Raw genomic sequence first — 60,862 nt, 5'->3', positions numbered from 1 at the left:
TACATGTAGAAAACTAAAGCTAGATCCTTATATATCACCCTGCACCAGAATCAACTCCAAATGGATCAAAGACCTTGAACTCAAAGCAGACACTCTGAAAACATTACAGGATAGAATAGGAGAAACCCTAGGTCTCCTTGGCTCAGGCCGAAATTTTCTGAATAGAGACCCGGAAGCACAACAAATCAAAGAAAGGTTGGACAAATGGGATTGCATAAGGTTGCAGGGCTTTGAAATTTTTAACAATGTCCTCAATAAGTTGATTTCCTTGCCTAATTTTTACTTCTGAATGTCAGAGCAAGTCCTACATTCTTCGGGTTCCCATGTGAGAAACCCGATGGATTCTCTTAATAATCCCCTTGCCCAATCTTTGTGGCAAGGTAAGTTTCCTCTCACCAGTTTTCCACCAGTCTTTGTTTCCTTCTTTGTCTGGGGGTTTATAGGCCATGGGAATTTTCTTTATCCACTCCAAGTCTTCTTGGGAGTACTGAGGCTCAGGAGGCAAAGCTCATGGTCCTGGGTCTACTAGAGTCAGTAATTCCGCTCTGGGTTGGAGGGCTGCCTCCTTAGCTGCCTGATCAGCCCAGTTATTTCCTTTGGTTATAGAATCAGTTCCCTTTTGATGGCCAGGGCAGTGCATAATGGCAATATTTCCTGGTTCCCATATGGCCCGGATGAGGCTTTAAATTTCTTGTTTGTTTTCAATAGTCTTTCCCTCAGCTGTCAGCAGCCCCCTCTGTTGGTAAATGGCTCCATGTATATGGACAGTGACAAAAGCATACCGACTGTCTGTGTAAATGTTTAGTCTCTTCCCTTTTCCCATCTGTAGGGCTTTTGTTAGTCCCATTAGCTCTGCTGTTTGTGCAGACATTCCCTGGGGAAGTGCTTCTGCCCACACTATCTCAGTGTCCGTGGTGACTGCTGTGCCCGTGTACCTTTTTCCATCTCGAATGAAACTGCTGCTGTCTGTGAACCAGGTATGCTCAGCATGCGATAGTGGATAGTCCAACAAATCTGGCCTCTTTTCCTTACCCCGCTCTCTCTTTTCACACTCAATTTCATGTTCTCAGTCCTTCCTTTCCTGTCTTTGCTCCTCTGTCTCTCTCTCATGTAGAGAGCTGCGAGAGGCCGCACCTGGAAGATGGTGCCGGTTTCCGCCCTCCGCCTTCCCGATGGCGAGTGCTCTCGTGGTAAACAACTCCTGATATGGCTAAGGCAAAGAATCTGGCTTGCTTCCGCGCACATGAACCTATTGGTGGTTCACACGTGGCGTATCAGGGTTGGCTACCCAGCGGGTACTTAAGGCTGTGGGGAATTCTCCCCGGTGTTGGGGTCACAAGATTAAAAAAAGGTCCTGAATAAACGGCAGAGAGAAGAGTCCGGTGTCGCGTCTCCTTGCTGGTCGAGGCGGTAGCGACACGTGGTGGCCCGTACGGGGACTCAGCCATAACCCCAACGAGGACTCAGAACTCTCTGCCGTCAGGGTGGTGCACCGGTAAGTCCCCAGGTAAAAGGGGAATCCGCGACAAAAGCGGGGGTAAGTCCCCAGGTAAAAGGGGAATCCGCCACAAGAGCGGGGAGTAAGTTCCCAGGTAAAAGGGGAATCCGCCACAAGAGCGGGGGGGGGGGGGATTTTTGCTCTTCTCGGTAGATAAAGAGAGAGTGAGAACCCGGGGCTAGTCAATCGAGTAGCCAAAAGTGAAAGTAAAAGTTTGTTTACCAGCTTTAAATGTTTAAAACATGGGCGCTTCTTCTTCGCACCCAATTTTTTGGGCTCTCAATGAGCTACTGCACTCAAAAAAGTTAAAAATATAAAAGAGTACTTTAGAGAGATTTTTGAATGAATGTGACACCGTTGCCCCATGGTTCACTGTCTCTGGAAGCCTCACGGTGGCCTCTTGGGAGAAACTAGGGAGGGACCTAGATTTTGCCTCTGAACAAGGAACGCTTAAGAGCGGAGTGAGACCAATATGGAAACTGATAAGAGGCTGTCTCGAGGACCAGCGTTGCAGTGAGGTGGTAGAGAATGGTCAGGCCGCCTTAGAAATGCTGCAGGAAGAAAGATCAGAAAGGGCAGACAGCGAAAAGGAGGAGAGCGGGGGTGGGGGGGTCATACCCTGATTTTGCCGAACTGGAGACCTCTGAGTCTACAGACTCAGAGGAACTACAATCATTCATAGAACAAATAGAAAAAACAAAGATAAGAAAGAGGAGGAAAGGGAAGGAGAGAGAGGACCCAGATAAAGACGAATGCACACCCTCCGTGTACCGCCCCACACCTTCGGCCCCTCCGCTCTATGCGGAGGACCCCGGAAGTGGCAGCCCCGGCTGTTCTTTCAGCCCAGGCGTGTGGAAAGCGGTCAGAACCGAGTTACATCTAGCCTGTCCAATATTTCAGGATCCACAGGGACAGCGATATCATGAACCCTTAGATTTTAAGGTTATAAAATCTTTAGCTGAGTCTGTGCGGACATATGGAATCACAGCCTCCTTTACTGTAGTCCAGGTGGAGGCCCTAAACAGACATTGCATGACACCCGGTGATTGGAGTGGGCTCGCACGAGCTTGTTTGAGCCAAGGTCAGTATTTAGATTGGAAGGCCTTTTTGATTGAATTTGCTAGTGAAGAGGCTGCGGCCAATCAGGCTGGGGGAAACCCAGCTTGGGACAGAGATATGCTGCTTGGACAGGGGAGATTCGCCAATCAGCAGATAGGCTACCCGGTCCAAGTTTATGAACAAATCAATAAAATTGGCATAAAGGCATGGAAGGCCTTACCAAATAAAGGCGAGGTGAGTGGCAATCTCACCAAAATCCTGCAGGGCTCTATGGAGCCGTTTTCGGACTTTGTTGCTCGTATGGTCGAGGCCGCTGGCAGAATTTTTGGTGACCCAGACGCAGCCATGCCATTAATTAAACAGCTTGTTTACGAGCAGTGTACTAAGGAATGCAGAGCCGCCATAACCCCATATAAGAATAGGGGACTAGAAGCATGGATGAAAGTTTGCAGAGAGCTGGGCGGACCACTAACTAATGCTGGATTAGCTGCTGCTGTGGTGCAATTAACCCAGAAGAAAGGAGGAGGCTCAGGTGCGTGCTTTAGATGCGGCAAGATGGGACACATAAAGCGTAATTGCCCTGAAAGAGGAAGTGTGATAGAAACAGGAAAGGGACAACAGCCTAAGTGGCTTGGGCTGTGCCCTAGATGTAAAAGGGGGAAGCACTGGGCAGTTGAATGCCGATCTGTGAAAGACATCAACGGTCGAACCTTAATGCAGGCCCATTCAAAAAACGGGCAGCAGGGCCCCCGCCCTCAGGGCCCGCAAATATATGGGGCAGTCGAGAACCAGGACAGGAGCTACTACCCAGAACAGTGGCCGACCCTCCGGCACCCCAAGGACCGCGGAGAGCCACTGCGGGCTCAGCAGGACTGGACCTCCGTGCCACCACCAGACTCGTATTAACTCCCCGAATGGGGGTCCAGTTAGTTGACACAGACTTCCAAGGACCCCTTGAGCCTGGCACGGTGGGATTGTTGATAGGGAGGTCATCCACAATTCTGTGGGGCCTTAAGGTGCATCCTGGTGTGATTGACCCAGACTATACTGGAATTGTAAAGATTATGGTTGAATCTCCTAAAGGAATTTTAGCCATCTCCCCAGGAGATAGAATTGCTCAGCTTTTGATTTTACCCAGTTTACATGACCATTTTGCGGCTCAGCCCAAGCTAAGAGGAAAAGGGGGTTTTGGATCCACGGGAACAGACTTAACATTCCTGTCTCTTGATTTGGACCAAAGACCAGTTCTTGAACTCAATGTTGATAATAAGAAAATTTTGGGCCTTTTGGATACTGGGGCAGACAGGAGCATTATTGCCAGAAAAGATTGGCCATCAGGATGGCCTGTACAAGCGTCCTCCCAAACCTTACAAGGTCTGGGATATGCTAAGGCCCCTGACATGAGTGCGAGACAGCTGCACTGGAGTGATGAAGAAGGACATTCTGGTATAAGACAGCCTTATGTGTTAGAGCTCCCGGTTTCCTTATGGGGCAGAGACCTTATGAAAGAAATGGGATTTAAATTAAGTAATGACTATTCCCCTGCATCACAGGACATGATGGTGCGTATGGGTTATCACCCCAGTTTTGGACTAGGTAAATTTCTACGAGGGAACAAGGAGCCTATTAAAGTGTACCAGAGAAACCACAGGCAGGGCTTGGGTTTTTCCTAGGGGCCACTGGGGGAGGGATCCCCATATCCTGGAAAACAGAGGAGCCGGTGTGGGTGCCTCAGTGGCCACTTTCCTCTGAAAAATTAACTGCCGCCAGGACATTAGTACAGGAACAGTTAACCCAAGGACACATTAAACCATCAGTATCCCCGTGGAATACACCCATTTTTGTTATTAAAAAGAAGTCCGGAAAATGGCGTTTGTTACACGATTTACGAGCCATCAATAACCAGATGCAAATTATGGGCCCCGTACAACGAGGCCTACCTTTGCTTTCTTCCCTGCCGGCCTTTTGGCCCATTATTGTGATTGATATAAAGGATTGTTTTTTTTCCATTCCCCTGCATGGTCAAGACAGTGTGAGGTTTGCTTTTACTATTCCCTCCTGCAATCATGAGGAGCCAGATAAAAGATATGAGTGGGTAGTTTTGCCTCAGGGGATGGCCAATAGTCCTACTATGTGCCAACTTTATGTGGATGAAACTCTTGCCCCTCTTAGACAAAAATATCCCAAATTAAGATGCATTCATTATATGGATGATATTTTACTAACAGCAAAGAGTAAACATATGCTGGAAAAGGCGTATGTGGATTTGATTGAGATGCTAAAGCACAGAGGACTGTCTATAGCTCCTGAAAAGGTACAGCAGGACCAGGTTATAGATTACTTAGGAGCGAAAATATGTAAAAATTGCGTTACTCCACAAAAGGTAGAGTTGAGAAAAGATAATCTAAAAACCTTAAATGATTTTCAAAAATTGTTAGGAGATATTAATTGGGTTAGAAGCTATTTAAAGCTACCAAATTATGAGTTGAGACCCCTTTATGCTATATTACAAGGAGACTCTGCTTTGGATTCTCCTAGACAGTTAACCAAAGAGGCAAGACAGACTTTACATAAGATAGAAGAGAGATTACAAAATGCCTGCTTACAGAGAATACAGGAAGACAAGAGTATTACCCTGTGTATACTCGCTACCTTGTCTCAACCTACTGGGTTGTTGTGGCAAGAAGGCCCGTTGTTTTGGATTCACCCGAAAATATCACCGGCCGAGTCTATTGAATATTACCCTACTGCTGTGGCTGGTGTTGCACTCTCTGGAATTCAACAGTGCTTACAGTATTTTGGAATTGCCCTGTCTATCATTATAGCTCCTTACACCAGCCATCAAGTTCAAACTTTGTGTGCTACTATAGATGATTGGGCTATTTTACAATGTAGCTTTACTGGACAAATAGACAACCACTTTCCAAAACATCCCCTTTTGGGGTTTTTCAAGGAACACCCAATTATCTTTCCTAAGGTAACGACTTCTCAACCTATTGTAAGTGCCCCTAATGTATTTACTGATGGCTCAAAAACGGGATGTGGTGTATACATGGTTGAGGCACAACGACCGGTACAACACCAGTTTCAGCCCGGTGCTCCTCAGATGGTAGAGTTAAAAATTGTTATAAAAGTTTTTGAAGCATGCCCGTTTTCTTTTAATTTAATATCTGATTCTGCTTATGTTATTAATGCTCTCAAGGTTTTAGAGGTTGCCGGACCTATTAAGAGTTCCAGTCCGGTTGGTCCATTGTTTCAACAATTACAACAGTTGATTTGGCAGAGAAAATCATGCTTTTATCCCTTGCATATTCGGGCTCATACGGGCCTGCCAGGACCCCTGGGCAAAGGAAATGATGTAGTGGATCAATGGACCAGACAAGAATGGGTATTTATTAGCTCTGCCTTAGACAGAGCCAAAACCTTTCATAAAACATTTCATGTTAATGCAAAAGCACTACAACAAAAAATTCAAATTTCTCGAGCCGATGCGAGACAGGTGATATTAGACTGTCCTCGATGTGTAATTTATCAGCATCTGCCTAGTGTTGGGGTTAATCCCCGGGGTTTGCTCCCGCTAAAAGTTTGGCAGATGGATGTGACTCACATCTCTGAGTTTGGACACCAAAAATATGTACATGTGTCTGTGGACACCTGTTCAGGTGTTATACATGCCACGTCCTCGGCTGGAGAAAAGGCACGCAATGTTATTGCCCATTGTTTGGAGGCCTGGGCAGCCTGGGGAAAACCTTATCAACTTAAGACTGACAATGGACCTGCGTACACAGGACAACAGTTTGCCTCCTTTTGTCATCAAATGGAGGTGCAACTTATACATGGTTTGCCTTACAATCCCCAAGGCCAAGGCATTGTGGAACGTGCTCACCGCACGATAAAAGAGTGCCTACAAAAACAAAAGGGGGGAATTGGCCATGGCCGTACCCCAAAGGAAAGACTTTCTCTTGCTTTATTTACTATTAATTTGTTAAATTTGGATGCTCAGAGTCAATCCGCAGCAGATAGACATAATGAACCTTATGGCCCAGCAAAAGGGATGGTAAAATGGAAGGATGTCTTGACAGGGCTCTGGCGTGGGCCCGATCCCGTACTGACATGGGCACGAGGCTCTGTTTGTGTTTTTCCTCAGGACCAACAAGATCCGGTGTGGGTGCCTGAACGCCTCACTAGAAAAGCCCAGTGTGAAGAGGCACGAGATGCGGGGGGTGATGGTCCTCCTGCTCATCCTTGCGATGGTGCAACTGGGAAGACCAGTACCGAGATGGGGAACCCTGTCTGTGTTCCCGAGACCGATGCCCATACGACATGATGCATAACTGTTTCCTTGATTACAGCCTCTTCGGGTTCTGGTACCGTGACTGGTGTTGTGGCAACTGCTACGGGTTGCGGCGGCCAAAGTGTTAAACCTAAATCTTCTATTACTCACAGGCCTACCTCTGTGCGTGTATCCCCCATTTTTGTTCATTGTGAGTATGGAAGAACTTACCTTGTGCATTAACCCAATGCTGGAATGCCTCAAAGTTTAAATATGCTTTAGTTACCCGAATGCCTCGTTGGGTGTCTGTGCCTGAGGATGCTCCTAATGCTATGACCCAATCATCTTAAGGAGAAGGGCTGGGAAGGTGGCTCAGTGGTAGAGCACTTGCCTTGCATGCCTGAGGCCCTGGGTTCGATTCCTCAGCACCACATAAGCAAGAAGAGAAAAAAGCCGGAAGTGGCGCTGTAGCTCAAGTGGTAAGAGTGCTAGCCTTGAGCTGAAGAGCTAAGGGACAGCGCCCAGGCCCAGAGTTCAGGCCCAGGAAAAAACCTATTCAAAAAACGCTGCAAATTTGTCTAAACAGTTGTTTAGTTATCTTTTAGGTAATTGAACTGGGGAGTTCGACAGCCTGATGGAACAGCTCAGGGTTGCCATCGTCATGGTGAACTCGACCCGAGTGGATGCCGGATTGGCGGAGGGGTTATCTTCATGGATCTCCGCTGCTATGATTCATCTCAAGGAGGGGGCGGGTTTGGGAGCCCTGACAGGCCTCCTGGTGTTAGCCTCCTTGGTATGTCTGTGGTGCATTTGCCAAATTAGAGGTTCTCAGCGTCGCAGTGCAGCCATGATTATCCAAGCCTTTACAGTCATTGGAGCAGGTCAGTCCCCCTAAGCGTGGCTTGCCACCCTAAAACAATGAACACAGATTGCAAAGCCAAAGTACTGCAGTCGAGAGGCATGAGTTTTGCCCTCGAGGAGAGCATGTTTGATTGCACACGGGTTCGATTCGCCTTTTCCCGTCCTTGTGAAAAACGAATCAATGGACAGGCTGAGTCATCCCTAGAGAAGGCGCCCTCTGGGAGAAGGCTTGTATGCAGTCCTTGCAACTGCACAGCAGGGATCAGACCTCTGTTCTCATCTGTGTTCTTTAAACAAAAAAGGGGGAACTGTAGAGAGCTGCAAGAGGCCGCACCTGGAAGATGGTGCCGGTTTCCGCCCTCCACCTTCCCGATGGCGAGTGCTCTCGTGGTAAACAACTCCTGATATGGCTAAGGCAAAGAATCTGGCTTGCTTCCGCGCACCTGAACCTATTGGTGGTTCCCACGTGGCGTATCAGGGTTGGCTACCCAGCGGGTAATTAAGGCTGTGGGGAATTCTCCCCGGTGTTGGGGTCACAAGATTAAAAAAAGGTCCTGAATAAACGGCAGAGAGAAGAGTCCGGTGTCGCGTCTCCTTGCTGGTCGAGGCGGTAGCGACACTCTTATTGTAATCCTTTTCTGCCACGGCTACTAGATCCCTAATAGGCTTTTCACCAAGTTTGTCTAGAGCCTGCAACTTTCTCTTTATGTCTGGTGCAGCTTGATTTATACAGGCAAACATGATCATCTGAGCCGACTCCTGGGTCTCAAGATCATATGGGGTATATTGACTAAAAGCTTCCATGAGCCGCTCAAGATATGCTGCCTGACTTTCACTTCCTCCCTGTCTAACCTCATAAATTTTGGCCATATTAAATCCTGGGGTTTCTCAGAAAAGGGGGCATTTTGGGTGCACCCATTGTGTAGATATCTGGTAGAAAATGGCCAATATTGGAGTTGCTGTTGACCATCCACATCCACAGTCCCTACGGCGCATAAGGGAAAAACAGCTGCATTAGATGGGGGGTTGATCCCACGGCGGCGTCAAGTGACTGGCCCCTCAGAAACTTTAAGAGCAGGTACCGAGGGTTCTATAGATCCCTCCTCCTCTTGATCATTTTCAGGTTCTGCAAAAGGAACCTGGGAAGGGGAGTATGGGGGAGGAAACATTTCTTCTTTCAAGTTATCTCCCTGAAAAACTGGGGGGTACCTTTTCTTTTCTTCTTTCTCAGCTTCTTTTTATAAGTCTAGGGGGCTAGATGGAGTGGTGACCATGGTTTCCAGTCCCATCAGTCATTTAGTCCAAAAAACAATAAACAGTACAAACAAGACACATGCAGGCCTGACAGTTACCAAAAAAAGAAGTGGAGATCTCCTGAATTGGTCTGCTGACTCCCGTAATGGGACACACGCCCCCACAGCAGAAGGGGCAGACCCACAGTGGGCAAGTTGGAACTCGGAACCGACTCTCACCCCACAATTCACACAGGCAAGGTTCCAAGGACCCCCACCCCACATGGCAGGGTTCCAAGGACCTCTGACCCACACGGTGGGGTTCCAAGTACCCCCGACCCACATGGCGGGCTTCCAAGGATCCCGGGCCCACATGGCAGGGTTACACCCGCCCCACAAGAAGATCTGGGATGCCTGGCATTTCATCGCTCGATTCCAGTTCCTTCTCCAGAATGAAAGCCCTGGCCCGGGTGGATGGAGACGTGATGATTGTGGGCTTCTTCCCCCTCAACACTTTTGGACTGGACCGCAGGGATGGTGGCTCAGCCCAGGACGAGCCCAGGACACAGTGAGTGAGCTGGCTCTCTGTCTGTGGTCGGCCTGCTGATGAGAGGGGGGATTGCGAGAAGTGTCTGTAATCACCTCCAGTGTGCTCACACCACAGCCTCACCAGAAACAGCCTTATTGTACTGTGTTGCTCAACTCCCTTCAAAGGTGAAGAGAGTGTCCGTTTCACATCTGCTTAGCTTCCTGGCAGGGCCAGGAACTCATCTCATTCCTGGTTTACAGGTCACCCTCCTCCTAGAACCCCTTTTCTTATTGACTTCTTCTATTTTTTTCATGTTTCCTTGTTTTCCTTTAACTTTCTAAACTGTACCTGAATATTGTCTGTCAATGTGTGTATGTAGACACATTTATTCTTGTGCTTGCTGCTGATGCCCATTGATTTGTTCACTGCGTTCTCATCTATAATGTTTTAGGGTGGTTGTGAGGAGAGTTTGGTCTGAATACCATTTTGGGCTTTTTTTTTTCCTTTTGCTGGTCCTGGGCTTTAACTAGGAGCTGTGTCCAAGCTTCTCAGACTCTAGGCTAATGCTCTACCACTGGAGCCACAACACCTCTTCAGGCTTTTTCTGAGTAGTTTATTAGAGATAAGGGTCTCAAGTACTTTCCTGCCTAAGCTGGCTTAGAGCCGCAGTCCTCAGGTCTCAGATTATTGAGTTGCTAGGATTATAGTCATGAGCAACCTGCACCCTGCACTAATTCTGTTTTACATACATATATAGAGTAAATATTTGTCTACCTTACTTGTTAAAATAGCCAGTGATGCTGGGTGCCGGTGGCTCAGGCCTGTCATCCCAGCTACTCAGGAGGCTGAGATCTGAGGATCACATTTCAAAGCCAGCCCAGGCAGGAAAATATGTGAGACTCTTATCTCTAATTAACCACCAGAAAAAAAAAAAAAAAGAAGTGGTGCTGTGGCTCAACTGGTAGATGGCTATCCTTGAGCTGAACAGCTCAGGGACACTGCCCAGGCCCAGATTTTACTACTGTCCTGTCCAAGTTTTCTCCATTTTCTCTGATTGAGATTGGGTAAGCTGTAAAACCCTAGAGGTTTGTCCATTTCTTCTGTTATCAAGTTTATAGACATCAGTTATTTGTCCTGAAAAATCTCCCTCTTGTCTTAGACTAACCATGGATCCTTTTGTGTACTTTTTGAAGAATCACTTCTTTGTTTTGTTTACCTTTGGTAGTGTGTGTATATGCGCTGCTTGTATTAGAATTTGAACTTGGGGCCTGGGCACTGTCCTTGAGCATTTTTGCTCACAACTAGCATTTTACTACCTTGAGTCACAGCTCCATTTCCATATTTTTGGTGGTTAATTGGACATAAGAGTGTTATGGGCTTTCCTGCCTAGTCTGGCTTTGAACTCTGATCCTCAGATCCCAGCCTTCTGAGTAGCTAGATTACCCATGTGAGCCACTCATATCTGATTCTGGTTGTTTTTTTATTAGCCTATTTTAGCAATATGTAATTGTGATGTTTGCAGGCATGAGTACAGTGTATCCTAATCAATTTGCACCCCAACCTCCCATAATGCTCAGTTTCCCCTCCCCCTTCCTAATTTTTGTTCTGTTTTTATGTCAGCCACAATTTTTATGTTTTATTTTCTTGTATTAATTTTGTATTAATTTTGTGTAGTTTTGTTTTGCTTTTCTAGTTTTGCTTGAAATGATGCTAAAGGTTATCTGGACATCTTTCTGTTCCTTTAATTTCAGCATTGATTGTTATCTAGCTGCTTGGTTTTCCTTTTCTGTATCCCATGAATTTCATTATGCTTTGTTTCCATTTTGGTCTCAAAAATCATTTTCTTCTCAATTTTTGCTTTGCTACATTGGTTGTGCAAAAACAATGTATTTAGCTTTCATACATTTCTGTTGCTTTCCAAGGTTTTTGTTTTGTTTTGTCAGTCCTGGGGCTTGAACTCAGGATCTGGGCACTGTCCCTGAGCTACTTTCACTCAAGATTACAACTCTACCACTTGAGCCACAGTGAGCTTTTTCTGTTTATGGGCTGCTGAGAAATTGAACCCAGGGCTTCATACATGTGAGGCAAGCAAACTACTTCTAGGCCACATTCCCAAGCCTCTAAGATTTTCATGTTCAGTGATTTCTAACTCTTTTACAGTATGGCCTAAACATATGTCTGATATGATTCAATTTTTATGAAAATATTTTAAATCTTTCTTATGGTCTGTCACACGATCTAAAGAGATAAAAGAAACAAAGATTTGCACTTCACATGTGTGGGACCAGAACCCAGGTCCCGAGTGTTGGTCTCAGAATGGCCAGTTCATGTTTCATGGATAGCAGTCACTTTTCTGTGTCCACATCTGGCAGAGAAGAGACGCTCCCTGTCTGTCTCTCTGGGCTGTCATGAGGAGATGAGCCTCATACAGTAAAATCCTCTTTTGTGACCTCCCATTGTCCCAGTGACCAACATTCAAAGTTGGACAGCAGTGTGCACAATGGTTAATGTTTCATTATTGATTGTGTGGAGTAACTCCTTCATAGTCCTGTCATTGGATCTGAAGGGAGTCATGTGTAATTCCTTCTTCTCTCTATTTCCACAGCCTCTACTAGGTTTAACTTCAAGAACTACCAGTTTGTCTTGGCCTTGGCTTTTGCCGTTGAGGAGATCAACAGGAACCCCCATCTTTTGCACAATGTGACTCTGGGATTTGAGATCTACCAGATGGATCACACTGCATCATTGGTATTGGAAAGCCCCTTCCTCTGGTTCTCGGGGAAGCACGGGCTCCCAATTACACCTGTAAGGGCATGAGCAAGTCGGCAGCTGTGCTGACAGGCCCGTCAGCCCTCACCTCTGCCATGATCAGCACTCTGCTGGCACTCTATAGATTTCCACAGGTGAGGGCTCTGGGCCAGGGAGACGTGAACTCGGCTGATGTGCAGGGGTGTGAAGAGAGCAAAGGGAAGATACTGCATTTAGATGCTGCATCAGGATGTGCAGCCCCAGTGGGGCATCCACAGTCCCTTCGTTTGGAAAAGAGGAGAGGGAGAGGATGTGGCACAGGTTCTTAGCCTGATGATTCACTTCCCAGAAAGCTGTCAGGAATTAGAAGATGAGCTAAAATGGGATGCACAAACCTTCCTTCCTATCTCTCCCAGATGTGATTGTGGTTCAGGCTGACCCTCCTCCTCTCATGTTCCCTTTCCTTTTAGCTCACCTTTGGGCCCTTTGACCCTGTCCTGAATGTCCATGGCCAGTTTCCTTCTCTCTACCAAGGATTCTCTCTATGAAAGATTCCTCTCTTGCTCTGGGCCTGGTCTCCCTGATGCTCTACTTTGGCTGGGCCTGGGTGAGGCTGTTGGTCTCAGAAGAGGAGAATGGGATTTTGATTCTTCCACAACTGAGAGAAGAGATGGGCAGACATAGGATCTGTGTTGCCTTTGAGGCTTTGATCCCAGTGAAATTTCTGTCAAATATAATAACAGCCTTGGTAATATAGACAGAGATTATGAAATCCTCCACAAATGTGATCGTCATTTATGGTGACACTGAACTCCTGGTTAATTTCATGAACTATTCGATGGATTTTCTTGTGACAGGGAAAATCTTGGTCATGAACTCTCAGTACAATGTATTGGTCAAAAGGAGGTATTTCATGTTTGACATATTCCACACCCTTCTGACTTTTTTACACCACCATGAAGAAATCACTGGATTCACCAGTTTTATGCAGTCAGTCAGTCCTTCCAAATATCCAGAGGATGTTTACCTTGCTCAGTTGTGGTTTCTGAATTTCAACTGCTCTGAGTCTGAGTCTGCCGGTGTGGCCGGGGAGAGCTGTCCTCGAGAGGCCTCCCTGGCCTGGTTGCCCGGGCACCTTTTCAACATGGCCATGTCTGAAGAGAGTTTCAATGTCTACCAAGCCATGCATGCTGTGAGCCAGGCCCTCCACCACATGTTCCTTCACCAAACAGTCCTGCCACAGGTGGGAAATGGGAAAAGAATGGTGTTCTCCCCTTCTCAGGTAACTTTCTAGAGGGGTTGCTTTCCTAGAGAAAATCTGTTTTACATCCCCATTGGTGCTTTGTGTTACAAATCACCCCCATATCCTCATTTTTTCACTGTTATAAGTTAATCTTTTTTCAATAAATTTCTTAATTCGGAAAACAGGATAATTAGTTCTTTGTTATTTTTTTGGTTGGTTGTGGAGCTTGAATTCAGGGCCAGCACCCTGTCTCTGAGCTCCTTTGCTCAAGGCTAGGGCTCTATCACATGAGCCACGGCTCTACTTCCAGTTTTCTGGTTTTGTTGGACTTAAGAGTCTCATAGACTTTCCTGGGATCCTGGCCTTCAACCCCAATCCTTAGATTTCATCCTCCTGAGTAGCTAGGACTACAGGTGTAAGCCACTAGTGCCCAATGATAACTGTTTAATAACCAGTTTCCATGGAGCACATTTCCAACTTCATTTAAAACTCTGGGACTATTCCCAAAATTAATGGTGACAGCTAGCTTTAGTTAGGCTGGCCTGAGACCTGTGGTCTTTCTAAATAGGTGGGTGTACTTCCTCCTGAATGTAGGTCTTCAATCCTCTCCTGAGTCACCAAGACTTAGAAACAGGAGGACACGCTGTTTCTGTTCAGGTTTTCATTGATTCTGTTGCCCTGGCTGCTTGTGTTGCACTTGGACAAGGCTACTGGAGTAAGATGATGGGGCGTCCCCTCCTCCGGGTTATCTGATTCATTCTGGGTCACCCTTCACCGTGAGCTGCATCTCTTTCAGCTGCAGCCCTTTCTGAAGAACCTCCACTTTGAGATTCCTACTGGAGACCACATCATTCTGGATGATGAAAGGAAGCTCGAGGCCGAGTATGACATTGTGAATTTTCAGGATTTTCCAGGAGGTCTTGAACTAAAGGTAAAAGTGGGAAGGTTTTCTCCATATGGTTCACGTGGTCTACAGCTGTCCTTGTGTGAAGATGTGATCGAGTGGCCCCAGGCATTTACACAGTGCTTCTAATCATGATGCTGGAACTCAGCCAGGTTTCTCCTGGATTTTATGCTGTTGTGCTCATTGCTCAGCAGTGTACATGTAGCAACATCCAAGCAAATGAATTTTGTCATTAATTGATTCTTGATGGGAAGCTTACTTACAAATGTATTTCTATATCTTCATGTGTTGCATATTGTACAATATAAATGACAGCTGAGTTCCTGAGCGATCTCTCCCTGAGGCAAATCAATTTACAGAGAGGAAAGGGTGAACTTACAAAGTCTGAAGGTTGATTTGCTCACAGGTGTGGGCGCTTTTGTTGTGGTTGTCTGGTCCTTGGCTCCGTATCTTTGGTGAGATAACACTATGGCAGGGTGTGTGCAGAGGAAGACCTCATTTCTAGTAGGGAAATAACAGCTATTGGCCTGAGATATCTATAACCACCAAAAGAGGAAATTAGTGCTTCAGGGTCTGCTTTTAAATGTTCTGGAATCTAGGGGCCATTTGCTGGAGCCTCTCAGGAGGTGTAGTGATAGAGGGTCCTGGGCCAAAGCAGCCCAGGCAGAAAAATCTGTGAGAATCCATCTTGTTGTGGCTCTAGTGGCAAAGGCCGGCCTTGAGCAAGAAGGCCGAGCAAGCTTGAGGCCCTGAGTTCAAGCTCCAGTAGCACCAGATCATTCGATACATACATGCATGCATCCAACCATCCATCCATCCTTCCATCCATCCTTCCATCCATCGTTCATGTCCTTTCCTTATATATTTAGGGGGAGGATAGACACTAATGACGACAAAAAGCAGCATGATAGGTTTGCTTCTAGAATGTACTTTCCCTCCTCCTGAAGCTTCCAAGATTTCCCAGGGAGCTCACACCTTAGGATTCGATGAAGATTTTAAGCCAAGAGCCCCCAGGGGCCATGTCCCCTTCATCTGAGAAGAGAATCTAATGTCTAGATGTCTGTGGCTGCCATAACCAGGGGTAAGACAGTCCTGGGAGACCCGGCCAAAGAAATGATACATCAAGGGATGGAGGGAATCCAAAGGCTCATTGTGCTTTGATTGCATGGCCTTCTGAACAAGTATGACAGGGGGAGGAGTGACCGCAGATTAGCGCAGAAACTGGGGCATGGGTTTGTCCTGTGGTTACAGCCATTCCTAGGAGATATGATTTGCACACATAGGAGTAGCTGGCCCCTTCTTGTTGCAGTAACACATCCAAGGCCTCCGCCCCGCACCCCGCTGGGCCCTGCACCCCGCCAGCGGCTCCTGAGTCCCAGGCCCGTGGGATCGGCCTTGCACGCGCACAGCACACGCGCAACCTCCCTGGGACCCCGTGAGCCACGCCTCCCCCCGACTTCCTGCCCCGGTTCCGGGCGGGCTCAGGCCGGGAGTGCGGCCACCAGGCAGGGAGCAGGTCCCGCACAGGAGGGACGGGTCGGCCCCGCGGGGACGGGCAGGCTGCCCCAGGGCCAAGGCTGGAGCCTGGTCTTTCCGGGAGGGGCGCACGCCCGTCACTCATCTGAGCAGTCCAATCAGAGGCCGGCAGCTGGAGCGGCTTCCGGTGCCGCCATTTTCGAAGCAGGCGTGCACACAGTTTTGTGAGAATTGCGGCCACGTGACTGCCCCCCCCATCCGGAGCCTTGGCACCCACGGTGGGCCCGAGGCCGGCGGAGAGGGTGAGCCCTGGGCGTGGTGTCGGCCCTGCGGACCCAGCGGGCCTCCCTGCTGGCCGGGCGGTGCTGGCCGGGCGGGCAGGGGAGTGGGCCAATGGCTTTCTAGAAAGAACTGGCCCGGGGCGGGGCCGCGGGGGCGGGGCCAGTGTCACAGGGGCGGGGGCGTGGGGCGTGGTCACGAGCCAGGCCCGTGTGGAGGGGCGTGGTCAGTGCCACGGTGGGGTGGAGCCTGTGTGGAGAGGCGTGGTCAGTGCCTCAGGGGCGGGGTCCTGGGGCGGGCCCGCATGGAGGGGCATGGTCATTGCCACAGGGTGGGGTCCCGGGGGCAGGGCCCGCGAGGAGGGGCGTGGTCAGTGTCATGGGGTGGGGTCCCGGGGGCGGGGCGGCATGGAGGGGCGTGGAGGGGCCTGGAGTGGCTCTGGGCAAGTCATGAATAGTTTGCTTTAGTTCCTCTCTTGGGGAGGGGCTGAGAGGTTGCCCCTCCATCCGTTTTTTGTTTCCTTTTGAAGAGGAGTTCCGTCTTTATGGAACTTAGATCTACATTCACTTTTCCAATGGTACCCTTTTTGACACCGAGCACATAAGTCTGGTGCTTTTCCTAATCCCTTCTGTTGCTTTTGAGCTCTACACTCCTTTTGAACGTGGCCTGGTTTGCCACAATTATGACATACTCTTTGTTCAGGATTATATCCTGAGCCTCTGGTTACCTTTTTCACATTTGTTTGAAAAGGCGTTTCTTTTATGGCAGCAGCATACGCAAGTCCCTGAATCATAGCAGGAGAAGCATCTATGCAAGCCTTAACATAGTCTTGTAGGCCTCCTGTTTTCCTCACTGGCCTGATTAATTCCTGACACACAGTGTTAGCATTCTCCCATGCCAATTGTTTGAGAATGATTTGAGCTCCCTCAGAAGGAGGGAACATTCTTGTAATAGCTTCCTCCAACCTAGCTATGAATTCCTCATATGGCTCCTCAGGCCGTTGCTTAATTCCTGATAGAACAGTGGTCTTTCCTTCCCCTGATGGTAACTTTTTCCAGGCCGAAATAGCAAGCTTAGTGATGGTTTCTAAAATCTCCTTTGAGAGTTTAAGTTGTTTTCTAATGTCTGCATAATCCTCCTGACCAGTTAACATGGAGACTGTAGGCTTAGGGCCTGAATTTGTGAATAATCGCCGTTGCACTTCTTTAACAAGATCCTCATATTCTGTTCTCCATAATATGTATTGCCCCGGGGTTAGCACTGACTTTGCAGTTTGATACCAATCATAAGGAGTTAGCCAATCGGCTGCTATAGAGTCAAGGACTGTTAAAGTAAAAGGGGCAGAAGGACCCATAGTTTTTACTGCTGTTTGTAATTCTTTTAGTAATTTTAAGGATAATGGCTCCCACTGAGGTGGGCCCTGGTCCAGGTCAACAATAGGGAAAGTGAACGTAGTATCGCCGAGCTTTTTTGCCTCTAACATAGCTGCTCGGAAACCTGTGAGCGGAAGTGCGGGCGTTTTCATTTCTCCAGCATTATTGTCCCCGTCTTTATCTAAATCTATACATGGTTTTTCCTTGTTACCTAAGTTTGTAGCTTCCATCGTTGTGCCATAGTTTTGACACCGATCGGAGCTCTTTAACTCAGAGGTTTCTTTGACTGCGGGACCTGCTTCCTCGGCTAAGCATTTTTGCTCAGCCTTTTCCTCCATAAGATCTCTTATCTGAATCCATGACGAATAGACTGTCATAGGGACTGCTGCTGAGCCATGAGCTTGGTAGAACTCTTTTATCCCTTGTCCTACTTTTTGCCAATCTTGTAGAGAAAGGCTTCCTTCCTTCGGGAACCAAGGATTAGTTTGTAACACAAAATTATAAAATTTTTTCACTGTTGCTGTGGAGGTCTTAATGCCTCGTGCTTTTAGCATATGTTTTAAGATAGAGACAAACTTATTCTTATTTTTAGAAGATGAACTCCCCATGATTTACTCGTTATCTTTCTCAGTCACAACTGAGGGGCCTGCAGCACCCCAACGAGCTTCTGACTACTATTCCAGGTGAAAGGAAAAGAGAGAGAGATGCTTACCTCCCAAGGTTCCTTGACTGAAGAAACTGCTTCGTGCCCCACTCTGAGCCCCACTTTGGGGGCCACCTGCCGCGGACCGGGTTCTGTCGGGACGACGGAGGATACCTAGGGGAGGAACCTGGAATAGGATGGGGAGATGGCAAACAGACAACTCACACACATTAGGAGTGGATGCTGAGTGCTGAGTGCTGAGTGCAATTTAATGCAGAGGTTAACAAACTTTTATAACAGAAGTCTTCATAAGAAAAGGGGCAAAAGGTTACACAATCTTGCTGCAAGGCTTCGTTCTTGGATGGTCACCAGCTGGTCGCCTGAAAGGGCAAAAGTTTACACAATCTTGCTGCAGGGCTTCATTTTTAGTGGTCACCAGCTGGTCGCCTGAAAGGCACTTGTTTCCGGCTTATCTCTAAGAAATATAATGGGTTTCGATGTTTGTCACCATCTCACCATTACCTTATTTTTATAGAGGCCTTAATTATCCCATAAGATTTTTCCTGTTCCTTCTTTAATAGTAAGGTCACGGAGGCCTAGATCTAGCAAGTCTCTTAGTAAATGAGAGTACCAGGAAGTTCTTTCTCCTAAGTAGTTATCTCAGCAATTGCCATACATTCCTTCTGTTCTAGCCGCGCCTACAGCTTCTTGTAAATTTCTTACAATTCCTTCTGCTGGAGTGACTTTGTGAAACCCCCAATATTTTTATATTTGCTTATGGCTTGTCTACTAGCCTCCATAAGAGGGGTTTCAGGGTAGCACTTAACTCTGGTGAGTTAGTCATATTTTTAAGACACTCATCAGATATTGGAGTCATCAACACTCTTAAGAAAGAGCTTTGAATAAGGGAACGTTGACAATGAGTAAGTACAATGAACAGCAGAAAGACTGATAGGCACTCTTATGAGAAAGACAAAAACACATCTTTTCCCAGGGGTTTTTCCAGCCTTTTCCCAGGAGTAGGCCTCTTAGAAGCCCTATTCTCCGAGGTAGACTTCAGTGAAGTCCCAAAACTCAGAGATAGGTCTCTGAAGCCTCTATCTTGGTCTGATAGATGGTTTCCCATGCTAAGCAGACTCTACTGGGGTCGGCGTGGCAGTCTTTGCCATGGGGTGGGGTCCCGGGGGCAGGGCCCGGATGGAGGGGCATGGTCAGTGCTTCTGGGGCGGGGTCCCGGGGGCGGGGCCCGCGTGGAGGGGCGTGGTCGGTGCCGGGGGGCGGGGCCCTGCCTCTAGTCAGCGTCCTGACGGTAGGCTGGCGGGAAAGGCGGCCAGCTCTGTGCTCGGTAAAGTCAGGGCGGTGGAGTCGGACATCACAGACCTGAAGGAGGGACAGAGCCTGAAGGGAATTTTCTTCTTTTCTGCCAGTCCTGGGGCTTGAGCTCGGGCCCGGGCGCTGTCCCGGAGCTGCTTCTGCTCGAGGCTGGAGCTCTACCCCTTGAGCCACAGCTCCACTTCTGGCTTTCTGCTTTAATTAGAACTAAGAGTTTCACAGACTGTCCTACCCAGGCTGCATCTGAAACACGGTCCTCCGACCTCAGCCTCCTGAGGAGCGAGGATTACAGGGGTGAGCACCGGCTCCCGCTGCATGGTGAATTACTCATGAGCAACTGCTCCTCCGCTTGGGAACATGCATCTCCCTGCCTTTGGTTTCCATGACATAGACCCTCAGAAAGGTGGGGTTTGGTCCAAGAAGTAGTTATCTGCCTGATACGTGGCAGGGTCCCTGAGCTCTTCATTTCCCACGGATTCACAGGTGAGTGGGAGAGACAACCTGCATTCAACACCCTACAAAACCCTTCCATGAGCACCTGCAGAGATGGATGGGGAAAGTTGGCTATCACCACGATGTCGCATGTGGTTAATGTGATCTGTGCAGAATCATGAGAGTTAATATGATATCATGAAAACAAAACCAGAAACCCTGTAGAATACATTCTTAGCACAATAGAAATGAAGCAATGGTACATTACCAATACATGTTATGGTCATGTGTGAGGTATAAAGATGACAAGGCTGGGTGCCAGTGGCTCACACCTGTCAGCCTAGTTCCTCAGAAGGCTGAGATCTGAGGATTGCAGTTCAGTGTTAACCCAGACGGGAAAGGCCATGAGACTCTTCTCTCCAATGAACCACCAGAAAAGTGGAAGTGGTAGGGCATTAGCCTTGAGTAGAAAAGCCCAGGGACAAGGCCCAAGCCCTGAGTTCAAATCCCATGACCAAAAAGAAAGGGAAGTACTGAATGGTACCTTATTGTCACCAGACATGGACCAGTGCACAAGATGTGCAGATCATCAGTACGCCAACCCTGAGAGAAGCCGCTGCCTGCTGAAAGCTGAGGGCTTCCTGGCTTTTAAAGACCCCTTGGGCACGGCTTTGGCCTACAACGCTCTCTGCTGCTCTGCACTTACAGCTGCTGTTCTAGGGGTGTTTGTCAAGCACCAAGACACCCCCATTGTCAGGGCCATTAGCCGGGCCCTCAGCTACCTCCTGCTCATCTCCCTCACCTGCTGCTTCCTCTGCTCCTTGCTCTTCCTGGGCCGTCCCCACACAGCCACCTGCATCCTGCAGCACAGCACATTCGCAGTGGTCTTCACCGTGGTTGTGTCCAAGGTCCTGGCCAAGACCCTCAATGTGGTTCTGGCCTTCACGCTCACGGCTCCAGGCAGAAGCACCTGGCAGTGGCTGGTGTCCCAGGCTCCGAACCTCCTCATCCCCATCTGCACCCTCGTCCAGGAGACTCTCTGTGGCCTCTGGCTGGGGACCTCTCCTCCATTTGTGGACACAGATGCACACTCTGAATATGGCCACGTCATCATCCTGTGCAACAAGGGCTCCCTCACCGCCTTCTACTGTGTGCTGGGATACCTGGGCGGCCTGGCCCTGGCCAGCTTCACGGTGGCTTTCCTGGCCAGGAACCTGCCTGACACCTTCAATGAGGCCAAGTTCCTCAGCTTCAGCATGCTGCTGTTCTGCAGTGTGTGGCTCAGCTTCCTGCCTGTCCACCACAGTGCCAAGGTGAAGGCCATGGTGGCCATCGAGGTCTTCTCCATCCTGGTCTCCAGTGCGGGCCTCCTGGGCTGCATCTTTGCCCCTAAGTGCTATGTCATCCTGTTAAGGTCGGAGAGAAATTCTCTGCATAGACTCAGGGATAGACCCCATTCTGGGAGAAACATAGGCTTAAAAACATAGGCTACCTAAAATTAATGAAGGGTCTTAGACAAATCTGTTCTGTTGCTCCAGACAGGTGTTTATACTATGGGATATCTTTGAACTTCTTTTCTCCAGTTGTGCTGTAGTCACTACAAATTGTAACCCACATTCCTGTAAGTTTGCATTGTATTTTAGGTAGTAGCTGTGCCTCTAATTTAAACTATGTCTAATCCTGCCAATCCCTTCCATGCATCTGTCTTGTCTTCTTTTGTCTTCCCCTTTGCTCTCTGTTATTTTTTCCTAAACGTTATCCTGATCAAATTCCTGTCTAAGCCTTAGTAGTGCTGAGTTCTCGAACTCACTGACATTTTTCTCCCTTAAAAAGTTCTGTCTTGCCTGGAGTCAGTGATTCATACCTGTTATCCCTGATACTCAGGAGGCTGAGATCTTAGGATCATGGTTCAAAGCCAGCCTGGGCAGGAAACTCTTTGAGACTCCTATCTCCAGTTAACTACGAGAAAACCAGAAGTGGTGCTGTGGTTCAAGTGGTTGAGTGCTCGCCTTGAGCTGAAGAGCTCAGGACCAGCACCCAGGCACAGAGTTCAAGCCCCACGACTAACAACAACAATAAAAAGTTCTGTCTTGAATAAATATGTTGACGATACCAAGTTTTGTTAGCTACTAGTGTATTTCTACTTACACATTTGCGTTTTGGAGTATTTTCTAGTCTATTTTTGCCAAATCTTTTTATAATAGGCCTTCAGACTTGAAGAATAGTACAATTAGCTGGTTATATGTAACCAGAGTATCTGTATGTAGCTGTGTGATATGCAGGATGGCCTAGGGAAAGTAAGGCAAAAACTAAAAGTGGACCCCAGCCTGTCACCATGCATTAACATCAACTCAAAATGCATTAAAGACCTTAACATCAAACCGGAAACTCTGAAACTACTGCACAGGCAGGAATTTCCTGAATAGAGTCCCAGGGTCATCATAAATTGGAGAGAGATTCGACAAATGGGACTACCTTAAAATAAAAAGTTTCTGCACAGCTAAAGACATAGCTACCAAAGTAGAAAGACAACCAACTAATTGAGAAAATATATTTACCAACAATATATCAGATAAGGGTCTAATATCCATTATAGACAGACAACTCCAGAAACTAATCCCTCCCAAATCTATTAAACCAATCATTAAATAGGCAAAGGAGCTAAAGAGAGACTTCTCAGAAGAACAGATAAAAATGGCAAAGAAACACATGAGGAAATGTTCATCATCCCTAGCTATGAAGGAAACTCAAATAAATACAACCTGTGATACCACCTTACCCAACTCAAAATAACCTATATCCTAAATTCAATCAATGACAAATACTGGAGGGGATGAGTTCATTGCTGGTGGGACAGCCAGTTTGGAAAGCAGTCTGGAGGGTACCTCAGAAAGCTAAATATAGACCTCCCCTGTGATCCAGCCATAGGCATCTACCTTGAGAACAGGAACCAAGAAACAAGGACACATGCACCTCTATATTTATTGCAGCACTATTCACAATAGCCAAGACATGGAAACGACCCAGATGCCCCACTCCAGATGAATGGATCCAAACACTGTGGTACCTATATACAATGGAATATTATGCGGCCATTAGAAAGGACAAAATAATGGCATTCATGGGGAAATGGATAGAACAGAGAGACAAATGGTCTCCCTGATATGTGGATGTTAAATACAAAATGCAAGTCGATTCCACAAAGTAGACAAGACTGAAGAAACAAAGGACCCCCATGCAATTTGTCATATCATCTCAAAATGACTCCATGTTCTTGACCACATATATGGTGTGTGTGTGTGCGTGCGCACAACTGAGGGAAGGTAGGTGGGAGGCACAGAAATATAGAAGATAGGGGCCCATCAACTGCACTGGACATAGATGAAAATGAGCTAAGCAACTCAAGGGCAGCAATGGGAGGGAGGGAATGAGAGGGAAAGAGGGAATAGCTTACACTAAGCAAAAGCAAAGAAATGTGCATATCACCTGAGGTGGAAGAAATAGTTGTATTCTCAAAGCTTATAGAATTCACAAACATTATAGACCATGATCATGAAAATTTGTCTTGTGAAGTTTAAAATGTGCTTGTGACTTTAAGTGAAATTTGTGAAATGTATGTAATTAATCTCAATGAAAAATTATTTTTAAAAGGTTCACTGATATTTGACTTGGTTTGCGTTTGAACTATGACCCTCAGATCTCAGAATTCCTAAGTATCTAGGATTCTAGGAATCCTAGAATTTTTTGAGAGGAGTTTCTTGGAGATAATATTCTCAGATACATTCCTGCCTGGTTGGCTTCTAACTGACAGCCTCAGATTGCAGCCTCCTGAGTAGAATTACAGGCATGAGACACTAGTAGCAGATATATTTCTTTCCTGCTTTTTGTTTTGGATTTTGTGTGTGTGTGTACCCAGGTGGGCAGAAAGTAAATATTACTTATAGTAATACATAGGAACATAATTGGCATTTTGAACACATATTTGATCAAATCTCAACCACAACAGCTTTAATTAATGAAAATTCTCATCCCCAAATATCTGGGAGAAGTAATAGTTTTCTGGCTTTAAGGAGACTTATTTCGAAGGAAATGAAGGATAGGGTGACAGAGTGCAAACAGAAATGTAGTCATTACCTGAGTCATGAAACTGTAGTCCCTCTGTACATCACCTTAAGAAAAAAAATTAAAAATATAAAAGACTCACAGATTTCTTGCTAGACTGGCTTCTAACTTCCATCCTTTGATCTCAGCCTTTGACTAGTAGATTGACCAACAGGATTGCAGGATCCCAGTGTGAAGCTTACTTTCTTTCTTTCTTTCTTTTCTTTTTTTTTTTTTGGTATGCATGGGTGGCCAGGAAGTGAATATTTCTAGTAGAGCAAATAAAGTATGGCCTGCATTCTTAAAGCAAGTTTAATCAAATCTCAACCACTGTGGTTGAACTACTGAGAATCCTTACCGCAAAGATGTGAGAGACATAGAAATGGTTCTCTAGCCCTCAGTGGAGGCCATTTGGTATTTGGTGTTGAAATTTCCCCCCTTATATTCCCCCAGAATATGATTTATGTATGTTTGATCTTGGTCTACTACCTGAGCCACAATTCCACTTCAGGGTTATTTGGAGTTTCAAGGGCTCTCCTGCCAGGCTGGCTTTGAACTGTGATCCTTAGTTTTCAGCTTTGCTGAGTATGTAGGATTCTTGCCATGAACAATACTCTCATTCTTTAATGCCAAAAATGGTATCTTTCTACTCATGCTTTTCCATTCCATTACTGTGGGATAGTCCCACAATACAGACTTTTGTTTACAACCATTAAGACAAACAAGATAGTAACTGGGTGCAAGTGGCTCACATTTGTAATCCTACCTACTCAGGCTGAGATCTGAGGATCACGGTTCAAAGCCAGCTTGAGCAGGAAAGTCCATGAGACTCTTATCTCCAATAAACCACCAAAAAACCGGAAGTGATGCTGTGGCTCAAGTGGTAGAGTGCTTGCCTTGAGCTAAACAGCTGAGGGACAGTGCCCAGGCCCAGAGTTCAAGCCCCACAACTGCCAAAAATGAAAGAAGAAAAACAAGATTGTTGTCCAGATCACTCCAGGCTGAATTCACTCCAGACTCCTGATGTTGTGTGCACAAGACCTATGTAAACCCCCCGCCCCCAAGCACTCAGCAACTCCTGGATCTCCAGAGCTAAGGACTAAACCGCCTATCTCTTCCATGAACCCTGATGTTTGGAGGTTTTGCCCCCTGGAGAATGCATTTCTGTCCCTGCTTTCATTTCTGCTATTGAGAAGAGATTGCAGGAGAGAGCCACCATACAACATAGGCAGAGCAGAGAGGCCAGCAAGATCCTTTTCTGTGACCACACAAGAACCATCTGGTTCCAGCCTGTGATCGGTAGTTGTTCTGGTAATGACAGAAAGTGATACAGATCTGGACCTTCTGGGTTATCTCCATGTCTCTCAATGCCTGTGCCAAGCCAGCCCAAACCTTGGGCTACCTCTAAGGTAGCTCCCCAGAGGGGCAGGATAGAGTCCCCATCTCAAATGGCCCAGCCTGGCCATGTGGCTCAGGAGGCTCTGCAGGGCAGACAGAGATGGGGTTTCTGTCAAAATGGAAGAATCTGAGCTGGGAGCACTGGCTCAGGCTGGCAGGATGGCTGAGAGATGGGCATCAGTGGTGGCACAGTCCAGGATTGCAAGGGTGCCAGCTGGCTACTTAATTCAGGATGGCTTGCAGAGGCTCAAGAACAAGTATGTTCATGTATAAACTCCTTAAACAGGTGCTTGAGCATTGGGACAGGAACCAAATGTTGGCTTCCTTTAGTGGACATGAACTCAGAGACAAGGTCTTCAACAGCTTCAGGCTCTTGAGGATGGAGGGCAAGTTTTCATCAGGGAAGATCATATCATACACATGAAGTTCCTGGAGATGTTGCAGGTGCTCCAGATATGCCCCAAATTTCCAGGAATATGAGAAATTCTTGGGACTAAATATGTTGAAGTAGCCACCTATCTTAGAGAAGTTAAGGATGCGGAGGTTCTTCATCTGCCCCAGGTAAAGGGTAAGTTTTCCCATAGTTTGTGGGTACCAAAATTCACTCACCCCTAGTTCCTGGATGGAGGTCTGTCTCACAAGCAGAGTCTGCTGGATTTCAGAGATGGAGCCACAGCGAATCTGGAGCTTCCTTAAGCACAACTAAACTCATTGTTTCCTCTTTCTGGCTGACACATGGGAGCACATAGGCATGCTGATCATCCTGGGTACCATCTTTGATGATCAGGATCATGGTGATCCTCAAGGGCTGTTCATCATTGCTCAACCACAACTCTCTGTGGGATTATCAATGAGGACCTCTCGAGAAGAACTTTGGGCCAAGGAGAGATATCCCTTTGTCCAGATCTCTTGAGTACTTGCAGTTTCCACTGACTAGGAGGCTCCTTCTTGGCAAGTAGCAGATGGAGTCCATCCAGGACAGCATGGAAGGTTTCTAGATTTCTAGGAAGGATATCCTTGGGCAAGGATCACAGGGCTCAATACCTTTGGGTGTATTACTACACAATGACACTTGTTGAGGTGGTTGATGGTGGCACATTACAGTAATCCTAGCTACTTAGGTGGCTGAGATCTGAGAATCAGGTTCCAACCCAGCCAGCCTGGGCAGAAACGTCCCCATGAGACTCTAATCCCCAATTAACCACTCAAAAACAAGAAGTGGTGCCGTGGCTCAAAGTGATAAAGAGCTAGCCTTGAGCAAAAAGAGCTCAGGGACACGGCCAGGTCCTTGAGTTCAAGTACAACAATGGAAAAAAAACCAATGTGCTTATTGAAAGGAACTGCAAGAAATGGAATGTACCATTTGTAGTTCCCCACCCCCTTTCATTTATTCCCTTTTGTCACTTTTTTTATTCTGTACCCTTTGTCTTATTTATATTTTTCTGATTTGGGGAAGAGAAGAAGTGGAGAAACAGTTTGACAAAGGGTGTCCTGATTCATCAGTGATATTAATCACACACTCTGTTGGAAATGAACTTTACACCTTAGGGGTGATGAAAGTGGGAAGGGGGTATTGGAAGGGAATGTAGAAGAGGGTGACACTGTGTAAAAGGAAATGTACTTATTTTCCGAATCATGGAAATGTAATCCCTCTGTACATCACCTTCACAATAAAATTTTAAAATATTAAAAGAACGAGTCTCCCAGACTTTCCTGCTAGACTGGCATGGAACTGCCGTCCTCTTATCTCAGCCTGTTGAATAGTACAATTACAGGCAGGATCCACCAGATCTCAATGTGATCCTTCTTTTTATCTTTCTTTCTTTTAGAGTGACTGGATGATCAGGAAGTGAATATTTCTTATAGAAGAACAAATGAATTGTGGCCTGCATTTTCAAGGTGCCTTTCATGAAATCTGAACTGGTATTAGATATTGACATTTGTCATCCCAAGTATGTGAGAGAAGCAGGAAGAGTTCTCTTGCTTTCATGGAATGTCTTTTGCATTTGGTTTTGAATTTCTTCCCTAGCTTTTCTACAAAATTTGTTTTATGTATGTTTGAGGTTGGTCATGGAATTTTTTTGAATTTTTCTTTTGTTACATTTTGTTGTTCCACCTGTGGGGCTTGAACTCAGGGCCTGGGTACTGTCCCTGTGCTGTCCTGCTTAAAGCCAGCACTCTTACCTGAGCCACAGCCCCACTTCTGGCTTTTTTGGAGGTTCACCTCAGATGAGCATCTAGAGGCCTTTCCTGCCCTAGCTGGTTTTGAATTGTAATCCTCAGATCTCAGACTTGCTAAGTAGCTAGAATTTGGGGGGGGGGGGCGGATAATACTCTCATTCTATGGTGTCTTTCTACTTCCTATTTTCCTTTCTTTTACTTTAAAATAAATTGATTGGCTCATTATACATTAAATAGTATAGAGTGCTGGGCTGCCCCAGGTTTAGAGGGTTTACACATAATCATTTAGGAAAACAAGATCATGTTCCAATTCTTTAGCTGAATTTCTCCTGATTCCTGATGGTGTGTGCACAGAACACAAGCACCCATAAAAACTCAACAACACAGCCCAGCTTCTTTTGCAAATGTATAAAATAAACTGAACACAAAAGATTTCCCACCTAATTCCTCAAGACATTCCTACAGATGTCCCCCTGCCCTGAGCCTGCAAAGAACCTGAAAAGAACATCCAGCCCAACTTACAGCTTCCAACAAGATACCTGGAAATTCTATCTCTGCAGTTCTTTCCCTCCCTCTCTCCTTCCTTCACACCCAACTTTCCTTCACTCCATTCCTTCTTAGCTTTTCTCCTTCCCTCCCACCTTCCTTCCGTCCCTCCTGCCTGCATTCCCTCCTTCCCTTCACTCCCTTCCCTCTTACCTTCCTTTCTTCCTTCATTCCTTCCCTCCTTGATTCCTTCATACCTTTCTTCCTTCTTCCCTTCTTTCCTTACTTTGTCCTCTCTCCCTCAGTCACTGCCTTCTCTTCTGCCTGGCTGCCTTCTTCTCTTCCTTTCTTTTTTTATTGTGTGCTGAACTTGGACTTGCACTCAGGGCCTTGGGAGTATTCCAAGTTGCTTTATGTCAAGGCCAGTGCTCTACCAATTGAGCCACAACACTAATCACCCAATTGGTAAAAAGCTCTCACCGATTTTTGTCCCAGAATGGGTTTTACCTGTGACCGTCAGATCTCAAACTTTTTGAGTGCCTTCAATTCTAGGAATCCTAGAATATTTTGTGAGGAGTTTCTTGGAGACAGTACTCTCAAATATATTCCTGCTTGGCTGGCTTCTACCTGAAACCCTAAGATATCAGACTCCTGAATAGGATTACTATCATTACACGCATGTACATGTGTGTTCCTCTGTGGGTATAAAGTGAATTTTTTCTTAGAAGTGCAAAATACAGGCAAAGACCCAACCAAAAACGAGAATTACAGGCCAATCTCCTTGATGAACACAGATGCAAAGATCCTTAACAAGATTCTAGCTAACAGAATCCAGAAACACATAAAAAAAAATAATTCACTATGACCAGGTAGGCTTCATCCCAGAGACACAGGGATGGTTTAACATACGTAAGTCAATAAATGTAATCCAACATATCAACAGAGCCAAGGTCAAGAATCACATGATTATCGCTACAGATGCAGAAAAGGCCTTTGACAAAATTCAACATTCATTCATGCTAAAAGCTCTGGAGAAAATAGGAATAGAAGGAACATTTCTAAAAACAATAAAAGCCATTTATGACAGACCAATAGCCAATATTATACTTAATGGGGAAAAGCTACAACCAATTCTCCTAAAATCAGGAACAAGGCAAGGATGCCCACTGTCTCCACTCCTCTTCAATATAGTCCTAGAACCCTTAGCCAGGGCAATAAGGCAAGAAAAAGACATTAAAGGGATCCGCATAGGAAAAGAAGAAGTTAAACTATCCCTTTTTGCAGACGACATGATACTATACCTCCACGATCCCAAAAACTCCATCCCCAAACTCTTAGAAATCATAAATCACTTTGGCAAAATAGCAGGATACAAAATAAACCCACAAAAATCAGTTGCCTTCCTATACACTGATAATGTACAGGAAGAGAGGGCAATAAAGGGAGCAACCCCATTCACAATAACCTCCCGAAAAATAAAATATTTAGGAATTAACCTAACCAAAGATGTAAAAGAACTATTTAATGAGAACTATAAAAAGTTAAAGAAAGAAATTGCAGAAGACACTAGGAAATGGAAAGACCTCCCATGCTCCTGGATAGGCCGACTTAATATAGTAAAGATGGTAATACTTCCAAAACTAATATACAAATTCAATGCAATTCCTATTAAAATCCCAATGACGTACATCACTGAAATACAGAAAACAGTCCAAAAATTCATATGGAACAACAAAAGACCTAGAATAGCCAAAACAATTCTAGGGGATAAAGACAATATGGGAGGGCTATCCATGCCGAACTTCAAACTCTACTACAGAGCTATAATAACAAAGACAGCATGGTACTGGCACAAAAACAGACCCGAAGACCAATGGAACAGAATAGAAGATCCAGAAATAAATCCACAGGCCTACAGCCAGCTGATATTCGACAAAGGAGCCAAAGACATACAATGGAAGAAACACAGCCTCTTCAACCGCTGGTGCTGGGAAAACTGGGCAGCCACATGCAGAAAACTAAAAGTGGACCCCAGCCTATCACCATGCACCAACATCAACTCAAAATGGATTAAAGACCTTAACATTAAACCTGAATCTCTGAAACTACTGCAGGACAGAGTAGGAGAGACACTTGAACTAATAGGCACAGGAAGGAACTTCCTGAACAGAGTCCCAGGGTCACAACAAATTGGAGAGAGACTCGACAAATGGGACTACCTTAAAATAAAAGCTTCTGCACAGATAAAGCTATCGCAACCAAGCTAGAAAGACAACCAACTAATTGGGAAAAAATATTTACCAGCAATATATCAGACAAGGGGTTAACATCCTGTATATACAGGGAACTCAAGAAACTAATCCCTCCCAAACCCAACACACCAATTACTAAATGGGCAAGGGAACTAAAGAGGGACTTCTCAAATGAAGAAATAAAAATGGCAAAGAAACACATGAGGAAATGTTCATCATCCCTGGTGGTGAAGGAAATGCAAATAAAGACAACCCTGAGATACCACCTTACCCCAGTCAGAATGTCCCACATCCACAAATCAGCCAACGACAAATGCTGGAGGGGATGTGGAGAACGAGGAACGCTATTACACTGCTGGTGGGAATGTACACTCATACAACCACTTTGGAAAGCAGTCTGGAGGGTCCTTAGAAAGCTAAAGATTGACCTCCCTTACGACCCAGTCATACCACTTCTAGGCATCTACCCTGAACAACAGGAACCAATATACAAGGACACGTGCACCTCCATGTTTATTGCAGCACTGTTCGCAATAGCTAGGATATGGAAACAACCTAGATGCCCCACCACAGATGAATGGATCCAAAAATTGTGGTATCTATACACAATGGAATATTATGCAGCCATTAGAAATGACAAAATAATGGCATTTGCAGGGAAATGGATGGAGCTAGAAGGAATCATGTTGAGCGAGGTAAGCCAAGAACGAAGAGACAAACAGTACATGGTCTCCCTGATAAGTGGATGATGAATCCAAAATGTTAGGTGATATGACAAAACTAACAGGACTTAAGAAACAAAGAACTCCCACTCATCTGGTTGAACCACTACTAAATATCCCCATGCTGCTGATCACATATATGGTATATAACATATGAGCACCGTTATATATTACAGACTGTGATAGACAATTTGCTCCAGGAAAGTTAGAATGAACTTGTGACTTTAAATGAGCATCATTATTCCACAATACTGTGAATTTCCGGAAATTAAGTAATCACTTAAGCACGATCAAAAAAAAAAGAACCTTGGGGAAGGGAGGGAGGGAGGGGATGGTAGGGGGAAAACAATGGAGGGGGTAACAATGTTCAAGAGGAAGTGGAAGTGTACTCATTACCTCACTCATGTAACTGTAACCCTCTGTATAGTATCTCTACAATAAAAAAAATTAAAAAAAAAAGAAGTGCAAAAGAACTGTGGTTTGCATTATGAAGGCACATTTGATCAAATCTCAACCAATACAGATTTATCTATTGAAAATTCTTATCCTCAAATATGTTGGAGAATTAGAAAGAGTTCTCTTGATTTATAGAATGTCATTTGGCATTTGATGTTCAATTTTTCCTCAAACTTAATCCCCAGAATTTGATCTATGATTGACCCATGTCATAAGTTTGTTTGTTTGTGCCAATGTTGGCACAGTGCTCAATGCCAGCACTCTACTAGTTGAGCCACAGCTCCACTTGTGGCTTTTTTGGAGATTCACTAGAGATGAGAATCTCAAGGACTTTCCTACCCAAGCTGGCTTTGAACTGTGATCCTCGGATCTCAGATGTCCTGAGCAGCTATGCTTCTAGGTGGAATCAATACACTCATTTTTTTGGTGCTGAGAAATGATATCTTTTTACTCATGTTTTTCTTTTCTTTTTATTTATGATTGATTGATACAGAAATTTATAGATAATAAATGATGTTCTCACAGCTTAGATTGGCCCACAGCAAGATCTTGTTTCAGTTCTTTCCAGGCCTAATATACTCCAAATTTCTGAGAATGTGTGTACAGGGCACATGGACCCAAAAGCACTCTTAAACTCCTGGGGCTTCAGAGTTATGTTTGACCTGAAAAACTAAGGACCAGATGCCCTGTGTCTTCCAACCACATTGAACTTTGGAGTTTGCTAGGCCTGGAGAATGCACTACTGTCCAGTCTTTCATTTCTGATGCTGAGAAGAAATTCCAGGAGAGATGGCCAAACTACACAGGCAGAGCAGAAAGCCCAGGAAGATCTTCCTCTGTGACCACCCAGGAACCATCAGGTGCCATGCTGTAGGACTGGCACTTGTTTCGGTGATGACAGAAACGTGTACAGATCTGGACCTTCTGGTTTGTCCCGATATCTCTTAATACCTGTGCCAAGCCAGCCCGAACATTGGCAAATCTCTCATGGTCAATGTACCTTTGCCTCCACTCTTGTGGGCGGTAGCTCTCCAGAGGGGCAGGATAGAGCCCTCGTCTCAAATGGCCCAGCCTGGCCATGTGGCTCAGGAGGTTCTGCAGGGTGGCCATGGAGATGTGATTTCCATAGAAACTGAAGAGGCTAAGCTGAGAGCATTGGCTCAGGATGGGCAAGATGGCTGAGAGCTGGGCGTCATTGATGGCACAGTCTTCCAGGGCCAGGGTCTCCAGGGTTCCCACCACTCTACCCAACAAGGCTTTCAGGGGCTCAGAACTGAATGACTCCATGGGCAATCTCCTCAGACGCAGGTGCTTGAGCTGCCTGGAGCAGGGACACTGGGACAGAAAGCTCAGGTCAGCTTCCTTCAGCAGACATGAACTCAGAGACAAGGTCTTCAAAGGCGGCAGGCTCCTGATGATGGCGGGTATATTTGCATTAAGCAAGATAATGTGATGCACATGAAGCTCCTGGAGATGCTGCAGCTGCCCTAGATGCTCCCCTATCATCCAGGGATACCATAAATTCTTGTGAGGGTGACTGTAGAAGTCGCCACCCATGTTGTAGAAGTTGAGAATGTGAAGGTTCTTCATTCGACCCAAGTAAGGAGCAAGTTCTTTCATAATTCCTGGATGCCCGAATTCACTCACCACAAGTTCCTGGATGGAGTCCAGCCTCACCACAAGCAGAGCCTTCTGGATTTCAGAGAAGGAGTCAGACAGAATCTGCAGCTTCCTGGAGTAGAGCTGGACTTGTTCTCTCCTCTCCCTAGCCCACTGGAGCAGGTGGGCTTGGAGAGCGTCCTGGGCGCCATCTTTGATGGTCAGGTCCATGGCTATGGTCAAGGGAGGCTTTTCAGTCATCCCTGAGCAGTGGCTCTCTCTTGGCTTGTCAGTGAGGACATCCGGACAAGATAGTCGGGCCATGGAGGGGTAGCCCTGTATCCAGATGTTGGGGTGCTCCTTCCGCAGGTCAAGGACTTGCAGTTTCCACTGACTGGGGCGCTCCTTCTTGGCCAGTAGCAGATGGAGCCCATTCAGGACAGCGTTGAAGGTTTCCAGGTCTGGAGACTCTGCCAGGTCCCCCAGGGGGAGGCAGGAGAAGGGCCAGGCCTGCACCAGGGCCTTCAGCACCTCTGTGGGGCCCTGGGCATAGACCTCTATGAAGAGCGAAGGGAACAGCAGCAGAGGCAGATCTTCCAGGGCAGAGATGGCCAGGGCCTGGTCGCTCAGCAGACTCTGCATGGCCAGATGCTGGAGCGAGGGAGGGGCTCCAGTGCTCATCTTGATGGACCAGAATTGGACCAGGTGTGCAGGGCTCTCTGAATCACAGCAAGTTGAGGCACTGACTGCAGGATTCAGAACTCTGCTTCTGTTCTCCATCCCTAGGCATCTTTAAAGCCCAACCCCTTCCCCTCCCCATTCCATATCTGCCAATCAGAGAGCAGCTTCTGATGGGATTTCTGAGTCACACCCAGCACACCTTGGTTGGGTGTTTCACTTGAGATCAATTCAAACACTGGTTTAACCAAAAAATGATAGGATTAAAGGCCTGTCCCACACAGCCTAGCTTTTCTTTGAAATGTAAATCACAAGAAATGTACGCATTATCCTGCCCATGTAATTGTAACTCCTCTGTACAGTATGTTCACAAATAAAATAAAATAAAATTAAAAAAAAAGAAATGTAAATCACACTTTACCAAAATGACTTCCCACTCTTATACTTTAATCCCTTCAGACTTTCCCACAGATGTTGCACGGCCCTGAGCTACAAAGCATGCAAGGAGAGAAGTCACCCGAAGTTATAACACCCACAAGACATCAGGAAATTGTTCTCTGGATTTCTTTCCCTCTTCCTTCACTTCCTACCTTCCTTGCTTCCTTCCTCTTCTCTTTCCTTCCTCTCATGTTTCTTTTTGTACCCATTCTAGAACTTTAACTCTGAGCATGGGTGTTGTTCCTTATCTTTTCTTTGTCAAATGTAGTGCTTTACCACTTGAGTCATAACAGTACTTCTCCCTTTTCTAAGCAGTTGATTGGAAACAATAGTCTTCTGGCAGAGAAATCCCTGTTTAACAGAGAACCATAGTATAAAAAGACAAGTCATGGCCCCCCAAAACATGGATAAATGGCAGAAATTACCAAACACTTCTCAATCCTAACTATTCATATTCATGGACTTTATCAACTAAATGACATAGATTGACTAGGTGGATCAGACAGCAAGACCCATTTATCTTCTGTTACCAACAGGCACACATTGCCCAAAGAATCAAACAGATTCTGAATGCGAAAGGCTGGAATAAAAATCTATCAAGCAGCCGGGCGCTGGTGGCTCACGCCTGTAATCCTAGCTACTCAGGAGGCTGAGATCTGAGGATCGCGGTTCAAAGCCAGCCCGGGCAGGAGAGACCATAAGACTCCTATCTCCAATAAACCACCAGAAAACCGGAAGTGGCACTGTAGCTCAAGTGGTACAGCACTCGCCTTGAGCTGAAGAGCTGAAGGACAGCGCCCAGGCCCAGAGTTCAAGCCCCACGACCCACCTCCCCCCAAAAAATCTATCAAGCAAAGAGCCCCATAAACGGGCCAGAACAACAAAACCAATGGCAGATAAAACAGACCTCAAATTAAAATTACTGAGAGGAGATCTTTCCTACAGGAGGACATAACAATTCTAAATATCTATACACCAAATGCCAGAGCATCCATTTTCATCAAACAGATACTACCTCCCCAAAAACACAGGACTGTCAAACAACAAAACAACCAAAAAAAAAAACAAACACAAACAAACAAGATTGAAGCTGGGCACCGGTGGCTCACACCTGTCATTCTTACTACTCAGGAGGCTGAGATCTGAGGATTGTGGTTCAAAGCCACCAGGGCAGGAAAGTCCATGAGACTCTGATCTCCAGTAAACCACTCAGAAAACCAGAAGTGGCACAGCGGCTCAAGTGGTAGAACGCTAGCCTTGAGCTGAAGAGCTGAGGGACTGTGCCCAGGCCCAGAGTTCAAGACCCATGATGCACACACACAAAAAAGGGGGGGGGAAAGATTGTATTCCAGTTCTTTCCAACTTGATTTGACTCCAAATTCCTGATGATATGTGAGCAGGACACATGTACCCCAAAAGTAGTCAGAAACTCCTAGGGCTCCAGAGCTATGATTGAACTGAAAAGTTCGGGACAAGACACCCTGCTCTTCCAACCACACTGAATGTTTCGGTTTGGGTCCCTTAGAGAATGCTCTTGTGTCATAGCTTTCATTTCTGATTCTGAGAAGAGAGTCCAGGAGAGAGGCCCCCTCCTACACAGGCAGAGCAGAAAGGGCAGAAAGACCTCCTCTGTGACCAGCCAGGAACATCAGGCCCCATGCTATAGAACTGGCACTTATTCTGGCAATGACAGAAATTGGTACAGATCTGGGCCTTCTGGGTTGCCCCACTGTCTCACCATGCCTGTGCCAAGCCAGCCTGAAACTGAGCTAAACTGTCAGGATCCATATTCCTCTCCAGAGAGGCAGTATAGGCCCAGCCTGGCTGTATGGCTCAAGAGGTACTGCAGGGTGGCCATGGAGATGGGGTTTCCATAGAAACTGAAGAAACTGAGTAGGAAGCACTGGCCCAGGGTGGGCGGGATGACAGAGAGCCTGTCATCAGTGATATAACAGTGCTCCAGAGCCAGGGTTTCCAGGGAGCCAGCTACTTGCTCCAGCAGGGCTCACAGGGGTTCAGGACTGAAGAAGTCCGTGGAAAATTCCCTCAGATACAGGTGCTAGAGTTGGCTTGTGCAGGGACACTGAGACAGAGATGAAAGGTCAGCTTCCTCCAGTGGACATGAACTCAGAGACATGAACACAAGCCTCAGGCTACTGAGGATGGCTGGCAGATTTCGATCAAAGATGACATCATACACATGAAACCCCTGGAGAGGCTGCAGCTGCCACAGTACATGGCCTGAATTTGTACTAATATCACTAATTCATGGGACTGGAAGTGTAGAAGTTGTCACCAATCTTAAAGAAGTTGAGAAAGTGAAGATTCTTCATCTGGCCAAGGTAAGAAGCAAATTTTTCATGGATCCTGGATGCCAGAATTCAGTCACCACTAGTTCCTGGATGAAGTGAGCCTGACCACAAGCAGAGCCTTCTGGATTTCAGAGTTGGAGTCATACTATCCGCAGCTTCCTTGGGCACAGCTGAACTTGTTCTTGCTTCTCCCTGGCCCACTGGAGCAGGTAGGCTTGGATATCATCTTGGGCACCATCTTTGATGGTCAGGTCCAGGGTGATCACCAAGATGCGCCCTTCAATCATCACTGTACAGCGACTAGCTATTGAGTTGTCAGTCCCTTAGCTTTCTTTCTCCCAATGCTAGTCATTTAAGATATGTGCAACAACTCCACTTTTAGGTTTTTGGTACTTCAGTGGAGATAAAGAGTTTCACAGACTTTTCTGCATGAATGGTGAAATTATAATCCCTCCATCCATCAACTTCACAGTAAAAAAATTAAAAAAGTCTCACAAATTTCCTGCCAGCCTGGTTGTGAACTGCCATCCTATGGTCTCAGCCTGTTGAGTAGTAGAGTTGAAAGCAGGAGTTAAAGAATCCCAGTGTGAACCTCTGTGTGTGTGTGTGTGTGTGTGTGTGTGTGTGTGTGTGCAGAAGGTGAATATTACTTATAGAAGAGAAAATGAAGTGTGACTTGTATTCTAAGGGTGTCTTTGATCAAATCTGAACTGGCTTTGTACTGAGATTTGTCATTCCAAATATTTTGGTGAAGCAGAAAGAGTTTTCTTGCTTTCGTGGGATGTATTTGGCAGTTGGTTTTGAATTTTTTTCTGAACTTTTTCTCCAAAACTTTATCTATGTATGTTTGATGTTGGTCATGGGTTTTGTCCTGTTTATTTTATTATATATTATCTAGCTGTGGTGCTTGAACTCAGGTCCTGGGAGCTGTCCATTAGCTTTCCACGCCAAGCCAGGACTCTACTATTTGAGCCACAGCTCCACTTCTGGCTTTTAATGGAGGTTCACCAGAGTTGAGAGCCTCAAGGACTTTCCTGTCAAGCTGGCATTGAACTATTATCCTCAGAGATCAGACTTGAGGAGCTAGGTAGGATTCTAGGTGAGAATAATACTCTCATAATATGGTCTTATTTCCCTTTCATTTCAAAATAAATTGACTGGCTCATTTATAAATTGGAGACAGTCAGGGATTGCCCTGGGATTTGGGTGTTTGCACACAGTTCTTTAGAAAAACAAGATTGTGTTCCTGTTCTTTCCAGGCTGAATTCACTCTAGATTTCTGATGGTATATGCACAGGACACATGTACCCCGAAAGCCTCATTGACACTGCCTGGCTTCTCTTTCAAATGTATAACAAACTGAATATAAAAGTTCTCCCACCCATGTACCCTAAATCTTCAATTTCTACAGATGTCCCACTGCCCTGAGCCTACAAAGGACCCAAGAAGAGCAGCCAGTCCAACTTACAGCATCCAACAGCATCTATCTCTGCCTCCCTCCCTCCTATCCTCCCTCTTTCTTTCTTTCCCTCTTTCCTTCCTTCATTCCCTCCCTCCTCCTTTTCTGCCTTCCTGCCCTCCTCCCTCCTTCCCTTTCTCCCTCCCTCCTTCCCTTCTCTCCTTTCTAGCTGCATTCTTCATATCCTTTCTTCCCTCCTCTCTTTTTTATTTTGTACTGAACTGTGACTTGAACTCGGGGTCCTGGGCTGTACCTGAAATGCTTTATATCAAGCCAGGCTCTACCACTTGAGTCAACATGCATTACTGAATTAAAAAAACTCACCAATTTTTGGCCCAGTTTGGGTTTGAACTGAGACCACCAGATCATAGATTTCTTGAATACCTAGGATTCTAGGAATTCTGGAATTTTCGTGAGAAGTTGGCTGGCTTCTAACTGAGATCCTCAGATATCAGACTCCTGAATAGAGTAAGAGGCATGAGACACTAGACCTTGGAGTACCTTTTTGTTCTTTTTGTTTTGGATTTCTTTGGTGTGCCTGTGTGGGCACAAAGTGAATATTTCTTATAGAAGAGCAAAGGAACTGTGGTTTACATTTGAAGACACATTTGATACAAAAAATTCTCACCCCCAAATATGTTGGAGAAGTAGAAACTTCTCTTGGATTTCATGGATGTCATTTGGTATTTGATGTTTAATTTTCCCTCAGACCTTTTCCCCAGAAATTGGTCTATGTGTGACTGACCTTGGTCATAGGTGGGTATGTTTGTTTGTGCCAATTCTGGCACGTAGGTGCTGTCCCTAATTTTTGTGCTCAATGTCAGCACTCTACTACTTAAGCCAGAGCTCGATTTCTGGGTTATTTGAAGGTTCGCTAGAGTTGAGAGTCTCAAGGACTTTCCTGCCCATGGTAGCTTTGAACTGTGATCCACAGATCTCAGACTTGCTGAGTAACTAGGAATCTAGCCACAAACAATACTCTCATTCTATGGTGCCACAAAAAGATCTCTTTCTACTCATGCTTTTCCATTCTTTTTATTTGTGATTGATTGATACAGTAAATTATAGATAGTAAGAGATTGTCACATGATAAAAGTTTGCTTACAACCATTAAGAAAAACAAGAGTATATTCCAGTTCTTTCTAGGCTGAATTGACTTCAGATTCCTGATGGTGTGTGCACAGAACACACTCAGAATCCTAGAACTGCAGAGCTATGATTTTTCCACCCACACAGAACTTTGGAAAGTGTGCCCCGTGGGAGAATGCATTTCTGCCCCGGCTTTCATTTCTGAGGTTGAAAAAGCTTGTAGGAGAGAGTGGCGCCTTACTACACAGGCAGAGCAGAAAGGCCAGTAAGGTCCTCTTCTGTGACCACCCAGGTACCATCAAGAGTCAGACTATACAGTTGGCACGTGTTATGGCGATGACAGAAACTGGTACAGATCTGGACCTTCTGATTTGTTCCCACATCTCTCAATGTCTGCACCAAGGCAGCCCCAACCTCAGCAAATCTCCCAGGGTCGAAGTTCTCTAGATACCAATCTTCAGGGTGGTAGCACTCTAGAGGGGCAGGATAGAACCCCCTTCTCAAATGACCCAGCCTGGCCATGTGGCTCAGGAGGTTCTGTAGGGTGGCCATGGAAATACAGTTTCCATAGAAACTGAAGAAGCGGAGCTGGGAGCATTGGCTCAGGGTGGGCAGGATGGCCGAGAGCTGGGCATCAGTGATGTAACACTCCTCCAAGGCCAGGGTCTCCAGAGTGCAGGCTACATGCTCCAGGAAGGCTCTCAGGGGCTCAGCACGTTTCATTGGCAAAGTCCTCAAATGCAAGTGCTTGAGCTGCCTGGTGCAGGCATACTGGGACAAAAACCTCAGGTCGGTTTCCAGCAGTGCACATGAGCTCAGAGACAACATCTTCAGAGGCGGCAGGCTCCTGAGGATGGTGGGAATAGTTGCAATAAACAAAATGTTGTGCACATGAAGCTCTTGGAGATGCTTTAGACGCCCCAGATACCCCCCGATTATCCAGGGATATTGGGAATTTTCGTGGGAGTGAGGGATGTCAGTCCACATGCTGGAGCACGTGAGGATGAGAAGGTTCTTCATATGGCCCAGGTAAAGAGTAAATATTCTCAAGGTTCCTGGAAGCCAAAATTCACTCACCACCAGTTCTTGGATGGAGTCCAGCCTCACCACACCCAGAGCCTTCTGGATTTTAGACACGGAGCCAGACAGAATCCGCAGCTTTCTTGAGCACAGCTGGACTCGTTCTTTCGTCTTCCTGGCCCACTGGAGCAAGTGGGCTTGGAGAGCATTCTGGGTGCCATCTTTGATGGTGAGATCCCTGATGACCATCAAGGGCTGCTCTTCAGTCATCATTGAACCACAGCTCTCTGTTGGCCTGTCAGTCAGGACATCTGTATAAGAGATTTGGGCCATTGAATGGTAACCCTGTATCCAGATGTTTGGGTGATCATTCCGCAGGTCAAGTACTTGCAGTTTCCACCGATTGGGGCGCTCCCTCTTGGCAAGTAGCAGATCAATTCCATCCAGGACAGCCTTGAAGGTTTCCAGGTCTGGTGACTCTACCAGGTCCCCTAGGGGGAGGCAGGGCAAGGGCCAGGCCTGCACCATGGCTTTCAGCATCTCCGTGTAGCCCTGTTTATAGATCTCCATGAAGAGCAAAGGGAACAGCACCGCCGGCAGATCCTCCAAGGCAGAGATGGACAGGGACTGGTTGCTCAGCAGACTCTGTATGGCCAGATGTTGGAGCGAGGGTGGGGTTCTCATGCTCATCTTGATGGATCAGATGTGGACCAGGTATGAAAGGCTCTCAAAATCCCAGCAGGGCCAGGCACTCCAGGATTCTGCTTTTGTTCTTTGATCCCTGGGCATTTTTATAGCCCAACCCCACCCTCACCTTTGCATTTCTACCAATGAGAGGGCAGCTTCTGATGGGATTTCTGAGACACACCCAGTACACCTTGGTTGGGTGTTGCCCTTGAAATTATTTCAAACAGTGAACCAAAAAGTGATAGGATTAAAGTCCTGACCCACACAGGCCAGGATCTCTTTGAAATATAAAACACACTGGAGCAAAAAGAATCACCACCCTTGTACCTTCATCTTTCCAGACATTCCCACAGGCATTCTGCTGCCTTGAGACTGCAAAGAGTCCAAGCAGAGCACACAGCCCAACTTTGTAGCATCTACAACTAATTCAGTAAATTTAGTTTCTGTACTTTTTCTCTTCCTTCCTTCTTTCATTTCTTTCTTTCTTCCTTCCTTCCTCCCCTGCCTTCCTTTCTCCTCTTCCTTTCTTCCTTCCTTCCTGCCTCCCTCCCTCCCTTCCTTCCTTCCGTCCTCCTTTCTTTTTTGGTGCTGGTCCTAGAAAGTTACCTATGAATCTGATCACTGTCCCTTAACTTCATAATGTCAGTGATAATATTCTACCAAAGAGCCACAACAGTATCTGACTTTTTCTGAGGGGTTTATTGGAGATAAGGATCTTGATATTAGAATAGAAATGGCTGTTTACCAGGGAACCAAATACATGTTTTGAGATATGACAAGGCGCAGGCCCTAAGAAGGTGGATAACATGGCAGGAATTACCAAATTCTTCTCACTCCTAATTATCAATATTCATGGACTTCACCTTGCTCACAAAAAACAAACATATCCTGAAAGTAAAAGGCTGGGATAAAATCTTCCAAGGAAATGGCCCCCATAAACAGGCAAAGTTGCAATTCTAATATCAGATAAAATAGATTTCAAATTAAAATTAGCAAGAACAGGTAAAGAAGGTCACTACATACAATTTAAGGGATCTCCCCTTCAGGAGGATTTTACAATTCTAAATACATATTCACCAAACAACAGAGCACCCCAATTTATCCAAGAAACACTACTTTCCTTCAAATCTCACATAGATCCAAAGACATTAATTGTTGGGGACCTAAACACAGCACTATCCCCCCTGGATAGATCAACCAAGCAAAAACTCAACAGAAAAACCTTGGATCTAAACATCTGCATAGATCAACTAGAATTAACAAATATTTACCTAATATTTCACCCAGCAGCATCAGATTATCTTCTTCTCAGTAGCACATGGAACATTCTCCAAAATAGACCACAATCTAGGCCACAAAGCAAATCTGTCCAAATTCAGAAACATTGAAGTTATGCCCTGCATTCTCTTAGACCACAAGGGAATAAAATTATAAAACACCAAAAGCCATCAAAGAAAGTCCTGTAACACATGGAGAATGAACAAGACAGGAGTGGGTCATGGAAGAGATTAGAAAGGAAATTCAAATGTTCATGATATTCAACAAAAAGAAATACATAAATCACCAGCTCCTCTGGAACAAAGTAAAGGCAGTACTCAGAGGCACGTTTATAGCCCTGAGTTCATACATCAACAAATTGGAGAGATCTGAAACCAACAATTTAATGAGACATCTGAACCTCCTTGAAAAAGAGCAGCAAGATAAACCCCAATCCGGTAGACAGAAAGAAATAATTAAAATTAAATCAGAATTAAATGAATTAGAATCCAAACAAAACATAGCAAGAATAAAACAAAGAGTTGGTTCTTTGAAAAAATTAACAAAATTGACAGATCCTTAGCAAATCTTAGAGAGAGAGAGAGAGAGAGAGAGAGAGAGAGAGAGAGAGAGAGAGAGAGAGAGAGAGAGAGAACACCCAAATAAACAAACCCAGAGATGAGAATGGAAACATCACTACAGAAGCAACCAAGATCTAGAACATTATAAGGGAATACTTCTCAAATCTTTATGCTAAGAAGTTTGAGAATCTGGAAGAAATGGATGATTTTCTAGCAAATATCTACATGCTGAAACTAAACCAAGATGAGTTAAACCAACTTAACAGACCCATATCAAACATCAAAATAGAAACAGCAATAAGAGACCTCCCACCCAAGAAAAGCCCAGGATGAATGGATTTACAGATGAACTGCAAGACCTTCAAAGCAGAATTTACACCAATACTCCTCCAACTCTTCAATGAAATTGAAAGTGAAAGTTCACTACCAAACTCTTTTTATGAAGCCATTGTAACCCTCATCCCCAAACCAGGCAGGAACTCATCAAAGAGCACTATAGAGTCTTTTCTTTGAAGAACATCGATGCAAAACTTCTCAACAAAATTTCGGTCACTTGACTTCAACAACTCATCAAAAAATCATACACCACGATCAAACAGGATTCATTTTAGGGATGCAAAGTTTGTTTAATATATGCCAATTAATCACACCAACAAGAGCAAGGATAAGAACCACATGATTATCTCAATAGATGCTTCTGCATTTGACAAGATCCAACACCCCTTTATGATGAAGGCTCTGGAAAAACGAATCCATGGAACATGCCTCAATACAATGAAAGCTGTATATGACAAACCTACAGCGTTATACTTAATGGTGAAAAGCTAAAGCCATTTCCTCTAAACTCAGGAATGAGACAAAGATGTCCACTCTCTCCGCTTTTCTTCAGTTTAGTATTAGAATGCCTAGCTACAGCAATAAGACAGCATGCATAAAGGGGATTAAAACAGGAAAAGAGGAAGTAAAACTTTCCTCTTTGCAAATGACATGATCTTGTCTTTAAAGAATCCCATAACATGAGGCTGGGAAGGTGGCTCAGTGGTAGAGCACTTGCCTTGCATGCCTGAGGCCCTGGGTTCGATTCCTCAGCACCACATAAGCAAAAAGAAAAAAGCCGGAAGTGGGGCTGTGGCTCAAGTGGCAGAGCGCTAGCCTTGAGCTGAAGAGCTGAGGGACAGTGCCCAGGCCCAGAGTTCAGGCCCCACAACCAGACCCCCCCCCAAAAAAAGAATCCCATAACTACACTCCCAAATTACTGAAGCTGACTTGAAACTTTGGAAAAATAGCAGGATATAAAATTAACCCTCAAAAACCAATGGCTTTCTTCAGAAAATGGTGCTGGCAAAATTGGTTAATTGCCTGTGGGAAAAAAAAAAAACTAAAGCTAGCTACTTATATATAATCTTTTTTTGGGATGGTGGAGGTCCGGTCATGGGGCCTGAACTCTTGGCCTGGGTGCTGTCCCTCAGCTCTTCAGCTCAAGGCTTGCACTCTACCACTTGAGCCACAGCGCCAATTCCGGCTTTTTTCTTTTTTGCTTATGTGGTGCTGAGGAATCGAACCCAGGGCCTCAGGCATGCAAGGGAAGCGCTCTACCACTGAGCCACCTTCCCAGCCCCACTTAAATATAATCTTGCACCAGAATCAACTCCAAATGGATCAAAGACCTTGGAGTCAAAGCAGACACCCTGAAAACATTACAGGACAGAATAGGAGAAACCCTAGGTCTCCTTGGCACAGGCCAAAATTTTCTTAATACAGACCCACAAACACAACAAATGAAAGAACGGTTGGATAAATGGGATTGCATGAAGCTGCAGAGCTTCTGCATGGCAAAGGACATAGCTAGCAAGATCGATAGAAAACCCACAGATTGGGAGAAGTTTTTCTCTAGCCATACAACAGAAAAGGGTCTCAGATCTAAAATATACTTGGAACTCAATTAAATCCCCCAACAACAAATCCTCAAAGAAACAACTGCCCAATAAATAAGTGGGCTAAAGGCTTACAGAGAAACTTCTCTGAAGAGGAAATAAGAATGGCCAATAGACATGTGAATAAATGATCAACCTCCCTAGCCATAAAAGAAATGCAAATCAAAACAACATTAAGATACCACCTCACCCCAGTTAGAATGGCTATAGTCAAGAACCCTAATAACAACAGATGCTGGAGGGGATGTGGACAGAAGGGAACCCTACTGCATTGTTGGTGGGAATGTAAACGTGTTCAACCACTTTGGAAAGCAGTATGGAGGTTCCTCAAAAGACTCTACATAGAGCTCCCCTATGACCCAGCAATCCCACTTTTGGGCATTTATCCAAAAGATCACAAACAAGACCATACTAAAGCTACCAGCACAACTATGTTTATTGTAGCATTATTTACCATAGCTAAGATATGGAACCAACACAGATACCCCTCAGTAGATGAATGGATTTTTTTTTGGGTCCGGTCATGGGGCCTGAACTCTGGGCCTGGGCACTGTCCTTCAGCCCTTCAGCTCAAGGCTATTGCTCTACCACTTGAGCCACAGTGCCACTTCCGGTTTTTTTCTTTTTGGCTTATGTGGTACTGAGGAGTCGAACTCATGGCCTCAGGCATGCAAGGCAAGCGCTCTACCACTAAGCCACCTCCCCAGCCCAGATGAATGGATTTTTTAAAATGTGGTATATATGTACAATGGAATTCTATGCCTCCATCAGAAAGAATGACATCGCCCATTTGTTAGGGAATGGAAAGATTTAGAAAAGGTTATATTAAGTGAAGTAAGCCAGGCCAAAAGAAACATAGGTCCCATGGTTTCCCTTATTTGCAATAAGTAGTATATGTCTGGGACAAGCAGAAAAGGTCAAAAGCTATGTACATATGACCAGATAAGATGATGTTAAGCAAAATGAAACAAGTGATTTTTTTCTTTCTATTGTTTCTAATGTATTTATAAGGTATCATGTGATTTTTTTTATTGCTTTGTATGTTCCTCCCCCACGGTATAGCCCATTTTCACTGTATTTGATGTCAGTGTAATTTGGGGAGAGGAAGGGAACAAACAAAATATTTAAATAGAGATACAGGTTGACCCATTGTATCAATGTACAAGACACTGTTGGACAACGAACGTTACAATTTAGGTGCGGGGGGGGTAGTTGTGGAGGTGGGAGGGAAGGGAGGTAGGGAAAACACAAAGGAGGAGCCAACAGTGCTTGATAAGAAATGTACTCATTACCTTACTCATGTAACTGTAACACCTCTGTACAGTATTTCCACAATAAAAACATTTAAAAAATCAATGGCTTTTCTGTATGCCAACAATGAGAAGAGTGTGGCTGAAATCAGGAAAGCAACTCCTTTTGTAATAGCCCCCCCAAATTAAAATACCTAGGATTTAACTAAAGAAGTGAAGGACCTCTGTGATGAAAACTTTAAAAACCTGAAAAAGGAAATCAAAACAGAACTAAGGAAGTGGAAAAACCTCCCAGCCTCCTGGATTGGGAGGATCAAGATCGTGAAAATGGCAATACTGCCAAAGACTATATACAAAGTCAAAGCAATACCTATCAATATTCCAACCTCATTCTTCAAAGAAATAGAAGAAGCAACCCAAAAATTCATATGGAACAATAAAAGACTCTGAATAGCAAAAACTGGCCCTAGCAGAAAGAACAGTGCTGGAGGAATTTCAATACCAAATTTCAAACTCTATTTATAAAGCCATAGTACTGGCACTGGCACAAGAACAGACCTCAGGACCAATGGAATGGAACCTAGAAATGAACCTACAGACGTATAGCCATCTATTCTTCTATAAGGAAGCTAAAAATATAGATTGGAAGAAAGACAGCCTTTTCAGGAAATGGTGCTGGCAAAATTGGTTAATTGCCTGTAGAGAACTAAAGCTAGGTCCTTCTATATCACCCTACACCAGAATAAACTCCAAATGGATCAAAGACCTCAGAGTCGAAGCAGATACCCTGAAAACATGAAGGAATAGGAGAAACTCTAGGGATCCTTGGCAGAGACCTCAGATCTCAGCCTCCAGAGTAGCTGGGGTTACAAGTGTGAGCCATGGGTGGCCATTTGGAAATGTTTTAGGTATAAAATTGAACTGCTGCTTTGTCTGAAAGGTTAAAGTGTGAGGCAGTGACCACTTGTTGCTTGTTTCTGTCTACCAAAGCAACACATGGTGGTAATCAAAACACCTGGTTGATTGTGTGCCTATATAAGACCTGCAAATCCATAGCTAGGGCTCTCCTCCTAGGCTCCACTGTGTCGGAGTGTAGGACGAGGCCCGAGCTGCAGCCCATTTAAATAAAACAGCTGTAGAGTCTGACTCTCGGTGGTCTTCTTGCGGGGGGGGGGGGGGTCCTGCGACCTTGGCATAACATATTAGTGGGGGCTCATCCGGGATACCCCTCAAAGACCCCCAAGACCTCAGACTCCAAAGGTAAAACAGCGCTGTCTTTGTTAATTTGTCTTGTGCTGTCATTTGTCTGTTTTACTTTTGTTTTCCCTTGTGAGGATGGCTGCTCTGATTCATAAAGGGTTATCGAAGCAGACATGCTTGCACGACAACCCTGGAGGAACTGGGAGACATCCCAGATCCTCGTGTGGGGCGGGGGTCCTTGGAACCCCACCGTGTGGAGTGGGGTGGGGTCCTTGGAACCCCGCCCTGTGGTCGGGGGGGTCCTTGGAACCGCGCCCGTGTGAATTGTGGGGCGGGGGTCGGTTTGATGTTGGGCCGGAACTGACCAAGAGGGCCTCCTACCCGAGGCCCAACTCCACTGTGGGTCTGCTCCTTCTGCTGTGGGGCGTGGATGTCCCATTACAGGAGTCAGCGGACCAATTCAGAAGATCTCCACTTCATAAGCTTTTTTTTTTTTTGTAACTGTCAGGCCTGCGTGTGTCTTGTTTGTACTGTTTATTGTTTTTTGGACTGTACGACTGATGGGACTGGAAACCATCGGCACCACTCCATCTAGTCCCCTGGACTTCCAAAAAGAAACTAAGAAAGAGGAAAAGAAATTGTACCCCCCGGTTTTTCAGGGAGATAACCTGGAAGAAGAAATGTTTCCTCCCCCATATTCCCCTTCCCAGGTTCCTTTTGCAGAACCTGAGAATGATCAAGAGGAGGAGGGAGCTATAGAACCCTCGGCACCTGCCTTTAAAGTTTCTGAGGGGCCAGTCACTCGACGACGCCGTGGGATCAGCACCACTTCTAGTACAGCTGTTTTTCCATTACACACTGCAGGTCCTGTGGATGGGGATGGTCAACAGCAGCTCCAATATTGGCCATTTTCTACCAGTGATCTATACAATGGGCGCACCCAAAATGCCCCCTTTTCTGAGAAACCCCAGGATTTAATTTGTTTGCTTGAAACTATTCTCTTTACTCATCAGCCCACTTGGGATGATTGCAGTCAGCTTTTACAGGTTCTTTTTACCACCCAAGAGAGAGACTGTATCCAAGAGGTGGCCCGGAAACATATCCCTGGCCCCACAGGCGTGCCCATCACGGATCCTGCCCTGATTGCTGCCTATTTTCCTGAGATCCGACCAACATGGGACTACAATACAGTTGAAGGTAGGGAGCGACTCCTCATCTACTGCCAGGCTCTGTTGACAGGTCTCAAGGTGGCGACTCGCCAACCTACTAATAAGGACAAAGTTTATGATTTTAGACAGGGAGGAAGTGAAAGTCCGGCAGCATATCTTGAGCAGCTCATGGAAGCTTTTAGTTAATATACCCCGTATGACCTTGAGACCCAGGAGTCGGCTCAGATGATTGTTTGCCTATATAAATCAAGCTGCACCAGACATAAAGAGAAAGTTGCAGGCTGTAAACAAACTTGGTGAAAACTCTATTAGGGATCTAGTAGCCTCGGCGGAAAAGGTTTACAATAAGAGAGAGACAGAGGAGCAAAGACAGGAAAGGAAGGACCAAGAACATGAAATTGAGCTTGAAAAGAGAGACCGGGCCAAGGAAAAGAGGCCAGACTTGTTGGACTATCCACTATCTCATGCTGAGCATACCTGGTTCACAGACAGCAGCAGTTTCATTCGAGATGGAAAAAGGTACACGGGCACAGCAGTCACCATGGACACTGAGATAGTGTGGGCACTCCCCTAGGGAATGTCAGCACAAAGTGCAGAACTAGTGGCACTAACAAAAGCCCTACAGATGGGAAAAGGGAAGAGACTAAACATTTACACAGACGGTCGGTATGCTTTTGTCACTGTGCATGTCCATGGAGCCATTTACCAAGAGAGAGGGCTGCTGACAGCTGAGGGAAAGACTATTAAAAACAAACAAGAAATTTTAAGCCTCATCTGGGCCATATGGGAACCAGGAAATATTGCCATTATGCACTGCCCTGGCCATCAAAAGGGAACTGATTCTATAACCAAAGGAAATAACTTGGCCGATCAGGCAGCTTAGGAGGCAGCTCTCCAACCCAGAGTGGAAGTACTGACTCTAGTAGACCCAGGGCCACAAGCTTTGCCTCCTGAGCCTCAGTTTCAAGACTGGTGGAAAACTGGTGAGGGGAAACTTATCTTGCCACAAAGATTGGGCAAGCGGATTCTTAAGAGAATCCATCGGGTCTCTCACATGGGAACCCGAAGAATGCAGGACTTGCTCCAACACTCAGAAGTAAAAATTAGGCAAGGAAATCAACTCATTGAGGACATTGTTAAAAACTGTAAAGCCTGTCAGCTCACCAATGCCCCCAATCAACCGGTTACAAAAGGAGCTCGCCTCCGTGGAGATAGGCCAGGTGTGTAATGGGAAGTAGACTACACAGAAATCAAAACTGGAAAATTTGGATATAAATATTTGCTAGTTTTTGTAGACACTTTTCCAGGATGGGCTGAAGCCTACCCAACAAAGCACGAGACCGCAAATGTAGTGTCTAAGAAGATCCTGGAAGAAATCTTACCCAGGTATGGCTTCCCATCCACCAATGGGTTGGACAATGGACTGGCCTTTGTCTCAAAAGTAAATCAGGGAATAGCCGATGCACTAGGGATAGATTGGAAATAGCACTGTGCTTATAGACCCCCAGAGTTCAGGGCAGGTAGAAAGAATGAATTGGACTCTAAAGGAGACCTTACCTAAATTGGCCTTGGAGACTGGCGCAGACTGGGTATCACTCCTTCCTTTTGCATTGTTTAGAATAAGCAATTCACCTTATCAGCTTGGCTTTACTCCTTTTGAAATAATGTATGGACAGCCTCCACCCATTATCCCTAGCCTTCAGACTGAATTGCTTGCTGATTTGGATGATACTGAATTTCTGTGTAAGCTTGACTATTTACAGCTGGGGCATAAGAGTATGTAGTCCCAGCTTAGAGCATTATAAGATTCTGCTTCTATACCTACCCCCATTTGTTTAAACCAGGGGACTGGGTGTTTGTTCGAAGGCACAACTTGAAATCTCTGGAACCACGGTGGAAAGGACCTTACATGGTGCTACTGGCTCACCTACTGACCTTAAGGTGGATGGCATTGCTGCTTGGATCCACTGCTCCCATGCTAGACCGGCTGACCCCTTTGCCCTGGATGACCATGGGGAAACATGGGAAGTCTCCAAGCATCCTACCCAACCACTCCGCATACGCCTCAAGAAAAGAAAAATGGACTGATTGTTATTGGTATACTTGTTCAAGATCAAGAGCTGTTGGAGTTTAGTTTTGGGCTGGAGCCACAAGATTGTGGCTCAGGACCATAAGTCAAGGGGGGGGGATGAAAGGTTAAAGTTTGAGGCAGTGACCACTTGTTACTTGTTTCTGTCTAGCAAAGCAATATGTGGTGGCAATCAAAACACCTGGTTGATTGTGTGCCTTTATTTATAAGACCTGCAAATCCTTAGCTCGGGGATCTCCTCCTAGGCTCCGCTGTGTCGGAATGTAGGAAGAGGCCTGAGCTGCAGCCCATTTAAATAAAACAGCTGTAGAGTCTGACTCTCGGTGGTCTTCTTGTGGTGGGGGTCCTGAGACTTTGGCATAACATTTCTTGTGAATTTAATGAATTTTTTGGTCCCTCCCCCCACCCCACCCCACCTCCTGGAATTACAGGAAGATGAAAAAAAATTACTTAAGCATTAGTCAAATGTGTTTATTCTGCATTTATAACGGAAAAGGAAATTTGCCTTCATAACTTTCAGTTATGTTTCAGTTCACCTTGAAGCATTCCCAATAATTAATCTCAGTATTGTACTAGACATTTTTTTTTGTGGCAGTATTGGGGCTGGATCTCAGGACCTTGGAGATGACAGGTTTTTCACTCAATATTGGTCCTCTACTGCATTAGCCACAGCTCCACTTCTAACATTTTGATGATTCACTGAGGATAAGACTCTCATGGACTTTCTTGTTCCTGCTGACTTTGAACTGTGATCGTTAGATCTCAGTCCCCTGAGAATCTCGGATTACAGCAGTCAGCCACCTGGACAAGCATCAGCATATATTAGTAGATACACACCCTCTCAAAGAATTCTTGCCTGGGGATTATTTTAGCAGCCTATTTCCTACAAGTCTTTTACAATCTTCACCTGTACCTGTCTTAAAACCCATTCTTCACAACTTACGCAGAGATAAACTTTTGGCTGAGCACTCACAGAATTCATTTGCTTTCTGGCTAAAGCCATCTCATTCCAGTTCTGTCGTCAGCTTAAGGAGCTATGCACCAAATGCTAAATTGGAAGCAATTACACACACTCTCTTTCTGTCTCTGTCTCTGTGTGTGTGTGTGTGTGTGTGTGTGAGAGAGAGAGAGAGAGAGAGACAGAGAGAGAGAGAGAGAGAGAGTGTGCCAGTACTGGGGCTTGAATTCCAGGTCTGATTGCTGTCCCTTATTTACATTTCTCATTAAGGCTGGTTCTCTACCACTTGAGCCACAGCTCTGCTTCCCTCTGTGTGCTGGCTAGTTGGAGTTAATAGCCGAATGGATTTGTGTGCCCCAGTTGGCTTTGAATCTCATCCTCACATGTCGGGCTCCTGAGTAGCTGAGCTTACCTGAGTGAACCAACAGCACCTGGCTAGCTGAACGCTTTCTCTGCGAGTCTCCAGTGATTTGCCTTAGCAAAACGTGGCCACCAAATTTCTTCCCCTCGACTCTGATGAAAAAGTAATTCTAGCCATATAGTGCCATTTGTCTATAAGACACTATGTCACAGTCCCATGGATTAGCAGAAAGTGTTTCTGCCATCCCTGAGCCTCTGGCGGTTTGGCTCCTCCACCCGCCACATCCCTGTGAGTAGATTGCCCCCACTTGCACTGAGCGCAGGAGCTGTGTTCAAGTTGCTTGTCTTTTTAGCTGCTGCTTCTCCACCATTGAGAACCAGCTACCAATTGTTCCTGAAGCTCAGCCACTGTTTAAACAATAGGCACCGATCATTTCCTCATCTCAAGTCTTCTTTTCAGAGAGGAGGAAAGACCCCATGAGAGAATCCAGCCCTAATGCCCCCCTGCATTCAGCATGGGGCAGGTGATGGTTCACGTGTGGGGGCGGGTTTTTGGAATCCAGTAAGTCCAGCCTCTGTTCTTGTTTTGTTCTGTCATCTGGGGAGGAAAAGCCACAGGAGCCTCAGGGCCTGGGTGCTGTGACTGAGCTTTTGTGCTGTGGACTAGTGCTCTACCACCTGAGCCAATGCTCCACTTGTGTTTTTTTTTTTTATTAATTGAAGATAAATGTCTCACACACTTTCTTTCCCAGGCTGGCTTTGAATTGTGATCCTCAGGTTCACTGATTCTTCAGAGCATGGGTATCCAGTAGTTTCTTTACTGAAATTTAGAAACATCATTGACTCCATCAATATCCCCTGAATCTCCAGAGACCATAAGGCAAGGTGGAGGTGACCCCACCTCCTTGGCAAAGCTCCTCCCCCACACTCCTCACCTTTGGCCCTGTCCCTGAATCACAGGCTCTTCCCCAGTGCGCTCCACCTGAAGAAACTCCCCCTCTGCTCAAGCCCCTGCCCCAACCCTCACCTATCCCTGAAGCTGGGCCAATGGCCTGACAGCTGCATCACCAGGTTCCTGGTGGCCTCCAGCTTCTCCTGAAGGTTCTGAATCTCATTTTTCTCACTGTTACCTTCATTGCTGTCAAGGATCATGCCTCATATCTAAGGAAACCTGTGTAAACTTTTTTCCTAACAGCAAAAAACGTGCAGAAATGTCAGAGGCAAAGTGAAGAGATGTTGCTGCTGGAGCCCAGGGATTAACTCAATGCCCCCTGACTTTGTGTCTGTGCTCTGCGATCTGAGATTTTTCTCTGGTGCATCCACTTTGCCATCACATATTTCCAGAAGGCCCGAGAAGATTCTCAGAGAAGCATCTTTTTTTTAAATTTAATTTAATTTTATTTGTGAACATACTGTACAGAGGAGTTACAATTACATGGGCAGGATAATGCGTACATTTCTTACCAAGCATTGCAGCCTCCTCCTTTGTTTACCCTTCACATCCCTTCCCAGCCTCCCCCCTCCCCCCTCAGAGAAGCATCTTATGGAACACAAACAGCCCCTCACTTGTGCAATGCCTTCTTCTGCACATCTCAAAACAGCCCAAACTCGGGAGCTCACCTCGCTCCTATTCATTCTTCAGACCTTTATCACCTCTGAACCCAAAGTCTCCCTATTGAACATGAAGCCCATGTCTGCACCCCTGAGGATGCTGAAGACGTCTTCAGGCACTGTCTGTCCCTGGCTGCCCTGGAATCCAGCTCCTTTCTCTGCCCTTCACCAGCTCTCTTTATTTGGCATATGGGGATGAATGGCCAGAAATAATGTAAGACTCTCCAGGACTGGGCCTGGGGTCTAGAAACCTGCTTACAGAAACTCAGGGATAAAAACGGAGACCTACAATGAATAATCCTGAAATTACACAATGCATTATTGCATCTATCTATCTATCTATCTATCTATCTATCTATCTATCTATCTATCTATCTATCTATCTATCTATCTATCTATCTATCTATCTATCTATATGTCTATCTGTCTATCTATCTATCTATCTATCTATCTGTCTGTCTGTCTGTCTGTCTGTCTGTCTGTCTGTCTGTCTGTCTGTCTGTCTGTCTGTCTATCTATCTATCTATCTATGTATCTATCTATCTATCTATCTATCTATTACCTATCTATAGACCTATTGATCATGCAAGTAGAGGAGTTTGAACTCAGTCTCACACTCATGCTCATTTTTTTTTTGCTCACATAGGTGCTCTACCACTTGATCTACACATTCAATTCCAAATTTTGCTGGTTCACTGGAGTTAAAAGTGTATGGGATCCTAAGCTCCCAGCCACCCAAGTAGCCAGGACTATAGGCATGAGCCTTGTGTGCTAATATTACAACATCTAAGCCACACACTAAGGCAGCCTCTGTCCAGAGGAGGGGCAGAGCAGGGCCAAGCGAATCAAATGGGGTTTTGACACTGGTCCCCAGAAGTTGGGGAAAGATTTCAAATGTTCACACAAATGTGCTGTGGGTCTCTCAGGTCCTTGATGAAAGATCTAGGAGAGAGAATGTTGCTGAAGCATGAGGTAGGATCAGTGGGGTGGGCTGCAGAAATGAGGTCCAAGTATTTAGGGGTACAGCAGAGGTATGCACTGCTTCTCTTTCCCCTGGTATGAGAGAAAAGGCTTCTAGAATAGGAAGCTGGTCAAGGAAATGTTTCAACTTGAGCTGCCACAGGCTCTCCTCCAATGTCCACCCCAGGTTTGCTGGCAGCTCCAGCCTCCTGCTGTACTCAGGGAAGAGGACCGGCCCTGGGTTGCTCTCTATGCTTCCTACAGAAACAGCTGTTATGGAGAAATGATTTGCCCACACAGCAATCACTTGTACATCTGTTTTCCTAGGCAGATTGTGTGTGTAGTATGGTGTGTGTGTGTGTGTGTGTGTGTGTTTGTGTGTGTGTGTGTGTGTGTGTCTGTCTGTCTGTCTGTCTGTCTGGATGTCTGGGTGTGCTTGTATTGGGGCTGAACTCAGGGCCTAGTCACTGGACCTGAGCTTTGTTGCTCAAGCTTAATTCTTCTAGTTTAGCCACAGCTCCACTTCTGGAATTATGTTGGTACATTGGAGATAAAAATCTCAGGATTTAAAGCCCAAGGTGGCTTCTACCTCTGATCCTCAGATCTCAGCCTCAAGAATAGCTAGAATCTGAGTCATCATATTTTTTTGCAATCATTATTATAAAGTTGATGGACAGAGATTTGACAATGAAATAAATCAGCTCATGAGAACATTTCTTTTTTAGACAATGACCACTCTTGGACTCTTGGCATTGATTCTCATTTGATCTGTCAATCACCCCTCATCCAACATGAGACATGCCATCAGTCAATGAAGATATGCCATCCTAGCAATGAGGAGAAGAGACCTCCTAGACCCACCAAGACAGAGCTAGTCCTGGTGACGAGGGTCTACCAGAGGCCCTTGGCAAAAACATCCTAAATAGAGTCACTCTGTGCTTGCCCTTTCAAAATTCACGAGTCAGGAGGTTAAAAGAAAATAGATCATAAGTATGCCTATTTAATACTCATCCCTATCTTGTAAGTGGACAGGAACTTACATTCTTGATCATGATACCTGCTATTTCTATTTACGGTGTTTTTCCATCCATACTCTGTAGTTTAAATGTCTGTAATCCAGGCATTTTTGCCCATTTACAGGAATGATGCAGGACTCCCACCAGGCCCTTAACCACTCCAATCCCCCTAGCTTCTAAATTTTTATTCTTAACTAGTCTATTGTGCTGTCCTATGTGCTGTTGCCAGACCTTAATCAGTCAGATGTATTCAGGGACATGATCCACCAGCTCCAGGATCATCTGGCTTACAAGAGAGACAAGTACCCATGACATCCAACATCTTTCCTTTCCACTGTGAATTAATGGCTGCCCTTTTATCTGTCTTTGTGTGCCTTCTGATAATGTTTTGTCTTATTGTTCAGTTGCTACCTTATAAGATGTCTTTCAGATTTCAGCCAAGGATATATACATGCATTCACCACCTCGGAATGGTTACTGTTACTTTCTCCTGGACCAGATGAAATCCTGCCTTCTACCCCTAACGTCCACTCTGCTTGACAAAAGGAAGTAGCTATAGATAGTCAACGCCCCTTTGTAACTATCAAAATGTTGGAATGTTAAGTCTGCTCAGGGAGAATGGACCCTTCTCTTTTCTCTTCTCCAGGGGATACCATAAGAAGATGCCCAAATGTTTGTTCTCCCCGAAGAACAGCACATGGATCTGCTGAGAAGCCCCTGGCCCAACACCTTAAACCCACGTAAATGGGAACATAGGGAGGCCCCCCATGTCACTAGGTCACTTGCAGCAAACCCTCCTTCCCTCCCTAAGTTGGCTTCCTGCACAACCACATATCTTGCAAGCTGCCAGAGGGGCTCTCCCAAATGAACTCTTTCTACCTGAACCACGAGGCAGTCTCCTCTCAGAAACCTGTACACTTTGGTGCTGAGAAATGATAACCTTCTTATTCTTTATTCTTTTGGAAATGACTTTATTGATTCATTGATACAGTAAATTGTGGACAGTCAGGGACTGCCCCAGGCCTGGGAGGATTTCCTCACAATCATTTAGCCAAACAAGATCATGGTCAAGTTCCTTCCAGGCTGAATTCACTCCAGATTCCTGAGGATGTGTACCCATGTAGACCAAAAGTGCTCAGCATCTCCGGGAGTAACATAGCTACGATTGAAAAGAAAAGCTCAGAAACAGGTCTCTCTCTTCCACCCACACTGACTTATTGGGGTCTATGCCCCCCTGGAGAGTGCTTTTACACCAAAGCCTTCATTTCTTTTTTATTTTTATTTTGCCAGTCTTGGGAGTTGGTCTGAGGACAAGGGCACTATCCATGAGCTACTTCTGCTCAAGGCTAGTACTCTGCAACTTGAAAAACAGCATCACTTCTTGCTTTTTCTGAGTGGGACTGAGGAAATGAACTCAAGGCTTCATGCATACTAGGCAAGCACTCTACCACTAAGACCCAATTCCAGACTCCAACTTTCATTTCTGAGTGCTCAGAAGAGAGCCCAGGAGGGACGCACCTGACTACAGAGGCAGAGCAGAAAGGCCAGGAAGACGCTCCATGGTGACCACCCAGTTGCCTTCAGGCCCCAGGGTATAGAATTGGCATGTTTTGTGACGATGAGAGAAATTGGTACAGATCTGGAACTTCTGAGTAGTCCCCATGTCTCTCAATGCCTGTGCCAACTTAGCCTGAACCTGGGCAAATCTCTGAGAGTCAAAGTTCCCAACCCTACAGCCTTGAGGGGGGTAGCGCTCCAGAGGGGCAGGGTAGAGCCCTCGTCTCAAATGAGGGAGCCTGGCCGTGTGGCTCAGAAGGCTCTGCACGGCAGACATGGAGATGTGGTTTCCATAGAAACTGAAGACTCGGAGCTGGGAGCACTGGATCAGGGCAGGCAGCATGCCCAAGAGCTGGGGATCCGTGATGGCACAGTCCTCCAGGGCCAGGGTCTCCAGGGTGCCGGCCGCCTGCTCCAGTAGGGCTCTCAGGGGCTCAGGACTGAAGTTGTCCAGGGGCAAACTCCTCAGACGCAGGTGCTTGAGCTGCCTGGAGCAGGGACACTGGGACAGGAACCACAAGTCAGCCTCCTTCAGTGGACACGAACTCAGAGACAAGGTCTTCAAAAGGGTGAAGTTCCTGAGGATGGTGGGCAGCTGTCCATAAAGGAAGAAGACTTTGTGCACATACAGCTCCTGCAGATGCTGCAGCTGTCCCAGATGTACAGCGTATTTGCAGGAATATGAGAAATTCTTGTGTCTGGAAGTGTTGAAGTTGGCACTCATCCTGGAGAATTTGAGGATGCGAAGGTTCTTCATCTGGCTCAGGTAAGGAGCAAATTTTTTCATGGTTTCTTGATGCCAGAATTTATTTACCTTTAGCTCCTGGATGGAGTCCAGCTGCACTGCAAGGAGAGCCTTCTGGATTATGTAGATGGAATTGGAATGAATCTGCAGCTTCCTCGAGCACAGTTGGACTCTTTCTTGCTTCTCCCTGGCCCACTGGAGCAGGTAGGCTTGGAGAGCATTCTGGGAGCCATCTTTGATGGTCAGGTTCTTGTGTATAATCAAGGGCTGCTCTTCAGTTATCAACAAACTACTGCTCTCTGTTGGCCTGTTAGTCAGGACATCTGGATAAGAGATTCGGGCCATTGAAGGGTAGCCCTGTATCCAGATGTTGGGGTGCTCATTCCGCAGGTCGAGGACTTGCAGTTTCCACCGACTGGGGTGCTCCTTCTTGGCAAGTAGCAGATCAAGCCCATCCAGGACAGTGTTGAAGGTTTCCAGGTCTGGAGACTCTGCCAGGTCCCCCAGGGGGAGGCAGAAGAAGGGCCAGGCCTGCACCAGGGCCTTCAGCATCTCTGTTTGGGCCCTGGCATAGACCTCCTCGAACAGCGAAGGGAACAGCAACACCGGTAGATCCTCCAGGGCAGCGATGGCCAGAGCCTGGTTGCTCAGCAGACTCTGCATGGCCAGATGCTGGAGCGAGGCTGGGGTCCTGCGGCTCATCTTCATGGATGGGATGTGCACCAGATTTGAGCCAGCAGTGCAGGCTCTCTGCTGGACACTGATTGCAGGCCCCAGGATTCTGTTGCTCTCCTCTCGTCTCTGGGCATCTTTATAACTAAAAGCCACACTCGCCCTTACATATCTACCAATCAGAGAGCAGCCTCTGATGGGATTTCTGAGACAGGCCCTTCGCACCCAGTCTGCTGGATTAATTGAAGCATTGGTTCTAAGCAGACTGATAGGATTATAGGTGTGACCGGGTTGGTGAGGCTTCCATTTAAAATTTATAACACAGTCAAACAAGCATTTCCCACACTTACATGTTAATCCGTTGAAAAACATTCACAGATATTTCACTATCCTGAGGCTGTAATGATTCCAAGAATATTAGCCAGCCCAATGTTATAGCATCCACCAACATATCTCTAAGAAATTTTCTTTTCCTTTCCTTCCTTCTTCCCTTCCCCCCTCCCTCCCTGCTTTCCTTTCTACTTTCCTTCCTTCCTTTCTCCCTCCCTCCCTTCTTTCTTTCCTGGCTGCCTTTTCCTTTTTTAAATCTTGTGCTGGACTGGGACTTAAAGCCAGGACCTAGGGGCTGCTTATGTGTTACTTTAAGTCAAGGACAGTGCTCTACCACTTGAGCCATAACAGAAATCCTGAATCCAAAAACGTCTCACTGGGCTGGGAAGGTGGCTTATTGGTAGAACATTTGCCTTGTGTGCATGAGGCCCTGGGTTGGATTCCTCAGCACCACATAAGCAAAAAGAAAAAAGCCAGAAGTGGTGCTGTGGCTCAAGCGGTAGAGCGCTAGCCTTGAGCTGAAGAGCTTAGTACAGCGCCCAGGCCCAGAGTTCAGGCCCCACAACCGGACCCCCCAAAAAAACAACCAAAAATGTCTCACCTGTTACTGGCCCAGTGTGTGTGTGAACTGTGACCCTCAGATCTCAGACTTCTTGAGTAGTCAGGATTCTAGGAATCCTAGAATTTTTGTGAGAAGTTTCTTGGTGATAATATTCTCACATGCATTCCTGCCTGGCTGGTTTCTAACTGACATCCTCAGATCTCAGTCTCCGGAATCAAATTAAAAGCAAGAGACATGTGTCTAGGTGAGCACAAAGTGAATTCTTCATATAGAAGTGCGAAGGAACTGTCATCTGCATGCTTCAGACACATGTGACCAAATCTCAACCAGCACAGCTTTAAGTACGGAAAATTCTCATCCCCAAATATTGGAGAAAGAGAAAGAATTCTCTTGGCTTTAGTGGGATGTCATTTGGAAAGGAATGCAGGATGGGGTGACACTGTACAAGAAGAAACGTAGTCATTACTTGAATCATGAAACTGTAGTCCTGTACCTCAACTTAAGAAAATAATTTAATAATTTTAAAGAAAGAGTCTCTGATTTTCCTGCTAGACTAGCTTCTAACTGCCATCCTCTGATCTTAGCCTTTGGCTAGTAGAATTACAGGTAGCATCTACCAGATGCCAGTGTGAATCTTTCTTTCATTTTTTTTTAAATTTTTGGTGTTTCTGGGTGGACAGGAATTGAATATTTCCAGTAGAAGAGCAAATGAAGTGTGGCCTGCATTCTCGAGGCAAATTTGATCATATCTCAATCACTATGGTGTAAACTACTAAGAATACTTACTCCAAAAGGTGTGAGATGTGGAAAGGGTTATCTTGCCCTCAATGGAGGCCATATGGTATTTGATGTTGAAATTTACCCTGTAACTTTCCCACAGAACATGATCTATATCTGTTTGTCCTTGTTCATAGGCTTGTTTGTTTGTGCCAGCTTTGTCACCAGGGCTGTCCCTGAACTTTTGTGCTCCATGTCAGCAGTACACTACTAGAGCCACAGCTCAACTTCCAGGTTATTTGGAGGTTTACCACAGATGATAGTCTCAAGAACTCTCCTCCCCAGCCTGATTTTTCAATGTGATCCTCAGTTCTCAGAATTGCTGAGTAGCAAAGATTCTAGCCACAAGCAATACTCTCTTTGGTGACAAGAAATAACATCTTTCTACTCATGGTTTTCCATTCTTTTTATTTTTCATTGTCTGATACAGTAAACTATACATATTAATTATACACATTGTCCCACAATGGAGAGCTTTGCTTACTTAAAACCATTAAAAAAACAAAATCATCTGGGCGCCGGTGGCTCATGCCTGTAATCCTCGCTACTCAGGAGGCTGAGATCTAAGGATCATGGGTCAAACCAGCCCGGGCAAGAAAAGTCCGAGACTCTTATCTCCAATAAACTACTAGAAAACCAGAAGTGGCACTGTGGCTCAAGCAGTAGAGCACTCGCCTTGAGCTGAAGAGCTGAGGGATAGCACTCAAGCCCAGAGTTCAGGCCCCACGACTGACCAAAAAAGAAAAAAACAAAAAAGAAAAACAAGATTGTGTTCTAGTTGTTTCCAGGATGCATTCACTGCAGATTCCTGATGCTGGGTGCAGAGAACATATGTACCCCCTGGGCACTCAGAAACTCCTGGAGTTCCAGAGCTACAATTGAACTGATAAGCTAAGAACAAGACCCCCTGTTTTTTCCACCTGTGCTGATCTATGGAGTTTGTGCCCCCTAGAGAATGCACTTCTGTCCAGGCTTTCATTTCTGATGACAAGAAGAGATTCCAGGAGAGAAGCACCCTACTACACTGGCAGAGTAGAAAGGCCAGCAAGACCTCCTCTGTGACCACACAGGAAAC

At 45.8% G+C, this 60,862-nt stretch overlaps 4 protein-coding genes across 4 annotated transcripts; 1 reads left to right on the top strand and 3 right to left on the bottom strand.

The window, feature by feature from the left end:
* The first annotated feature begins 20,442 nt into the window (after positions 1–20,442).
* LOC138820042 (vomeronasal type-2 receptor 116-like) lies at positions 20,443–21,369 on the top strand. The gene has a single exon (XM_070011683.1). The coding sequence runs from the start codon at positions 20,443–20,445 to the stop codon at positions 21,367–21,369; it is 927 nt and encodes a 308-aa protein (XP_069867784.1).
* Positions 21,370–32,275: 10,906 nt separating this feature from the next.
* On the bottom strand, positions 32,276–33,757 carry LOC138820041 (PRAME family member 8-like). The gene has a single exon (XM_070011682.1). The coding sequence runs from the start codon at positions 33,755–33,757 to the stop codon at positions 32,276–32,278; it is 1,482 nt and encodes a 493-aa protein (XP_069867783.1).
* Positions 33,758–39,292: 5,535 nt separating this feature from the next.
* On the bottom strand, positions 39,293–52,709 carry LOC138820040 (PRAME family member 8-like). The gene is made up of 4 exons (XM_070011681.1): positions 52,626–52,709; positions 50,086–50,151; positions 48,628–48,720; positions 39,293–40,762 (listed from the first exon to the last, which is right to left on the bottom strand). Exons 1-4 carry the CDS (start codon positions 52,707–52,709, stop codon positions 39,293–39,295), a joined length of 1,713 nt encoding a protein of 570 aa, XP_069867782.1.
* A 3,957-nt stretch (positions 52,710–56,666) lies between these two features.
* Positions 56,667–58,154, bottom strand: LOC138820039 (PRAME family member 12-like). Its single transcript, XM_070011679.1, has one exon. The coding sequence runs from the start codon at positions 58,152–58,154 to the stop codon at positions 56,667–56,669; it is 1,488 nt and encodes a 495-aa protein (XP_069867780.1).
* Positions 58,155–60,862: the final 2,708 nt, after the last annotated feature.

Source organism: Dipodomys merriami, unplaced genomic scaffold, assembly GCF_024711535.1.
Source record: "Dipodomys merriami isolate MVZ:Mamm:240054 unplaced genomic scaffold, mDipMer1.0.p SCAF_84, whole genome shotgun sequence".
Taxonomy (NCBI): domain Eukaryota; kingdom Metazoa; phylum Chordata; class Mammalia; order Rodentia; family Heteromyidae; genus Dipodomys; species Dipodomys merriami.
This window is presented reverse-complemented; position numbering and strand designations above follow the sequence as displayed.

Coding starts and splice junctions, on each gene's coding strand:
- LOC138820042 (XM_070011683.1), top strand. CDS start 20,443: ATGGACCAGTGCACAAGATGTGCAGATCATCAGTACGCCAACCCTGAG.
- LOC138820039 (XM_070011679.1), bottom strand. CDS start 58,154: ATGAAGATGAGCCGCAGGACCCCAGCCTCGCTCCAGCATCTGGCCATG.
- LOC138820041 (XM_070011682.1), bottom strand. CDS start 33,757: ATGAGCACTGGAGCCCCTCCCTCGCTCCAGCATCTGGCCATGCAGAGT.
- LOC138820040 (XM_070011681.1), bottom strand. CDS start 52,709: ATGATCCTTGACAGCAATGAAGGTAACAGTGAGAAAAATGAGATTCAG. Junction 50,152..52,625: donor TGGAGGCCACCAGGAACCTG/GTGATGCAGCTG, acceptor ATGGTCATCCAG/GGCAAAGGGGTCAGCCGGTC. Junction 40,763..48,627: donor TGCTGCTGTCTGTGAACCAG/GTATGCTCAGCA, acceptor TGATCCATCAAG/ATGAGCATGAGAACCCCACC.